Source organism: Leuciscus leuciscus (assembly GCF_965113295.1).
Source record: "Leuciscus leuciscus genome assembly, chromosome: 17".
Lineage (NCBI taxonomy): Eukaryota > Metazoa > Chordata > Actinopteri > Cypriniformes > Leuciscidae > Leuciscus > Leuciscus leuciscus.
The window spans coordinates 4,834,522-4,906,610 of NC_138741.1; the positions used below are offsets into that span (position 1 = coordinate 4,834,522).

Sequence of the window (72,089 nt, forward strand, 5' to 3'; positions counted from 1 at the left end):
ATCCCAATACAGCATATTAAGATTGAAAAGAAAAACAGTACAGAAGATCCAGAACTTCATCATCCTTGATAACAAAATAAATGAGGAAATAGACATACGTTTATAAAAATAAATACTAAAGGTTTTTATTTATAAATCATATGCCACTGTTTAGAAAAAAAAATATTAATAATACAATAAATTATTAAATACCCCAGAAGTCACTGGCATCTTTCTATTTTTTTCTCCACTTGACTAGCAGTGTATTTATTTAGTTTGTTTGTTAAATAAGAGGCAATCTGGCACTTCAATCTATAGCTTCATTCATCCGGTGAAATCACAAAACACAATGCACACAAACGTCTCCCCGCTCTTGATATAAAATCACTGATGAACATCTTTTGGACAAACATTCTATCACCAGACCATTAGGACATAACAAACATTAATCCAGACATATGTGTTTATTCTTTGATGTGAAGGATATTGGGATTAGCAGTATATTATAGTATAGTAGAAGTAAGGATGAACTATCACATTAAAGGGCAGTATGTGATTTATTAAAATCATTGTTGAACATTGTTGATATTAGAACCCAAAAAAACCACACCCCTCCCTTCATTGCTCCGCCCCCAAAATGCACAAACACGCAATGCAAGAGTGGATGTCTCTATCATAGCAAAAGCAAAGCAAGATAATGTATGCGGACTGAGCAGCACAACACACTTGTAGCCAATCAGCAGTAGGGGGCGTGTCGTCTCATGATGGGGGAGGAGAGAGAGTGAGATTTGAAGAAAGACTGTAGAAAGAGAGATGGCTGAGAGACATTATAAAAAAGAAAAGCTCAGAAGAATATCACTGGGAAAAGAAGGGTTATTATGATCAGGCAAGAGCTTTAGGAGCCGTGCTAATATTTGAAAAGCTTTCCAGCGCTGGAAAGACCTAAGCGGGAAGTCCTGGAAACTCAGAACCAATATACTCTTGTGTACTGTATGTACATTTTTTGTTCTTCCTTGTCATTCGTTCCTCATCTTCGCTATATTTTTCGAAAAATATAGCGAAGATGAGGAACGAATGACAAGGAAGAACAAAAAATGTACATACAGTACACAAGAGTATATTGGTTCTGAGTGTCATTGTTTGTCTGGAACTGGTGTGCTGCTGCTGGCGACTGAAAACAATGTTACTCGCGTATGGAGCAGAAACAACACAACCTCAGCATCTGTTTCCAGGACTTCCCGCTTAGGTCTTTCCAGCGCTGGAAAGCTTTTCTAATATTAGCACGGCTCCTAAAGCTCTTGCCTGATCATAATAACCCTTCTTTTCCCAGTGATATTCTTCTGAGCTTTTCTTTTTTATAATGTCTCTCAGCCATCTCTCTTTCTACAGTCTTTCTTCAAATCTCACTCTCTCTCCTCCCCCATCATGAGACGACACGCCCCCTACTGCTGATTGGCTACAAGTGTGTTGTGCTGCTCAGTCCGCATACACTTTCAACAGTGTTTCTCAGAAATAGCTTACTGCACCTTTAAACATGAGTTCTGTGTGGTGTAAACTCTGAACCTCGAACGCGAACGGACACAGGGGGACTTGAACTGACTCAAGCTGAATAATGACACTATTGCCTTCTGTAGAGCTGCTTGTCGCTGAATTGAACTTGTTTCATAATTGTTGAATTTGAGTTATTTGAAAAAAAGTGCACCAACACTAAACTGACCTGAGCTGAATAATGAAGCTGCTTTGAAATAAGCTGTGTTGTTTAAAACGCTATGGAATTAAAGGTGACTTGACTAAAGCCTGGAACACACCAAGCCGACGGTCGGCCGACTAATTTTGCTCAGTGTGTTCCGCAACGTCGGCTGAAATTGGTCCTCGTCTGATTTTTTTCGGCCGATTCGACATGTTGAATCGGCGTCGGGCTGTCTGTGAAAGAGGGAACTCTGATTGGCTGTTCAGCTTAGTGAACGAATGATAGCAAAACAGCGAGCAAAGAAGTCAAAACGGTACAAACAGAAGGCTGTTCTAATGTTACGTCATCTTACCTGAGTGTTCCTTGGCGAATATTTCAATATTAACATGAGCGGAGTGGAATAAAGAAAGTGTTTAGCAGGATTGATATTCAAAACTGTTAGCACGCACTGCTTACGGTTTGTGTATCTGCAACCTTGCAGCATCGGTTTCCCTTATTGAATGACGAATATAGACGAATATATCTGCAAAAAATAGACAGTTGTCTCATTCACACACAGGCGCAGAACGCGCATTCTAGCTAACAGTCAGCAGTAGTGTGTTCAAGTGCAGCTTTTTCCCTCTACGCGAGGCGACAACACAGTCGGCTTTCATCAGCGCTAGTTCGTCGGCGTCGGCTTGGTGTGTTCCAACCAAACCCAGTTTCTTCCCACTTCATCTTTTTTTGTTTTGTTTCCCTCACAGAACCTGAGTGGCGGCCGTCACGCACCCCGATACTCCTACGATCCATCCATCTTCGCTTTCCGGCCCCTGAGCAGCGCTCCTCCCTGCAGCCCCCTGATCCCCGCCGAGGAACCTCCGTGTGCGTGAGGGACGCGACTGGACCTTTGCAGAGACGAAACATCACTTGTGGACCAAAAATTCCCAACATAAAGACAATGTATGTTTGCATTGCCTTTTATTTGGCAGGATATTAGTGTGAACAAAGGCCCCGTGATAAGGCCTGTGGACAAAACAGGAAATGTGATCAGGGCCAGAATGTATGAGAGGAATGAGGAGACGCAACCTTTCGCCTTTAAGCCGTCTCATCCTCTCTATCTCTCAGGAAACCCACTTAGAACTTATTTTAATGACAAGGCCATGACCACTGCGCTATCTATAAAACCACAACCAAATGGTTTGGTTTCTGTGATGGGTTTAACAGGAGTGAGCAGCGGATTGTTGATTGGTTGTGTGGGTTGAAGGTAACATGCAAGACAATTTATAAGGCAGTTGGTTGTTTAGACAGGGAAATGTAATGAGAGACAATCAGTTTGATGCCAGAATGGGCCTTAATTAATAAAACCGGTTTGTAATAAAATAAAGCTTTTCGCTCTATAACCAGGGTAAACCGGGAAAACTAACAATCAGATATAATGACAGCACAGGCTAGACATTCCAAGTCATTGTTCAGCTTCAGTGTGTCAGTAATCACAATACTGATGATCTGATGTGTATTCCAAAGTAATTACATCTTAAGTGAAGAACGGGGGGGAAAAAACAACACAACGCTATTCTAGAGTCTTTTAACATCATATATTAAACATGCGCCTTACTATGTAGCATACTCAGTACTATGTACCTAAATACAATGACTTTTACCATCAATATCTAGTTTATGAATGTTTTGACACTGTCTCACACACCAGGGATTGAATCATAGCCCTTATCACACAGTTGTTGTTCAGAATAAAATACTAGCGTGCTGCATACTGCGAAGTACACACTGTATACTGTTTACTATTAAAACAAAACAAAAAGATAGAATGTGAAACAGGATACATTATATTTGCAATAAATGTTTCAAAAGGTATGTTGTTTATTTTGGAATGTTTGTTCGCATTAATTCATAAAAAAAAAAAAAAAAAAGTCTTCTAGTTCATTAAGGAAACTTGAAAGGAAAGGTCAAGTTGAACAGTGTACTGTGGGATATACAGTAGTATTCTCCAGAAATACAACATACTGTAGAAATATGAGTAGTAACATGAGTATGCTAGTGTGCTATTCCGAGCATAGCCTATGTGTGTTATTCTTCTGATGTGTAGAAAATGACATAAATATGGACGACATGAATCCTATCCATGCAGTATATTTCAGAAACAATCCATCTGAGGATTTTGACAGTGGATGTGATGTACTTAACAGCATACTTTAATACTTTTTTTTTTTTTTTCCTGAATGTAAACTGCAGTTGTAACCCGTGTAAGGGTCAATAAGCTAGGCCAACCGGTTGGGTGATCAAGAAGGACAATTATTCATAGTTGTTGCATAAGTTTCACCTAGGTGTTATGTGTATCTATATGAAACAAATACAATATTTTTTAAATTTACAGCTATATGGACATATAGTACAGTACATGCTTGCAACGTGGAAAGTTGTCCTTTTCTGTCTCTATGCCTCAAGTGAGGCGAATAAATGTTTCTTCCCAGTTTGTGTCTTGTTAATTCGCTTCAAATGCTTTTTCTTATTGCAAAGTATGTTTGGTGAAGCTCTTAAAGGCATGTCTAGAACAGATGTTGCCACTTTTTGGGGTAATTACCCCCAACCTATGCCCCCAGTGTTCCCCAGAGGAGTTCAGGCAGTTGTTGACATATCCTTAGGAGCTTTTTTAGGTTCTAGGAGACCATCAGGCAGGGGTTCCCAAACCTTTTTGTCAGCCAAACGATGTAAAATATTTACTTGAATACCCCCTGCTTTTACATAGTTGAAATAGCTGGATTTTTTATTTTACAAAGATCTGTTGCCACTGCCTTCAATTTTGAAGTATGATCAAATAAAAGTAATTTCAATGTAAATTATATTAAACCGACTTCGCAGCCTATGATTTGATAACCGCACTAATATATATCGTGATTTCAGTTTTATTTTGATTAGTTTTGCAGCCTTTTTTAAATTAATTTTGTTACTTTTGATTTAAAGGTACACAAATTTTTTTTAATTTAAATAATGATTCAATACATCATCAATCATGTTTTTGTCTTACCCTGATTCATATAGTAAGCCTATTATGAGTGTTTATATTTAAGATCTGTCGGGATTGTTTTCGCAGAAAATTGCGTACACTCTACCTTGTGTGTCTTGTCATATCCGTAAATAGAGAACATTTTGTTAAAAGGTTAGTTGTCACAACAAGTGAAGAAAGTTTGACGTGGATCAGCTAAATCACGAACCTCCGGGGAATCACGCGTTTAAAACAGAACGCGACAGAGCTCGTAATAAAACAAGAATCAACATTTGATTGGCTTTTCAGAGATGGCGAGAACTGACGGATTTAACGTCATAAATTAAAAAATATCAGTGTTTTCAATTTGTCAAAACAACAGCATAAAATATTGCACTTGCTGCTCAGATGACATCATTTTCCGATTTCCATGGCTGTGACCGAAATCGCCCCCTATACCCGTAAATAGGGCCGTTTGATAGGACAGCCATTTGTAGTGGCGTCCGAAACCATAGTGGATGTCATCGAGTGCACTCCATCAAGTGGACTATATTAGTGGAGTAACGTAGGACATAGTGAATGAGGTTATAGGGGGCAATTTCAAACACAGCTCACGTGTTCACAAGTGCTGCCAACCATATTGATATTCACACACAGCTCTACATCAAGGTGTTTGTGTCATTTTGTTGCTGTGTTTGCATGTGTGTCGGGCGATAAGCCAGTCTGTCAACATTACAGGTTCCTTATCCACCATAAAGAAGCATTCTCATTTCAGCGTGGGCTGATTCCACAGGCCTATCCGTGCCAGATCCCAAACAGAGCAATGAGCCGTGTGTTTGTGTACAGGGAACCGGAGAGTGACGTCAGTGCTCGGCTATGATGAGGGGCTGAAGGAAGTGAGCCAGGAATCGAGACATCAAGATGGGTGTGTGCGGCCTGATCAGAAGATACTCTACAATAATACGGCTCGATCTGATGCCTATCAAATCCAGTTTCCTGTAGGATAAGCAGTATGTACACACACTCAGCTTAGAATCTGGAATGCATTCAGTTGATTAGCAATTTGTGAAACCTTGTGCAAAGTGGTCTAGGAGTCAAAATTAAATAGTGCATGGCACCATCATGAGGGATAATGCACAGAGGTAAACATTAAAAGACAGTTTCAAAAGTAAAGCTTTTAACATCTTTAAATATAGTGTAAAATTGCTTACAGCATATATCGCTGTATGGGCAGACAATGATATAAGCAGCACATCCTAAGGAAATGTATTGTTTTGTATTTTATATTTTATTTGTGTGCACTTACATGCAATCTTTCAACTCATGTCATGACCAAGCTGGTTTAACCTGGTAAATTTTGCATGATATCTGCACAAGCTTATGTGACGTGACTCTCCACAAAACACTGTTAACATGGTGCAGCTCCACCTACAGAATTACAGTGATAACTGGAAGTAAGTCTGGTCCACCATTGTCTGACTGAGCCAGATAAAGTTATGAAGGACTCCTGCGGTGTGGATAGTCAGGCGCGTGGTGCTAATGCTTTTGATGCGACTGACCCGAGGTTTAATCTACCTTTTTCAAAACTCATTCTTTTCCCTTTTTCATATCAGCTAGGAGAAAATATACAAAAAGTGGAAATAAATTGCCTAAGTGTAGGGTTAGGACAATAAAACACCATCCATTTAAGATTTTAATACATATATTTTCACTGTCTGTAATAGAAGTAATAGATCATATAGGCCTACTGAATATATTATTACATGTTGTTTTATAATAATATCACACAACACAGAGATGCAAACAGTATCTGTCAATATTTGTACTACATATAAATAGCATCTACTATTGTAAATAGCATCCATCGCTCTCTTAGTGCAAATAGCCGCTGTCTATTTTATTTTATTGTGGTAAGCATAACTTTTATTGAACCTTTAACATTACTTTTAAAAGAGTATCAATAATATTGTAAAAATGTGAACAGAAACAGTTCATCAAAGTATTTTGGGGGGTTTTTGGTGCTTGATCATTTCCCAGTGAGTGTAACCAGAGACATGCCTGAACATGCCCTGTGAAGTCTGGCATTTGGAGAAATAAACAGAAACAGTTTAGTGAACCTTTCGACAATCTTAAAAAAAAAAATGCTTTTATGAAAAATCAGGTTTTTATGGCTCATATATGATATAAGAATGAGAATATGGAGCTCACACTCGAGGAGAGAAAAAAACAATTTATTCGAGGCCCAAACTGAGCAAAAATATGCAATTTTGCTGACAATTATATGGCCAAAAAGTAAGATGAAATTCTGATATCGTGTGATGTAAATCAATGAGATCTTATAGACTACTTAGATCAAATGCACAAATAAACAAAAGATGTATCAACTTTGATACTCACATTTGAACATGATTTTTCTTAAAACATCTGTATGGATAATCAAGTAAACCTAAGTTGCTTCCGTCCAGTAAGAGTTCATCTTGAAATATTACTAACAATCAGGGCTTGACAATAAATGCAGATGGATTCAGCATTTTCACTCCTATTAGCTACTTTGGCGAGTTGGAATTTAAATACATTTCTCGATTGTAGTTCTTTAAATTATTAGGAAATTTTCATTTTGGGGTGAACTAATCCTTTACTCACCCCAATGCCATCCAAGATATCCATGTCTTTTTAAAGGAAAACATTTCTGGATTTTTCTTCTAACAATGGACTTCATTGGTTACCATAGTTTTTACGTCCAAATCAATGCAGTTTCAAAAGTCTTTGAAGTGTTTAAACGGGCTGTACGCGATCACAGCTGAAGAAGAGGTTGTTATCTAAATTGCCATTTTATTTGGCAAATTATGGACTTTTTACCTTCAATAGTTGGAATTGAGCTGATCAACAAACGGACAGGGAACTACGTCATCACGTTGAAAGGTCACGCCAGCAATACTATTTGAACTACTAGCCTATTCATATTCATCAGAATGTTATTCATATACTATTCATATTCACTGAATACTATTACTATATATATAATAGCAAACAATACTATTTGAACTATCCTCCTACGTACGGTCGCATTGTAAACAGTGTTGCGGTACTTCTGCCGGCGCCGGCGTGACCTTTCAACGTGATGACGTAGTTCCCTGTCCGTTTGTTGATCAGCTCAATTCCAACTATTGAAGGTAAAAAGTCTATAAATTATATATATATTTTTGAAAATGACCTATCGTTTCGCTAGATAACAACCTCTTCTTCAGCTGTGATCGCATACAGTCCGTTTAAACACTTCAAAGACTTTTGAAACTGCATTGATTTGGACTTAAAAACGATGGTGACCAATGAAGTCCATTGTTAGAAGAAAAATCCAGAAATGTTTTTCTCAAAAAACATAATTTCTCTCCCACTGAGGAAAGAAAGACATGGATATCTTGGATGGCATTGGGGTGAGTAAATTATATGGAAATGTTCATTTTGGGGTGAACTAATCCTAATAAAAAGGTATCTGAAATAATAAACTAAGTGCAATTTAGTGTTGTCAAAAATATTGATTTATTCGATACATATTGAAATATCTGAAACGCTTCCGATACTCATTTTCTGCAGAATAGATATACAATACCTCTCATCTCTCCGACAGTTTTACTCATTCTCACAGATTTTGTGCTCAAACACCCAAAGTGCGGCACATAAAGCTGCCTCTCAGTATTAAATTGAGTTCTTTTTCACTGATTATTGCGCTTAAACAGTCAAAAACACACAAAATAATGTCAAAATGCCAGTCTTGGCGAGTATTCATGTAAACACAGTCACTTTTGTTTAAAGTGAACGTAAACAGTTGATAATGATGCGCGTCAGGTCTTAAAGGGACAGCAGCCCCTTATTTTTTAATAATATCTTACAATTTGGCTGCAGATATATTATCTGCAGCCAAATTGTAAGATATTATTAAAAAATAAGTTTTTCCCCCATGATATTGATGTCAAAATTGTGGCCAGTGAAAATGCTGAGTGGCTCGTAACTAAAAGTTAATGTCAAGCCCGTATACCACGTGTTTAGAATCATACTAAAAGGCCTTTTACTTGCTAAAAATGTATAAACTATCAATCAGATTACAGAAGGCATGTAGCAGATTGTGTACAATAGGTCATTCAGAAAAGTTGATAATTTACAAAAGTTGATGTACTTGATTACAACTTTATGACCCAAACATTCAAACACACGCCCCCATGTTGGCGAGACGCAGGAAAAAATTGTTTATTTTACAAAATATACGTAACAAAATACACATATTGTATGCGACTAATCATGCTCTCCAAACAATGGAGAACTCAAGAGCATTAAAAGAGTTGGATAAACAGAGGGAGAGACCAGCGCGTAGTAGCGAAACGTGGGGGGCCTAATCCTTCCTTGGACACGCCAACACATCACCAACACTGAGTCACTCTTCATTAATATCAAGAGAAGCGAATACACACACACACAAATAATGTACACAGAGCTCACACACATAGACTGATTCATTAACAGCTTGCTCCCAATCCTAGAATGCCAAGCAAGTGTCCAGATGGCTGGTAAAGCCGGCTCTCTCTTAACAGAACCGCATCCAACAGGAGCGCTCGCTCGCCATACGGAGCCGAACTGAGGAGGGAGTCCGCCGTTACTCAGAGAGTGACCCAGAACAGCGGATCGAGTGTTTACAGAGCCCGCTTAAGGCTGGTGAAATGATCCCAGAACAGCAAACCGTGGAGAGATTTGTCAACAACAGCAGTGCTTAAAACATAAGTGACTGGCATGATGCATCTGAAGCAAATGCACTGTCAAAACCAATATATTCCAACTGGTAAAGCAGAAAAACAATTCATTTTTCTAGACCACTAAAACAGTTTGTTATGCTAGCGTGGAGAATAACCAGTCAAGTAAGTGCCTATGAACACAACCCTGCAAACAGATCCTTCCCCCAAACCTTAAGCAGTCTCCACTTCAAAACTAGACTTGGCAACTTGGCCCCCAAACCACGTGTGGAAAACGATTGCATTTTAATGAAAATTGGGCGAAGGGAAGTGAAAATCAGTCACAAGACTAAGCTGTTTCCATTACCAAGTGCTAGAAACATCTCAGCTCATCTGAGCTACTCGAGTCACAACGTTCCTTGTTTGCAGATGAAGTATAAAGTCGGGAAAAAGGACACAGAGAGAAGATGATCAATCTGCGCTCTCCCAAAGACTAAGATGAACGGTTGGGCTGATTCCCTTTCAGTGAGGAAGTCTTCACTTTCTGTATTTAGTATCCGTACTTGTCGTTCAGATGTGTCCGACCGTCACCAGACTGACCTGTTCAAAACACACACACACACACACACACACACAATCATGTCTTAGTGTCACCCGCTTAAATGTCTAGTCAAAGAAATGCAATGCAAAGCAAACTAATGTAGGACAGGACTTTATTTGGTTTACAATAAGGCTACATTTGTTAGCTGTATATTAGTTAACATGATCTAACAATGAAAATAGCATTCATTAATCTCAGTTGATGTTAATTTTAACATTAACTATAAATAATATTATTTAATGGACCTGATCTAACATGAACTAACAATGAACAGCTGTATTTTTTATTAACTAAGATGATCAAAGATTAATAAATGCTGTAAAAAATGTATCAGCTCATTATTAGTTAAATGCTAGTTAATTCATTAACTAATGAACCTTATATTGTAATGCGTTACCCTTATTTCTATCCATTAGGGACATTTATCAAGTATGTAAATAGAAATTGTTTAGATTTTCTGAAAAATTTTAATAAAATCTAATATTCTAATATTATTCGGTCAACAAGAAAGGATTCACACACAAAGGATTATGGAATATAACAAAGGATATTGTACTGTCTCTTTAAAAAAATAATAAAAAAATGTATGTGTCCTTGCTGAATAAAAGTGGATTCTGGCAGAAACTGATTTTTTTTAAAAAAGAAATAAAGAGAACCTTCTCTTGTAATAACCCTGTGACTTTAAAGTAAACTCTTTGGCCGGGTATTAATGTGTTTTCCCACAATGCAAAGTCTCTAATCCTCTGAAATCTTAGAACTGTGTTTGAAATGTCCTAAGATCAAAAAAAGCTAATAAATCGCTGAAAATAATTTTTAGCATTCAGCGAGGGCCTGTAAATTGAGATTAATGCTTGATTTTCTTGATTTCTATGTACGGTTTCATATGACTTAATACTATCACAGCCAACAGGGATGAAGAAGGGGAGCTTTGTACCTGATGGAGGAAGCCAAACGCAGTAGTCAGGGTCGTCCTCGGGGTATTGCTTGGACATGGTCACAGGAGGCTAGAAATAAATGTGGAAATGTAGAAATATCAGGGCACAAGAAAACCAACTTTCAGTTCAGTTTATTTCTAAAGCAACTGGCCGACCAAAGTGCTGTACACATAGAAAATAGAGCTAATAGAAATTAGTAACACAAATAATAATGAACACAGTTTAAAACAGAACAATCATTATAAGCTAAAAGCAACAGAAAATAAATAAGTTTTGAGACATGACTTGAAGTCGATCTAATATAAAGTGGGAGCTTGTTCCCCTTGATTTTATCCGCAGATCTAAGACTTCCAGTGGGAGAATATAAATGGAGTAGGTCAGACAGATAAGGTGCTAAATCATTTAAAGATTTATCCACCCCGTATTAAAATTTCATATTCAATTCTGAAATGTATCGGTAGCCAATGAAGGGATCTCAAAATTTCCTCTTTCCCTTCAGGAATCTCACCGCACAATCTGATGAACAATCTGTAAGCGTGCCGTTTGGGACTTTGATACACCAAAATAAAGGGAGTTGCAATAGTCCAGGCGCGAGGTAATTAGAGCATGGATTGCAGTCTCCAACGAGCGCTTGGGAAGATAAGACTTGATTTTCGCTCGAGAGCGAAGATAGAAAAAGCTGGATCCAATGACAGCACTAATTTGCTTGTCGAATTTGAGGGAGCTATCTAACATCACTCCTAAATTCCGTACTTGTGGAGAGATAAATAGATCTAGAGATCCAAGGTCAAGATCATGTCTTGGCCTGGTTTCTGAGGAGTCAAAAACAGTAACTTCTGTTTTGTCTGAGTTCAAAAATAGGAAATTCTTGGCGAGCCAAGCTTTTAACTCCTCAAGACATGCTGTCAAACTGTCTAGAGCACTGTCTAGACAAAGGCATATAAATCTGCATGTCATCAGCATAACAGTGACATTTCCTAAAAATAGAACCCAGAGGAAGAAGATATAGGGAGAATAGGACAGGACCTAAGACAGAACCCTGAGGCACACCGCAAGATACATTTTCGGAGGGAAGAGGAGCAACGTCCCCTTTTTACAGAGAAACGCCTATTAGTTAAAAAATATTTGAAGAAGCTTAAAGCCTCGCCCCCTAGGCCAACGCAAGACTCCAGCCGAGAAACGAGAATCGTACGGTCGACAGTATCAAAAGCAGAAGACAAATCTAACATTACTAAAATGAAGGAATCTCCCGAATCTGTACCCATGTAAATATCATTGAGAACTCTTATAAGAGCGGTTTCTGTGCTGTGCAGAGATTTAAACCCCGACTGAAACTTTTCAGAAATATGATTGTCATTTAAGAAGGTCTGAAGCTGTAAAAATATAATTTTTTCCAATACCTTGGAAATAAACGGCACAATGAATATAGGATGAAAGTTAAAGTTAAAGATAAAGATACACTTTCAATCCAATGTTGTGAATTCAACTTATGGACAAAATTGGAGCAGCGTTTCCTTCCCATGTGTTCAAGAGAACAAAACAGTCACTTCTTGGGAAATTGGCGCAGAATATTTGTAATAAAAATGGAAGTTGCTGCAATCGAGGAAGAATCTGTGGCTCTTTTTTCCTCCATCATAAATGACTTGCGTCTCAGAGCGGCAGACGAAACTCAATAAACGCTGTCGTGTTCTCTTGGCGTTCGGACTGTTTTCTATATTAATATATTATTTTAAAGTGTCATTTATCATTACTCCAGTCTTCAGTGTCACATGATCCTTTAGAAATCACTCTAATATGCGGATTTGGCGGCTCAGGAAACATTTCTTGTTTTTAGCAAAACAGTTGTTCTTAATGTTTTTGTTGAAACCATGATACATTTCTTTTTTCAGGATTCTTCAATGAATATAAAGTTCAAAAGCTATTCTAGCTTGCATAGTGACCTCATAATTAATCATATTAACCATGAACATTTCGTCTGACAACCAGAACATGTCCAAATACTTTGTTCTTCTTCATTTATAACAGTATATAACATTTCTGTAAAATGTTTGGCTTGAAAGGTGTTCTTCTGTTTGTTTCTTTGAAATAAATGCCACTTTGTTTGATATTTTGGGGCCACTGTAGGTACAAACCGTTCATGGTTTATTTATCACTTTAGTTAAACAATCTTTGGATGCATATCTTATGTCTTGAGGTGAGTCATTAACATAAAAACTTACCCTGCTTGGGCCAATAACTTTCTTCTTTGTACTTTTCTTAGTACTCTGATCATTTGAGACATCATGGTCAACTCCTTCTGCTGGGATATGAATCATAATTTAAAACAAAGTGCATCAGATAACTGTCAACCATTATTATTCACTTAAAGGTGAAGTTAGCAGCACTAAATGCAACTGCAATCAATGGACCAATGGAAGAAACTTCACATTTATGCCACAGAATATGTGATTTTCTACCTTTTGGAGCAGAGTCACTTTTGTTTTTGTGAAGATGGGATGACTTGAATTTCTCTTTTTCATGAGATGTAACTATCTTAGCAGGCTGGTCCTCATGGTCTTCTTTCTCTAGACATACAAACAGAAATATTTTAATAATACATATTAGCTATGAACCTATGGATTACAGGTTAACAAATCTCAAAGGTAGACAACAAATAACACACATTTAACTAATTTTGAGTAGCATAACACTGCCTACTTGTGGTCAGATATAGAATTACACTATGTACTCTATACTGCGAATCTAGCATTAGTAATTTTGAGTACCTAAGTACCCAGTGTTAAGGCAGAGGGTAGTTATGTTGGTCAAGGTCTAACCATTAGTGTGGTGTGCGCTGTCTGAGCTGGCCGTCTCAGACTGAGTAACCTCCATGACACCAGCCTCAGTCTTGTTGTTTTCTTCCTCCTCCTCCTCTTCTTCTTCTTCTTCCTCTTTCTCACCACCAGGGGGCAGTTCCTTCATATTGAAGAGCTCAGGAGGCAGATTGGCTCGCTTTGGGGGTAACGTCTGCTCATTTAGGGGAGAGAGAGAGAGAGATAGAGAGAGAGAGACAGAGAGAGAGAGACATTTAACTCATTTTAATAATTTGAAGGTAATTACCCATCTATTGTTTTTATTTCAATTTGGAAAGACTCACTCCTATTGTTCCAGTCTTCAGTTTGAATTTATTCCCTCCTTTCATGGCTCCAAACATAGGTAGATATAACTTCTTGGGTTTCTCAGAGTCCGTGGACTGACTACTGTAAAAAAATTATAATAAATAAATAAAAATATTCACACATATTAAATCAGTTTTATTTTTTTCTCAAATTACGTGTTTTTTGTTATGCTATTAAAAATGTTGTTTAAATTTTTCCGTATTAATGGTTTAATTAAAGGATGTGTAATCAATTAAAACGAGCAATACTACTGCCCTTGAAATGCGCTTTCCTTCTATGTTCTCCAGAAATTCTGTGTTGTCGGTTTTAATTTTTCTGGATTCTTTTGTTTTGATATCAAACACATTTATTAACAAAAACAGTGTTAATCCCATACATGAATAAACTAACAATTTAATTAATCTTTTAAATCTTTTATTGTAATTATCACTTTGAGAAGTACATTCTGCTAAAAAAATTTAAATAAAAAAAAAAGTTATATATCTCTTTCAGGATTTTCATCAAGTTTAAACAAAACTTATATTTTGTTGGGTTGAAGTGAAGACCTTTGAGTTTCTGTGTGTATTTGACGATAGTTTTATGAAATGAAACGCTCCGAGCAGCTCTTGTTGTCACGTTGTGGAGTGTCCTCATATGGTTAGACAGTTAAACGTGTGGTTGAGTGCGTGCAACAGACGAAACTGTGCCGCTCATTTACTAGGAGAACAGAAACTTTTCATTCAGACACTAGTCCATATTGCGATTTGATTAAGCATACATACAGCACTACTTTGAGACATTCTGGGTTATAAAGTAAATTAAATTATGACTGGATCCTGCGATTCTAAAAGGGCCCTAGAAAGGGCCCTACATAGTACAGGGTTCCCACACCTTGGTTAATTACAAATTCAAGGACCTTTCAAGGACTTTCCAGGTCCAATACCCTCAAATTCAAGGACTTAATGTGGGGACACATTTCCAGTGAGAGCACGGTTACATCGTTTCAGCCTATTTTTGCAATGTTTCACGGTGTGTCTGTGAAACGATGAAGTACCATCATAGTAGTTTGATGCGCGCGTGAACGTCATGGATGGCAACGTACAACACAAAGTACCTCACACGGGAAACACTTAATGTAATGCGCGCAACTAACTAATGTAAACCAAGCAAGCTAGTGTGCATAGGCCACGAAGTGTTAGCGAAATTACACATTAGCGGACCTGGAAGGAAAAATATGGAATTTTTTTCCAGGAAACTTCTTGCACAACAAAAAATGCAAGCACTTTCAAGGACCCGTGGGAAGCCTGATGATAGATATTGAAATGCCCAGTGGATGTGGAGGGAACACCGCTCACCCGCCGGGCTGTAATGAGGGCATCTGGGTAGGTTTAGCCAGCTCCGCTAGCTTGCGCAGTCTCTGACCTTCCTTCTTCAGCTCAGCGACATGTAAGTGAAGCTTCTTTCTCTCCACCCCATCCAGCGCCACCTCACTCCGTACCGCGCTCATGAAAGCATCCAGAGGATCCTCTGTGGAAGAACTGGAGCCTCCTGAATGAGGACAACAAACAAGGGAGTGTAAACTCACACATGACGAAATATGGAGGGAAAAGCAGACTTTCACCACCTCACCTTTCCCAGAAGAACTGAGCCTTTTCTCAGTGTCAGCCAGCTCCTTTTCAACCTTGGCCAGTTTGGCTAGCTAAGAAAGAATACATGTTACATCAATGCCAGGTGCAGCTAACACAAGACATGAGTAATAATAAATCACAAAAGAACTATTCTTTACCAGTGATTCATACGTATCAGGACGCTCCTGAATCTTTCCGGCCTTCTTCATGCGCTCCTTCCTCTTCTTCTCCACCACACCTGTCCGGTCAAGGAACGTGTCATCATCACTGTCATAAAAATCTTCATCTTCCCAGTTCTTCTTCTTGCGTTTGCGGGACACTGTAAAGAGATGCACATAGAATGTTTGTGAGTGGGCAAGTCCATTGACCTGTCGGCATTATAATACAAATATAAATCTCTAGTTCAGTCATGAAACTGTATAGAGCGCAGGCTGAGCGGTCCTTTACATGTGATCTGCGTGCATAGTGTTATCACAATACTGGAATTTCTCATTCCGATACAATACCTTGAAAAATATCGATATTTAATCCCATTTTCAAATTATCCCATCATTTTTTTGTCTATCCATTGAAAGTCTAGGTAATCAATATTTTCAAGCTTCACACATCGTAACAGTAATCCATATGAATGGAGCGGTTTAATCTAAGTCTTATGACGAGATATTATCGCTTTATATGATGAACAGATTTTAATTTAGGCTTTTATTCACATTGATCAATTACCCTTACAATTATCTCTCCTAAATGTTTGCTCACTCACTGTATGTGTGTTTTTACACTGAGGTAATTTTGTTGCAAGGAGCTTGATTTCATACTTTGAAAATGTGAACAGTCAGTAATAAAATAAGAACAAATTACAAATGATAGCACACATAAATAGAATAGAATAAAGATACAAATGAAATAAACGGTGCTTATTTTTTCAGGTAGGTCTAACAGTAATACTCAGGTAAGAAATACTACAGCATTTGAATAGGTCTTCAATGTAAAAATTAAATACAGATTAATCCTTATTCTTACAAAATTACAGTTATTCAGTCAAGAGCAGTGAGTGATTTTCTTTTTGCCTTTTGTTGTTTGATTAACATTAATGACATAGACAGCAACAGGTATATTAGGCTGCTGTCACTTTAAGAGCTCCTGCACAAGATCTAAACAGATAGACATGTTTTCCTTCTCAACTGTTTACATTTACTAAAGATATAACTGACTGTGTTTGCGTGAATACTTGCCAAGACGGGCATTTTGACATAATTGTGTGTATTTGACCATGTAAGCGCAATAAGCCATGAAAAAGAGCTTAATATGGTTGTCGTGAGCTGTTCGAGAGGCGGCTTTATGTGCGCTCTCGCACGCAGAGTGTGTAAAATTATGCGCAATCTCCACAATCCCACGCCGAAAATCAGGCCCTGTAAAACCAGCACTATTCAACCGGAGTGATTGAGACGAGAGAGGCATGTGTGTGTCAACTCGCTGTCAGAGAGAAGAGAGAGAGGAAGAGCAGCTGGTCTCATTGTATCCATAGAGCAGAAGTTGAGTATGATAACCGTATAGATATTTCAGTATCGATTCCCACACTTGCCCATATTTACTGCTGTAATTAATTTATGTAATTACATTTGTAATTACACTGTTGACCCTTACACCTTAACCCACTCTTAAACCTACCCATACCACCACACCTGTCCCTAACCTTACCCGTGTCACACCTCAATAGCAGCAAAAGTGTTTTACAATGCAACATGAACACAATAAGTACATTGTACTTATTGTTAGATCCAAGTACATAGTACTTAAAGCCACTTAATATAAAGTGGGACCATTTTTTTAAACAAATGGTTTATTTGACCGCTTCATGAGTCTGAGCCCAGTCCTGAATCTGCTTTGGCGATGCCTACCTGCTTCCTGTCTCAGAAGACCTCGAGCCTCCAGGATCCGGCAGGCCTCTAAACAGCACTGGACGGCAGCGTCTTTCTTCTTCCCGGTGTGGGTCACCTCAGACATCAGCTGCCTGCCCATGGCATCATCCACCGGCAACCTAAAACACACAGAAATATATTATAAATATCCAAATAAATGTCATCAAAATCACCTGTATAATTTATTAATAAGTGGAAATGATATAGCCACTGAACACTGAGCTGGTGCTAAACTGCTATAAAACCAAAAAAGGTAGTTTGGCTACAAATAGAGATGAAGTGATTACTTAATTCTGCAGAGCCAAGAGCCATGGCCTTTCTCTTCATATTCAAACTCTAGTTCTTCTCCTGCAATGAAAATAAACAGTTAAATCCACGTATGTGACTTCACGGATGTGTGTGGTAAAGAAATGTATTACATTTAAGGGTACATTTACACGACAACGATGCACTGAAAACGGAAACGTTTTTCCTTTGCGTGTTTTTGAAAAGTACAGACGACAACGTTGTCAAAACGACCCCCGTTCACGCGGATCCACGAAAACGACTTAAAACGACTGTATTCTGCTGCCAGGCCAGTAGTTGGCGATGTCACTTCGTAAAGAAACAGATTCAGATTATTTTATTTAATGCCATGTCAGCATTCAAAGCTATTTTCATGACAAAAATGTAATTACAAAAATACAAATATCATATAAATACAATAAACACAAAACAAACAAAAACAGCAAGTCATATTATAAAATATTTTTTTAATTAACATATGATAAAAAAAAATCCAAAACCTTTTCAGGCATAATCTTATTAAATATGTCCTTAAGTGAAGTAACTTCATAAAAGAGCATTCTGCTTGTATTAAGTCCAGGACAATCCAATAAAATATGTTTGACAGATAAGGGAATCTTACAAAACATACATAAAGTTGGGTCTTCACCTTTAAGCAAAAAAGCATGGGTCAAACTTGTATGACCCATACGACATCTGGTGTAGACCACTTGATCAAGTCTAGTTTTAAGAGTGATAAAAAGTCATTTCCGAATGAGTTTCATACAACTTATTATTCTTGCACATATTCCACTCTTCTTGACACTTATTTCGTAAAGAAACACTATGCGTCGATAGACTGGGCATGTAATACGCATAGGTTTTTGTAGTTTACACAGAGACGATAACGGTATCGCTTTCAAAAATTTGCACTTTGAAACCCGTTTTCAAGAGTTCGTGTTTCCAGGCCTGCAAAACGTGGCTGTCGTGTAAATGAACGGCTAACAGAAAGGTTTTCTGTTTTTTAGTTGAAAGTCATGTTGTGTAAACACCCCCTTAGTCAAACCTAAGTTCATATTTTACCTTCTCTATCATAGAAGCCCTGTAAGGCCTTTTTAGGATCTTTTAGGTAAGCAGCTTCCTGATCCTCCTGGAATTCTGTGGCAAATGGATTCTCCTCATTCTCATCCTCTTCTGGCACTGGCTCTTCATCTAAAAAAAACAAAACAAACAAAGACAAAGTGTAAGTTCACCACAAACAGGCAGGTAGTTATAACGGATCATCTGTTCTCATTGTTACCCATTCCCCACGAGCAGCCAGTGTCTTCTGAGGAGCTTCTCGTCATAGCGCTGGATTCACTCTCCTCTTTCTCTTCCTCCTCATCTGAGCCATCTCCCAGCATCCTCTTCTCCAGCGCTTCTTTCTGTTTTCTAGCACGTTCTCTGAGCTCTGTCACCGTCAGTTCAGATTCTGCTTCTTCGTCAAACTCTGGACCCTGGGAAAACACGTAATCTGGTATAATCGATGTTCACGTCCAAGCAAAATGAGCATGAGGTAAATTAGCATGTTATTTACTTAACTAAAAAGAATACAAATAAAACAATATAATAATTATCAGGTCAACCAATCATTAGTGAGTTGGTGTACATTCAAATAAAATAAATAATTTCAGAACTTCATTAACTGCTGGACTTTTAGTCACAAAAATATGACATAATATTGGTAACTACAGTTTCTGGTGGAACCGTAGTTACTACATCTATGTTACTATTGTAAAGCCACAAAAAATGGCATGTATTATGAACAAGTATGATGTCAATACCTTGGTGAATTAATCTGGTAATCATTCAGTATCATGGTAAATATCAGTAGACCAATAACACTTACAACAAATATCGGTCCCACTTTATATTAAGTGGCTTTAAGTACTATGTACTTGGATCTAAAAATAAGTACAATGTACTTATTGTGTTCATGTTGTATTGTAGAACACATTGCTGCTATTGAGGTGTGACACGGGTAAGGTTAGGGACAGGTGTGGTGGATTGGGTCGGTTTAAGGGTGGTGGGTTAAGGTGTAAGGGTCAACAGTGTAATTACATAAATTAATTTATAATCTTTTAAAATATAAGTACAATGTAAAAACATGCATGTACACAATAAGTCCACTGTATCAAATTATTAAAGGACAAGTTCGGTATTTTACACTTAAAAGCCCTGTTTTCAGATCGTTTCTGATGAAATAGAATGGTTAAGATTGAAATTTGGACACATGCTGCTGTCCCCACCCCCAAATCTTAACCGTTCTATTTCATCAGAAACGATCTGAAAACAGGGCTTTTAAGTGTAAAATACCGAACTTGTCCTTTAATTTCAGTGTTAGTACATAGTAGTTAAAGCCACTTAATATAAAGTGGGACCCAAATATCTCTGATTTCTTTTAAACAGTGTAAGAAGCTTTTAAAACATTTTTTAGCTATCCCAAACAGTTGATGCCCAATTGATTTCAATAGGATTTTTTTATTTTCTTTAATGGCTATGCCCTAAGTTATATCTGTTGAATTATGATGTGGAAAATAAGTTTCCCTATACAAAAAGATGTGTGTTTACAATGTTTTCTTATTTCGCTAAAAAATGTACACTCACTACATGGATTTCCCAGTCAGGACCCACTTTGGGTCAATGGCTGGAGCAGATTATAGACTTGTTACCCATTGAAGAATTAACAAGTAAACGGCATTTAAGACTGCAAGATTTCCAATCCACATGGTCCTTAGTATTAAATTATATAGAGACTATAAAATTGATAAACCCACATTGAATAAGGGTTAACCCACAGACTGTGGTAGTGTAGATTGTATTTATTTATTTATTATTATTATTATTATTTTCTCTCTTTAATGTCTTGTCGATATATTTAGCGGTATTGTCTTTACTGTTTGGTGTGTTGTTTTTGGGTTGTGTGTGTAATATGTGCTAAATTGTGGAAAAAATTATAATAATATATATAAATATCTCCTTTTGTGATCAGCAGAAGAAAGAAACTCACACAGGTTTGGAACGACTTGAGGGTGAGTAAATGATGACAGAATTTTCCTTTTTTGGATGAACTATCCCTTTAAGAAATACATACCTGCAGAATAAAGAGTCTCGTGCTTCCCCCGAACTTTATAACATGTCCCACTCGGAGCCTTATGTATGTTTTAGGGGGTATTTTGTTCTTATTCACAAAAGTCCCATGAGTGCTGCCCAGATCATAGGCATAGAAGCCCTTGTCCTCTCCCAGGCCCCCGTCCTGCCCGGCTGTGCCCCGGTACTGAACCACGGCGTGATAGCGGGAGATGGACGGATGCTCCAGAGACACGTCACACACCGGCAGCCGACCCACCACGAAGTAACTCCTCTGGGTCAGCGGGACCGCGTCTAGTATCGCCCCGTTTTTCAGCAGCTCGAACGAGTAGCTGATGTCAGGAACAGATCCCCACGGGGGCTCGGTGTACGGGACAGGAGGAAACTTGCCCGCCGGAGGTAGTTTGGCAGTGATCTTGGGTCTGGTGTCTTTTGGTTTGGGCTGGACCTGGGTCAATGACATGACATGCATCTTTTTGTGTCCAAGTGCATTATTTCCTTTTAAACTAATTTTATACACTGTTTCCAACATTGATGATAAATCAGCATATTAGAATGATTTCTGAAGGATCATGTGACACTGGAGACTGGAGTAATGGCTGATGAAAATTCAGATTTGCATCACGGAAATAAATTATATTTTAAAGTACATTAAAATAGAAAACCATTATTTGAAATTGTAAGAATATTTCACAATATTATTGTTTTTCTTTTTGATCAAATAAATGCATCCTTTATGAGCATAAGACACTTCTTTCAAAAACATTAAGAATGTTAATGTTTCAAACTTTTGACTGGTACTGTATATCACTTTATTCTATAAAACCTACTTAGTTTGAATAAATTTGTAGTATATTTAAATAATACATTTCTATGTTTCGTTATCTTAAACCCCCAAGATGTCAGGTGGTGCAACGGTCCAAACAAATAAACAGATTTCAGAAAACTATTTAATATGGTGTCCTAATAACAACAAATTGGAAACTAAATGCTATAGCATCATTTTAGGTTTGAAACCTTTCAATAAACATTTTTTTTGAACTTTTTTTTATGTATCAGTAGTATTAAAGCTGTTGAGATAATTGAACAACTTTTTGTCCAGCAATTTGTATGTCCTCAAATGTCAGGGTGACACAACTGCAAACATGTCTCTTATTATGATTTTACAAGGTAATAACAGTAAAGATGATACATGATAATGCATCATCCAGAGGAGCCCAAATAATCCTTGTGGCAGAGTGAAAAGGTTAGTAGATCTCTCTCAAATCCTGGAAAAACTGCTCATTTCAAGAATGGGAAGGTTGGTACACTTTGCATGTCAGGTGGTACAACTACAGTATACATGCATACAAATATTTGGTAGTACCGCCTGACATAAAAATAGTCAAAATATGAATTTAAACGCTTTGAAATGTTATTTAACAACCGAAATTTAAATAAAATGATTTTTTATTTGTCAATGACCCACCTTCTGTGCCTCAGCTCTCTCGGATGATGGATGATCGGATGGGTCAGTCTGAGTGTCTGTCGGCTGGTGTTTAGTATTAAGATGTGTGTCGTTATTCTCTGATCTTAATTCTTCAGCGAGTTTCTTGGTTGAGTTTGATCCTCCTGGTTTCCTCACCGTGAGAGATGGAGCCGCGAAAATAACCGGTTTCTTAAAAGGATCATCTGTGTTTTCATTAGTGCTGCTGATGTGCTGTTTGCTATCACAGGTAAGGTCCAAACTCTTCTCTGTTTCTATTTCAGTTTTATTATTTTCTATTTGCTCGCTGCGTTCAGATTCCATCGTGTGTTCAGTAACCGACATGGTGTGTTTGGTGTAACACTTTTATGATTCCGTTCCTGTGCTCTTGAATTAATGTTATTCTTATTAAAAAAAAAAACTTATTTTGTTCATAGCAAGAAATGTATGTATCAAAATATGTTAATGTGGATGTATAATAATTATCTGACATAAATATGTCCAATTTAACATCTTATATTCGTATCTGTTCTCTCCAATGTCTAGGAACTATTTACATTTTCCACGGAAATATTTTAGTGTTGTACCTGGTAGCCGCTAATCGGTTATATGTTCTTTTTGTCGGAACTGAAAATAAATGATAAATATTGCACTATTTTGCTATTTTTCATCGTTATGATGATCATCTACTCATAAAAGGTAACGTTAAAGCAAGCAGTTTGTTTTCTGATAATTAGGCTTCATAATTGTTACATTAAACATTAGAGTCTGCAGGGCGTCTGTTGTGCAGTGTCAATTCAAAAAGTCTTTAAATACATGAAAGTTTGTAAAATAAATAAATAACACGTTTTATGTGCATAATATAGCATATCAGTATTGAAATTGCTGTAATCTTTAGTACTGAAAGCGAATCTCATGATGAACATGTCCAAAATAAAAAAATAAAATGATAAAGGAAATGAATCATATTTTTTAGGACCATTAACTTATATATTTTGATCTTTTACTTTTGAGTTTGTTTGTGACTGTTTGACAATCTAACGAGAACCATTGATGGTTTCAATATACTTTTATTTTTTATTTTAACAATTTGCATAAAATAAAGGCAGTGCAACAAACACTAGGCTACAATGATTACATACATATGTGTATATCAATAACTGTTGGTTTTAATGTCATCGTTGTTGTAAAGCACTTCGGGACAACGTCTGTCGTTTGTAATTGTGCTTTAAAATGAAATTGCTTGCTCACTTGCGTTTCAGATTGTCCTCAAGAATTGCGCCACTGCCAAAAGCAGCACTGTGTGAAGATGATGCGTTATTGGGGCGAGCTCCCAGTGGCTTCGGCTCCCTCGGGCCGCAGTTCTTTTGACCTTCTGCAGCGCGAGTTCCGGCAGGTGGAGATGCAGGACCCTCCCCTGCACCAACCTTCTGCCCAGCGTCCACGTCCCACCACCATGCTGGACATCCCCTCAGAGCCCTGCAGCCTCACAATCCACACCGTGCAGCTGAGCCAGCATGCCCGTCGTCTCCGGGGTCTCATTGCTGCTGCCCAGCAGGGCCAGCAGCCTCTGCCCACATTACTAGATGCCCAGGGTGTCTTCAAACCTGAGGATGTGGATGCTCTTCCTCCTCGCCCCGTCACACCCACTGTACCCGATGATCTGCTTCCACTGGATAGTAAAGCTCCTCGACATCCATTCCAGCTACGCCATAGTGACCCAGAGAGCGACTTCTACAAGTACGTCAGTAGATCATCATCATGAATATCAGGCATTGTTTTTTCTAAAAATATGTTAAAGATCCATTAAAATGAAACTCATACTTGCTCCTCTTGTAGGGTGAACGCCTCTGCATTAAAATTAATTTTGAATGATATTTTGATGGGTGCATAAAGTAAAAATGTCAGGGTGATGCAACAGCCCTGCTATCATAATGAAGTAAAACGCCTCATTAAAAGAATGAAATTCATTAAATGAGAACCTTATTATGCAGAATTTTATTATTTCTTAGAAAACAAATTATGTAGCAAAACTTAAAACAGGAAATGGTTAATTAATGAAGAGGAAGTCTCTTAAAATATCAGTTAATTGTAACTTTTTATTGTAACTGTAACAGTTAATAATAACTTTTTCTATTTTTATAAGGCAAGGTTAGTTCAGCTTGTAAAATCTCATGTGATGCAACTACCCAGAAACTAATATTAATTTATTTATTTAGAGTTAAATATTAATTCATAATGTTTTTAAAAAATCCCTTTACCTTGTTTATTGGGCAAAATGTAGCAAAAATATATCACGATTTTTTTTTCAGACAGGATCACGATCCACAATCTTATCATGATTCTTTTTCATGTTGGTTTTTAAGACTATGTTGCAAGTCACAGCACTCCAACTTCCCTGTTTTAAAAATGTAGCTTTACAAGGTAACAAAAGACAAAAGAATGACAGACCATTTAGGCCAAAGACCATTTAGGCCAGGGTTTCTCAAACTCGGTCCCGGAGGGCCACTGTCCTGCACAGTTTAGCTCCAACCCTGATCAAGCACACCTAGCTGTGAGTTTCTAGTGATCCTGAAGACATTGATTAGCTTGCTTAGGTGTGTTTGATCAGGGTTGGAGTTAAACTGTGCAGGACAGTGGCCCTCCAGGACCGTCCAAAATTGTCCAATATAAAATCGTATTAAAAATAAGAACAACGATGCAAATAACAAATAATAGGAGACATACAATACAAGATACAAATAGTGCATTAATATTTTCAGCCACAGTAGGTACATTTACTGCAACAGTAGCATTCAAGTAAGAAAGTGAACAAACAAATGTAAAAATAAAAGATTACATAGACTTCACTGTATGAATTATACATCGATTCTTAAAGCTACAAAAGTTATTCAGTCAAGAGCAGTGAGTGATTTGCTCTGTCTTTCATAGTTTGATTAACATTAATGACACAGACAACGGCAGGTATATTAGGCTGCTGTCACTTTAAGAGCTCATGCACGGATCTAATATACTGACACGCATCCGTTTACATCCACTTAAGATAGAAATGACTGTGTTTATGTAAACCTTATGTGTATTTGACAATTTAAGCACAATAAAGGTCCTTGCACACGAAAGTTCGAAATTCGTATTCGTCATTCGGTGGCTCTGAAGGAGGCAGTGTGTAAACGTGATCGACACAACGTGAGGTTGTATTTGTTTTTTAACGTGCATAATTTCGGACGAGAATTATTTCGGACTCAATGTGCAAGGACCTTAAGACGCAAAAGAGTCTTAGAGTCGCCAACGCTGATTTTTACTCTTATTTGGCACTTGGTGAGTGTTCATTTTAGGCCCTGGTTACACCACATGATTTTAATTTTTTTGGACTAAAAATATAGACTTAAAAAAAAAAAAAAGTTTACCAAACGCATATGAAACCAACATGAATACAACAAACATTTCTTAGAATTCGACTTACATTCTGAACTAGATTTTATTAAAAATGGTCAACACTGTTATACATTCTGGACCCTTGTCTGTCTGTAAGGCCTACAACCTCAAAGCCCACATTCACATTTATCTTGATGAAACTATTCTCTAGGTATCATCAGCTATTCAGAAAAACTAAACTCTTTTGAGTTTATTTAGAAAAAGGTCCCAACTTTATTGTCCTGTGATTCCTAATTAGATGTCTTGTCCTCTCTCCATCTTTCACCTGATTTCCAAACTTCTCCACATTTCCCTCCTTTTAGAGGTAAAGGTGAGCCAGTCACTGAGTTGAGCTGGCTGTCCTGCCGTCAGCTTTTGTACCAGTCGGTCGCCACAGTGCTCGCTCACGCTGGATTCGAGTCGGCCAATGAGAGCGTGTTGGAGACTTTGACCGATATGGTTCACGAACACTACCTGCGGCTCACCAAGTTGCTGCGCGTGGCTGTTGATAGAGAGGCCTGTCGGGGCTCTACACCCTTCCCTGATGTGGTGGAACAGGTGTTTCATGAGGTGGGCATCGGGAGCGTCCTGGCGCTCCAGCGCTTCTGGCAGGTCCGCATCAAAGATTACCACAGCTACATGCTGCAGGTGAGATCTCTCTCCAATGTTATTTCAGCTTCAGTTCCTACATGACTGTACATGCAGCTTTTATTGACACTGCTTTGACTGTAGGTCAGTAAGGAGCTCTCAGAAGAGTACGAGAGACTTGTGAATCCAGAAAAGGCTCTGGAAGATTCCAAACCCTTAAAGGTTAAAGAGGAGCCGGTGAGTGACATTGCGTTTCCTTTGAGCGAGGAGCCGGAAGCGGATCTGGCCTCAGGTGACCAGGCCCTGCCCATCGGTGTGCTGGGAACATCCAGTGAAAGACTGGCTGGAGGACTGGAGGAAGGACATTCCCCTCACACTTCAGGTACCTGAAGGATCCTTCACCAAACAGATGTTTAAATGCTCATTTAAATCACCATGCAATTTATTCATACTTTTCTTCATAGTCCCTTAAGGCGGGATTCGGCAGGCAAAAACATAGTTTTTTTTTTCACTAGTCGATTTTGGGATATTTGTCTTCATTAACGTGTCTTCTTTCAGACTTGTGGTGAAAAAAAGTCTGAAATACACATTTAGGTCTTTATTTTACTACACTTTGTCTGTTTGCGTCTGTAGATTTCTCATAAATTCAACAAAAGTTAGTGTTGTAAATCATTCCGCTGCTCCGTGATCGCTGCCTGCACCCTGTCATCACACACACTGTTAGAAAGCTCTCTTTCTCCTGTACAATGCTGTCGGATCCAAATATGCTCATTTCCTTTTTATCAGCAACCAATCGTGAAAGTAAAAGGAGGGATTTAACTCTAAATGCGCAATCTCATAAATCCTTAAAGCCCGTTTTCTCAAAATGACTTTTCTCTCATACTCCAAGTCCGGAATCTCCACTTCAGTGGCACCTATACACACCAAACTTTCCAGTCTTGTACCTAGTTATATTATGAAGACATTAACAGAGGGATTTGTAAATATATTATTCCTATCCTGATTTATATACAATTTTATTCCAAAAAACATGGCGAAAATCAATTTTTTAAGGCTATTGACAGTATATTCTAATTTACAGGATAACAAAAGTAGATATCCATAAATCCCTCTGTAATTTTTTCCCCATATGTGAACACAATGAAAATATAATTTTGAACCTGGCTTTATCCAATACTCAGATTTTGTTTTTTAAAATATATGCAAATTAGCGCATATTTAATTAGACAATGCCTAATTAGCATATTTAAACATTAAATTACAGAAAACTTGTAATACATTTTTTTCCCATCTTAATGTAGATAATCAACTATTCATGGTGATATCTGCTATTTAAATTTTGTACCCTATTCACCTGTAGTGTCTCGCCTGTAGTGGGTTAGCCAGTTTTAAGGCAGCTAGCCATGACTTGAGGGCTGGTTTCCTTGTCAAAGGTAGCCTGTGAAAATGTATCGTAACCCCAGCTGCCTTAGCCCTATACAATTCATTACTACAGCCAGGGGCAATACAGTATGAACCCCCTCTAGACCTTTTGGTTTCTGTTTCCTCAGCCATGTCAGCTAGCCTCAGACTATTTACATTCTATGGCTGCTCTGCTTGTGTTGGTTAGCAACAGAGTAGCTTACCATGCCAGTGACGTAGTGGAATGTTGAAATCCAACATGGCGGCACCCGTGTAACAACAACAACATTTTCAACGTACCATTTTATCCCTTTTAACAAATTCTGCCACTTTATTAATTGTACCAATGAGAATAAATAAAATACATCTGTTATATCACCTTTACTCAAAATTCCAGTTCAGTTCATCTTTAAGGGTGAAGAATGTAGTTTCTGCAACACTAGTGGCATCTAGCAGAATTACAAACATAAAGCACATTTTCAAACAACATCGTGCCTCCCCATTAAACATTGCAAATACAGTTATTTTGGGTGCATATGAAAGAATGTCTCACCAGGTAAAAGTAGGCTAGTTTCAATAAAAGGTCTGGGTTGCTGTGAGTAGAGTACGAGTAAGCCATTAAATAGGCGAACACTCTGTCTAGAGAAAATACGAGTGGCTCGCTTATAACAAGCTCATTAAACATATCTGCATTTTTTAACATGCGCCACAGCTACACTCTCAGAAAATAAAGTACATAATTGTACCTTTAGGGGTACAATGGCTTGTAACTGGGGCTTTACCCTCAAGGGTACAATATTGTACCTTAACCAATGCTTTTTGACCCTCAAAAAGGTACATATATGTACCTTTCGGTCCAATAATAAGCCCTATGGGGGTACCCTACTAACCCCTATTTCTGACAGTGTACTTGAGGCTGTCTACACTGTAGTAGGTCATCTGCGTATTTTTGAGATAATACTTATTACACACTGCTTTTCACCTACTATATAGTATAGTATTGTATAGTATAGTGCAGATATGCATATTCAGACACAGGGTTGGTTTCTGGGGCCAATTCTTGCCTCAGAGCAAAACAAGTCAGATTTTTAAGTAAGCCATAAAGTTTAAAGAAAATAAATATTATTATTGACAAAAATGTATCCAAAAGGACTGTGTTAAGTCAAAATTCCATTGCAAATGAATACGGGTCAATTTGACCCACTTTATGCATTCTTGGGGTAGTGATACAAAAATATATTTTTTCTTATCCTATGATCAAGAAATATTAAAATGACATTAATGCAGGTATGAAACACTTTTTGAAGAATTCATGAAATAAAAAAATAAAAAATAAAAAAAGTCTAAAAAAGTTAACAAATCATAGCATGCTGGGGTCAGTTTGAACTACTGTCAGGATTTACTAAAGACACGCAGTGAAAAATTAGCGCTAACTTGCGCTGCTCTTGGTAGATGGCGTTGGTCATCATCGAAATGATCCGGCTGGGTCTGTGTTCTTTAATGTGTGTGTCGTCAGTAGATCACACACAGAACGTTCCCCTCCCTGCACTTTTATGGGATTGTGCTCTCACGCTAATTTACCCTGTTTAGCAAATCTGGCCCTTGGTCTAAATTACTATAACTATTTCAAAGCCCACATATAATCATGAAATTAAAGAGTTTTAATACAATCTGGGTGTCTGGACTCAGAGGCTGATCCTTACTCTGCATTAATACATTCTTAATTGTTAGACTAGAGAAATTGCATGCAAAACATCTTATTGAAGCCCAGCTGTGCGTCATCCTTTTTTTCTACTGCTAATATTTTATAATCTGTCTGTTCTGACAGACACTCGTGAGCGAGCAGCACAGTATAAAGAATCAACAAGAGACTTTAGAGAAATACTGTCCTTTAATCTGTCAACAACACCTCACAAATCAACATGTGGATTCTGCATAATAACAGGAACACTGCTCACTGCAGGCAATTTGATGTTCGAACGTGATTGTCTTTGAAATTTATTGTTGAAGGCATCGAAATTTGTTACACAAGCGGCTGTTGAGGTGGTACTTTAAAGAGGATGAGTTGAAGCAAAAACTGCTTCGGCATTCTGCTTATTATGGATCAGGCGTTTCCGGTACCGCATTCAGCACATCAGCAGCAGATAATTATTTTAGGACTGTCAAGCGTAAAGCCATTTATATCAAATTTTGAATTTGGTCAAATTTGCATATGAAAACTTATTTTCCTTTCCAAATGTAGTTCCTGAATAATAAATAATAATTTTTGCCATTAGCATGCAGCAATCACTGCAGACCTTCTCATTCTTACCAGTGTGTTTCAACCATTAATGATATTCATATCTATAGTGAGCTTCGATTTATTAAATGCATTATAGTTCGTCTTTATAGATGACAGAAGGTCTGGACTCAGAAACACCCAGAGGCCGTCTGACTGACATGTGAAGCAACTAATCACAGTTTGTTTTATTCAGCGTCATGTTTAGGGACACATTTGTTGTGGAACAATTGCAGGAAATAAGACAAAAGTTCAAGCTACCGCAAATATTGTGGAGTTTGTTTGATTTTACATTAAATTCTGTGATGGCAGGCAGAATCGTGTAATCCTGGAGGGACTGATTGCCAGCCCTTTACTTGTCTTCAATAATTTATCTTTTTATTTCCATTAGTTAGGCTTGAATTAGTTTTTGCTGTTGTACTGAAATTGAAAAAAAAAGTTATCTAAAAATTAAGGGGCGGGGCCTGGTTGAGTTAGTTAGTAGTGTGTTATGGTAAGGGGCGTGGCATTTCTGAAACACTCTCAAAGTGGTCAACAAATAACAACACTCTGACCAATCAGAGCACATTGTGCTTTTCAGAAGGAGGGGCTTCATAGAGACCGCAACTAAACACAGAGCGTTACTGACAGACTGGAGAGAGAGGTGCTGCAACAATGGGGAATATGGGGAAAATAAGCATGAAAACCTATTATAGTGGACCCCAAACATCACAAAATCACATCCGAAATTGAACACTATACTACATGTAGTATGTGAAAAACAGTATGTCAAAAGAGTAGTATGTCCAAATTCATACATTGTAAACCTTTCAATCAATCAAAAATGTTAATTGGTTTGAGTTGGGTAAACTTAAATTTAACAAATTAGTTCAATCAAATTAACTTTAATGAGTTTTTAGAAATTTAGTTTTCTTTTAAGTTTTATGAACTTTTAACTTTCTTTTAATTTAGTCAAACTTAAATTTAACTGAAAATGGGCTGGGATTTTAGCATTTACCGAATTAGCTCGTTAAAGCTAGCCAAGTTTCTTCTGCTAATAATATTTAAGTTTGAGATTACATGATCATTTTAAGTTAAATGAATGAATTAATTAATTAGCTTACTCAAATATTTCATGTTAAGAGCAATTAAAATGTCTGAGTACAAAATAAAAATATGCTAGTTCTGCTTACTTAATTTTTAAGTTAAGATTTTTAAGTTTAAGACAAGTTTTGGATGCAACTGATTACCTAACATTTATTGAGTTGTCAACTTATTCGTGTTTATAGTGTAGTATTCGTAAAACAGTAGGCAAAAAGTCCCCGACTTTGCAAGCTTTTAAAGACTGCAGCTTTAAAGACAAGGATCATTCAGAAAGTTTGTTAATACTCCAGATGAATCCAGTGTTTGTTTGTTTTGTGTCTTCAACAGTAGCAGCAGGGAACAGCTCCCCCTTGTGGCATCTAGCCCAGGTGAAGATGGAGCCCCAGGACAGTGAGGAGGGCCAGGTGTCAGGTCACGGGGTTCTGGGCAGCGACGTCTTTGAAGAGGGTCCCATGTCCACCATGAGTGAGGCTGGCATCCCTCCATCTCCTGGAGGTTCAGAAGGAAGTTACATGTCCCATTCACCAGATTCTCTCATGGGCACGTCACCTTTCACCCAGCGGCCAAAGAAACGGATGAGAAAAGTATAGTGGTTTTATCGTCTAAATAAAGAGACTGAAAGCACCTCACAGTCATTGTGATGCCTAAGATCATCGCTGTCTTTTGGGATTACATGTTTTGGTTTTGAATGGAAGTTTTCAGTGAAATTAAACGAAAGAGACTAATAACGTGCGTGTTTGAATTCTCCCCCAGCAAATGGCAGACGGTCACTGTTTTACCCGATTATTGAGCAGGACAATTACTTGTTTGCCATGGTCAAATTAGCATCTGTTTATTGTAACGAAACAATGGAGGGAGCACAACATGGGGAGTAATTATAGCCCTGATGTCTGCTTCAAAACACACAGGGATATCAATCAAGGAGTAATGGCAAATTAATTACAGCATGCATACATCTGCATGTTAAATACGCAGGCCATTTCATTACATGCACACTCCCAGGCGACACAGTGGAGGTATTGTCTTCTAGCCACCTGCGCCAAAACATTCTGCTTGAGTGTAAATTTAGCTTCTCACCCTAACAATGCATTCTGAGACTCAATCGAAAGGATCTATAACTTGATAGCAATCACACAGCTTTCAGAAATTAATTAGTGTGAGCTTCCAGTGGCCACTTCAGGGACGTTTCATTTCAGCTAGACAAAAATCTTGAGTTCACACATCAGATGCAACATCCGTCAGTACATAGTTTTAAAGGGTCTTAGAAGCATCCTTCACAGAATCATATACCAGTCATATTTCACCCCAAAATTAAAAGAAAGCCGCAGAGTTCTATTCGTAGATACATTGTGACAATATTTTCATGACAAATAAGCATGTTTTACCCCCAAATTGTGGTTATTGTAATGCGCATGGACCTTTTTAATTTTGAGATTATTTGTACTTCTCATTAATTCTCATTAGATTTTCATCATTGCAATGAATGTTTTTTTGAATACTAAAAACAGTATTTGCAGAACTTGCAGTGTAATTTTTCAGATGATGATCATATGATTGATCTAACTTTAAAAGAATAGCAGAGTCCACACTACAACTATAATGATGACATCGAGGAACAAGATCATTGGAATAACTTTCAGAACGATTTTTTTTTCCCATGCTGATGATGAACAATAAAAACATTGACAGCCAATCAGAATGCACCCAGTTTTAAAAAGCTGATCATTTAAAGTGAGAGATGACATAACTGCAGTGCGCGCTTATTGCATATGAGCCACCCCTAATCTGGAGTTTAAAATCATCTTGCAGACACATTTTAAGTAGTGTTTTTCAGAACTAAAGCACACTGAAAACACAAACATCATGGCAATTATGGTAATGGTAATTGGCGAGGATGTTCTGAACAAAATGTCACAATTTATCATCCTAAAATGTATTTTGTTGGACTGTGCAAATAAACAAGAAGCTATCTTAAAAAGTTTTAAAATCGATTATTTTACACAGCTACACCCGTGGCTTCACTGGCAGGCTTAAAGGGTTAGTTCACCCAAAAATGAAAATTCTGTCAGTAATTACTCACCCTCATGTTGTTCCAACCCCGTAAGACCTTCGTTCATCTTCGGAACACAAATTAAGATATTTTTCATTAAATCTGAGCGCTGTCTCACTCCTCCATAGGCTTCTAAGACACTATAACTTGCTGGCCCAGAAAATGCATTAAAGAGATCGTTAATATAGTCCAAGTGACTACAGTGGCTCAATCTTAAGTTTATAAAGCGACGAGAATACTTTTTGTGCGCAAAAACAAACAAAAATAACGACTTTATTCCACTATTCATTTCCTTCTCTCTGGGCCTCGAGTTAGTTCATGTAGTGTAATAGCGCAGCGCTTCTGTGTTGCACGTCACCCGCATCACACACATGATCAGCGTCGGCCAATAGTGAGCCTACGTGTGACGTACAACACAGACGTGCTGCGCTAAAACACTACGTGAAAAAACTCGAGGCCCAGAGAGAAGGAAATGATTAGTGAATAGTTATTTTTGTTTTGTTTTTGCGCACAAAAAGTATTCTCGTCGCTTTATAAACTTAAGATTGAGCCACTGGAGTCACTTGGACTATATTAACGATGTCTTTACATTTTCTGGGCCAGCAAGTTTATCCCCTGGTTTCACAGACAGGGCTTAAGACTAGTCCTAGACTAAAATGTAAGTCTTAGCTGTTTCCACTGAAATAAACTTGCACTGACTGATCTTAAAAATATATCAGTGCCTTTTTAGTTTTAAGATGCACATCGGTAATGTTTTTTTCTAAGCATGTTTATAAAAATTACTTAAATGTCCTAATTGATCTATGGTCTAATCCTGGCTTAGTCTAAGCCCTGTCTGTGAAACCGGGCCATAGTGTCTTAGAAGCCTATGGAGGAGTGAGACAGCTCTCAGATTTAATCAAAAATATCTTAATTTGTGTTCCGAAGATGAACGAAGGTCTTACGGGGTTGGAACAAAATGAGGGTGAGTAATTACTGACAGAATTTTCATTTTTGGGTGAACTAACCCTTTAAGCTAGTCCCAGACTAGAATGCATGTTTGAGCTGTTTTGACTGAAAGCAACTTGCATTGGCAGATCTTAAAATATGTCAGTGCCATTGTTTTGTCTCAAGATGCACACCAGTAATGTTTTTTTTGTTTTTTGTTTTTCTAAGGCAGGTTTATAAAAGCTACTTGAAGGCCTAATCATGGCCTAAAATAAGCCCTGTCTGTGAAACCAGGCCATAGTTTTGTAATGTATAAACACTTAGTTGTGAAGAATGTGAATTGTGTAATGTTTCTGCATTTTCTTCTGATCTTCGTTGTAAACTCCAGACCAACTAAAAAAAGAATTGTTTCCCGTCCTTGTGCTCATTACGTTAGTCTCCAAAGACCTTTCTTTATTCCAGCTTCATCTCCGGTTTAATTGGATGTTGTTGCCACAGGATCTGTTGTGTTGACAGAGCCAGCAGAGGGCAGTGCTGCATCACACCGTCACACTGACATCCTCACTCCAGCTGCTCGACACTCCACTGGACTGTGTCGTGTGTGTGTGTGTGTGTGTGTGTGTGTGTGTGTCTGCTTTTATTGAGCGTCCTGCTTTGAGCCTGAGCGAGTTCTCCGTTTTACACACCTCCAGTGGCAGTTGTGCTTTACAGTAAGTACGTTCACTAAACGGAAACATGTTCAGAACTCCAGCAGGTAATTGTACCCACGAGGCTTGAAGATGCTTACAAATATATAGAGTGAAGTGTAGAGGAACGTTAGGTGTGGCTTAAAAGGGAGCAAAGGTAATTTCAGTGTTGTGGAAGATGTCATGCGTCCTGCAGTCAGCAAACTTCAACACACCATCAGCAATATTCCATCTTTCTATGAATTTACACCATTCATGTAACGTTACATTTTCAGGGATGCAAATGATTCATATTTACAAATGTTTCAAGTTCTCTTAATTTTTCACAACCAGTAGGCTATTATAGTGTTATATATATATAATAATATATTGAGGAAGGTTATTCGAGAGCTGGGCTGAATAGGACAGCATAAAACTCCTTTATATGGTTAGCTGTTTCCCAAACATCAGATCTCAGTGGACTCTTATGATCTGTTCTATTATTAATTTAGATAAAGCAACAATACTACAGATCGTGACTAGCATATACTTTAGTCTTCATTGTGATTTCTTGAGCTGCTTTAGTTACATGGCCTTCATTGTATCAACATGTCGGTTAGCTTTGAGCCCATCTACAAGCTTGTGCTTGAGCAAGCAAGCTATATATCTTTATTCATATATATATATATATATATATATATATAGTATGCACGATTGTACACTCTGTAAAGACAGTAACGATGGCGTTGATTTAACCATATCAATCCGAATTTTAGGTACATTATGAGATGTTGCAGCTGTAATTCCTCCCCATGAGCATTAACAAGTGTATGTTCATCAACACACCCATGTGTGCATTTCTGATTTATTGCGGTGCACATGTGGGAAGACCTTAATTTTAACCTCATCCTCATTCTTTGGAAGTGTTTACAAAGAGATTTTGCTTTTGCAGAGCAGAAAACAGCGTCTTCTCGACGTACACAACATGAGCCAGATACAGTGTTTGAGGGCGGATCAAAGTAGACGTTGTTCGTGGGCAGCCAATGAGACCATAGGCGGGCATTATGCAAATTAGTTATTGCTTTACGTACGCAGGACACGGAAGTGAGACTGGAATTCCTGACGACTCGTTTAAGCAGTTCAGAGTCGATTCTTCCTTTTGGGAGTTATCATGCACTTTCGACTTTACAACTTTTCAGAACGTTTACATTCACACACAGACAGCTTTATAACACACTGCATGAAAGGGAATATTTGATAAAGCATAATAGGGGCACATTAAGACAAGCAACAGTCAGGGTTAGGTACTATTATAAATCGCACAGTGTGCACCCGGCTTAATTTGTATGAATTCTTACAATTTCATTGGTTTATTTTCATATTATCTACTTACGGCGGGTAGGGATGGACCATCATTTCCTTTTCTTTTATCATTCACTTTTCTCTCATTTTTTTTTTTTTTTGTATGAATCACATCATACAAATGCATACGAAATTGTGCACCTCGTAAAATACTTACGTTTTCTCGTGAGATTAGGGTCGGTTTTGTAATGTAAATGAATAGAACTATTCATACCAAGGGTAATACTATAACGCTAATGGTAAAATTGAATCAGTCTACCTTTAAAAGAATTGCTGAGTCCACACTACAACTATAACGATAACATCGAGGAACAAGATCATTGGAATAACTTTCAGAACGATTTTTTTCCATGCTGATGATGAACAATAAAAACATTGACAGCCAATCAGAATGCACCCAGTTTTAAAAAGCTGATCATTTAAAGTGAGAGATGACATAACTGCAGTGAGCGCTTATTATCCGCTAGAGTATAATTAGGCCTATTAGTTATTTTTATGGTTATCGTTCTTGGAGTGAATGGGCCTTAACTCTTGTTTCTCCTGTTTCAATTGGAAATACATCAACATGGTCATCATAGTCATCTCGTTGGTCCTTTAAAAGTTTTGTATGTGCATTTTTTTTTATGTTAAATGACTTTCTCCTATCCTAGCTCTTCTATCCTCTTTTAGCCAACAGTAGAAGTATTTCTGTATTGTTTCAATACCTGATGCCACTAGTATGTTAGTCTCAGCATCAACGCCACTGTAAATGTTTCACTCTTAGTATTTAATTACTCCAAGGTTTTAAAACTCACGTTGTGTTACGTGTTCATTGGCTTCTTTTGTACAGCTGTATTATATTTGAAGGGCAGTATCACAAACGTTAACCTTTAAAAAATAATATATGCGAAACGTTCGTTTGTGCTGAAAAAGGTCATACTGCATTGAGTATTTCTGCCTTCTCATTGAACTGTGCACCGTAACTTTGAGTGCTGTTCTTTCTAGACAGATGATCAAAATTGCAGGAAAGTAGTAATAGTAAGTTGCTGGTGTGCAAGAACTTTTAGCAGCACCAAAGTTCTCATTTAAAATGGCTGATTTTATGTGGCCATTATGACCCGTGTCCAAAGGCAGTTTTCTTTCTCCCTGAAGTTGCAGTTGATTTGATTTGCTTAGGACTAGTTTTTTTTTATCATTTTCCCAATGAACTTAAAGACCCGATACTCCATTATCTGAAGGATTCCATATTTACGCAAAGCTCTAGTACAAATTCTAACCCCCCAACCCCCAGTACCACTTTAATTTGCCAAACACTGAATAACAACCGTATGATTTGCCCTCTCACATGAAAAGATTCCCTCCAGCTCAGTTGAATACATTACTCGGTCTCCGACTGTGAGGAAACGTGCACAGCGTTCTTTATCTGATCCTTAGATTACCTCCATTTAAAACTAAGTGTACGGAGTCGCTCCTGAATCTGATCTTCAAAAATCCATGTCAATCCCCACCTCTACAGAATTATAATGTCTTTCAAGTGAAACTACATTTGCAGTATGGATAATTCATCCCTTTCAATGGCCGCTTGACATGAAGTGCAGACATTTTGAGCTTAGCTCAGTCATTGGGGTAAATTGAGTGACTTAAGATGTCCTTTATGTGAATGTGATTAGTAGAGCAAGACAGCGCTAGGGTTTCGTTGCATTGAAATCTCTCTTGGCTGTTCATATTTTGTGGCGCGAGCGAATAATTGAAACGCACGCCTTGCAATTTTTACCTCGCAAATAACACTCGGGTCTGAATATTGAAATATTCAGTGTGTCAGATGTTATTTGGTTCTAATGAAAGAAAAGTTATGTTAATGCTGACGAACAAAAAATAAATAAAGATTAAAACACTTTAACAGAAAGTGCCAAAAGAGCTCAGAGTTTACAGTTTTAATTTGAAGTATTATTATTTATTTTTTACTTAATACTTTTTTTATTTTTTTATAAGGCATATTTTAACTGATTATCACAATATGCAAAATTGCTGAAGTAACATTTTCCCTAAAGCATTTCATTAAATTGCCATTCATAATGCACAAACAAATTATTTTAATTTATTCTCCTTTTTTTTTATTCAAATAACTATATCATTAACTAACCCATCAATATGTGCTTTATAAGTACTATTAAACAGCCAATATCTTGGTAATAATAGGCATGACATGCTAATAAGCAACTAGTCAATAGTGAGAATCGATCGGACCCTAAACTAAAGTGTTACTGATTCTTAATGGCAACCTATTTGCATTTATTCATTTATAATTGTTAAATCATTTTGTTTAAGCATTTATTCATTTTTATTATTTGCTATCCCTTGCTTTTGTAGTGCTTTTTGTGTTGTTGTTTAATCCAATGATTGTGTGGTGTGAAGGGATATCCGTCTTCACGGGCTAGAGATAAGAGAATGTCTCCAGCTCAAGGCTTTTAACGTCACAGGGATGATTTTGCGAAGAAGTCTTTTCCCACTGCTTTTCCTTTTGGATTCGTATCTAGTCAGACAAAGCACAAGACAAACAGTTCTCTCTTTTTATCATCATTGTGTCCTGCTTTCGGGCTTCATCTTTCAGCATCTCAGGCTGATAGAAGGTTTTTAGTTAAATAGGCAGAATACAGTGTTAGTGATTTTGGGTATCAGACACAACTGTGCTGAGAGTTTTGGCAAAGAGACTGGATCCAGTGTTCCTGCATGGGGTGGATATTTGATTTGTCACCATTGAGCAGGATAGACTGCAAGGGACTCTGTGTATAATAGGTTTATCAGAAAGGACAAAGAGGTAAAGGGCAGATATCTGTGGGTCAGATGATCACAGAACGTCTCTTTTCCTTTCTCCATCTTCAACCTTCTTTGTGGTTGACATTATGGCGTGTCCATGACATTTTTTGAGCACAGGTTCATGGAAGTGATGGAATTGATGGGTCAGAAAGAGTGGGATACTGGAATACTGGCAGGGCAATAGTAAATATTTGATGTCAATGGAAGAAGTGTGAACCCAAACTTTATTTAAAGGGATGGTTCGGAGTAAAATCAACCTAGGGTCCTTTGCACCATGACCTCGAGCCAAACACCCTCCCAGAAGCCTTTTATCCCTTGGTCGAACATTATTAAAGTTAGAGCTTATTTAGAGATATCAGCCGGATGGTTTAGTGCAGGCACTAATGGATCCAAGGATGTATCTGGTAAATTACCCCACTAATAATGCCCAGAATGGTACCAAACTTCTACAGTAGTTCAAATAGGTGTACTAAGTGTAACAATTCCAGGAATGCACTAATATTTAGTTGATAGTACCAGTTTGCAACAATTATTAGTTAACACTAAGTTGCCAACACTTCGAAAATTTTTTTTTTTATCCTTATGCATCGCTTTCTGCCAGGACTTTTACGTGCTTTTCCCAAACCACTGAAGTGACGTCGACGTCCGGGTTAGCGGTAGCATTAGCCATCAGGCAAGTGTTATTTAAATGAACTCCTGATGTACTTACAAACTTTCCAATGCCTCGTTTTATGAGTACAGAACCTATTTGTTCAACTGTAGAAGTTTGGTGCCATTCTGGGCATTATTAGTGGAGTAATTTACGGGATACAGCCTTGTATCCATTAGCGCCTGCACTAAGCCATTCGGCTGATATCTCTAAATAAGCTCTAACTTTAATAATGTTCAACCAAGGGAAAAAGGCTTCTGGTGGGGTGTTTGGCTCGAGGTCATGGTGCAAAGGACCCTAGGTTGATTTTACTCCAAACCATCTCTTTAAACAGATGTAAATATAACAGTATGGTGGCACATTGCTGCCGCATATAATTTTTTCCACTCAATTATGTTGCAATAACAATATGTTATGCTGTTTAAACCATATATTTTCTCATGATAACAAGGTGTTGTGTCATATAAACTATACATAACGACATTTATAAACTGTTAAAACTACATATTTTCATCTTGTGCTTAAAACAATATATTTTGTCGTAACAACAACGTGTCATAAAAACAATGACATAAAAACAAGCTTTTCCTATTATAACGAGATCTTATATGATTAAAACGACATATTTTGCATGTGATAGAGTCGATTATTCAAAAATAATGGGTACAAATATTGAAATATAACCAGGTTTGAGTGCAGTGATTGGACAGCATTATACTGTAGACAGATTGGAGATGAGTCATATTAAACATTACTGTAAAAAAAATTATATGATCAATAAGTTGTGACAACATGTTTTTACATTGCTTTAACTAACCAAAACAAGTTACGCAATTTTCAACTTTTTTTTAATAAGTTATACAAGATTCAACTCATTTTTAAAAGTCAATTTAATGTAATTTAAATTAAATCACACTGTATAAAATAAATACATTTTTAAGTATGACGCTACAATAAAAACAACATTAAAAATAAAATTAGAAGAGTGTATTCCAGTAGGAAATATATACACATTACACATTACACAATACACATTATCTCGTTATTACGAAAAAAAACTATTATAATGACATATCTCATTATTACGAACAAATTTCATTTTAATGCGAAAAATGCTGTTTAAACAACATAACATCTCCTTATTACGACATAATTGAGTGGAAAAAATAATATGTATGTGGCAGCAATGCACCACCGTATGATATTTAACTGATAAATGAAATAAAGCAAGCCTGCGTTGCTCCATTAACCTTAGTTCCTTAGTTTCGTGCGACTGTGGACAGCATATGACGACTATAATTGCTTACAGATGACAGCATTCAACAAGAATAGGCAAAAACTATAGATTCCCTTTAGTTTTTAACACAATTGCCCGGTTTCCATTGGGTGTTTTAATGACACACTGTATAATTAGGTAACAACTAACTCATTATCCACTTAAGAAAGTCCTAGTGGGGGGAAAAAAGCCTCACGATTTGATGGCTTGCTTATTATGAATGACAAATGAAGAGTCCTGTGGATTGTGACAGGACTAGGGACCGGGGGTTTTTCTCTGCGGTTTTCAGTCCATCTGCGTTTGTAGGCTGGAGAAGAAGAAGCCTCGGCTGATCAGTCGTAACCATGGTTACCGCTTTTGCTGCTACATTGAAATCCCCCATTGGTCCCCAAACCATAGAGTGTGTTTTTGACCAATGAAAATTATGGATACCATCCAAATGAATCTCTAGGAAATTTTTTTAATGCCTACCAATATACCCATTTACTATTCATGGAGAGGTCACAATGTATAATATATTAAAGAACTGGAGCACTTACAAAGACATTTGCATGGAACATTTGCATGTTTCTTCTGAGAAAAATACCCTAATAATCGTGTACATCTCAACAATGTCACAAACTGTGCACACGTTTGTCAAGATACCAAAGTCTAGGACTCATAGTCTTAGAAGTCATAGATTTCACTGAAATATTCAACATTTCTAGTAAAATTATATCCTTTCCACATTCATTTTACAGCTCTAGACTCATACTGTATGCTAATTATTGTCTTGTTTGTTTCCATTTTTAGTTATTTTAGAATTTTAGAAGGAACTAGTTGGTTCATCTGCAATCTCTGTTAAATTGCCTGACAAATAAAATGTTCCTCTAAAATGTTCATTTTACATACTAATGATTGATCCATTCTGACCCGTTACAGACTGCTCCGAGACTTGGGGTTGAGGATCTAAATGCAGCTTTTGTTTGGGCAATCCAGTAGTGATGTTACATATGACACTGAAGCTTCAAAGCGTGTATCGAGTACGGCGTGGATTTCCTCATGATGCTCTGTGTCGGAGCGCGTATTGTTTTCAGAGAAACACGTGATCAACGAAAAACGAAGCCTCACTTTCTTTCCAGTCATGCGAATGCTGATTATTTCTAAAAACTATTTCTCAAATGTCACATTATGCTCCAGAAAATGCTTAACGTCATGTGAGCGACATAGGAAGTCGCTCGTGTTATTCGTTGTTGTTGATTCTGAGGATTCTGATTGGCTTGCATGGCTTTATCCTTCTCCCTACACTGCCGCCCATAGGTTTGGCATAGTTATGATGGCGCTCGACGGCGTATTTATGTGGGTTGATGTAAATGACAACTTTTTTGAAAACGATGTTGTGTGTACGATGTTATTATTGAAAATTATTGATTCATTTCTGTAAATACCCGGCAATGTGTAAATGTGGCCTTACAAGACTTTGCAAAGAATGACAGAACACACAGGGCTTATAAAGGCAAACACAAACGAGTTAATCACGCACAGGCGGAAGTACTGAGAAAATAATGAGTCCAGGCAGTGGGATATGGGAAGTGGGATAGCAGCATAGTAGACTGAAGCAGTTCCTCCACTGACACTCAAGCTGGCAGGTGTAACATAACCAAAGCGATATATGCCCCCAACATTTAGATTGAAAATAACAAACCATGTGAGGCTGATTTGGTAGAAATGTCATATTGCTTTGTTAGTAAAGCAAAGTCTAGTGTCACACTGAGTTATTTTATACTTTAAATGTAGTGGCTATGTTTTTAGATGCCGACAGCTTTTCCGATACATTCCCTGAAAAGAAAGTATCACGAATAATCATGTTCTGTTTGACAGTGTATGGTCCTTGAGGGATTCTCAGCCACTTGTTTAAGTATCTCTTGTGAAAGATTCTAGATTGTGTTGCAGGATTTCAAGGAAAGTGTGTGTTGTGGGCTGTTCAGGGATTTTTTTTTTGCTTTTTGCTTTGAAATGGCCAAAACATTAATAGCCAATATAATTTTTTTTTTATTATTGGCTTATTTGTTGGCTTCATTGGATTTTCCATGTGGAAAATCAACTCTAAAGTCCAAATGCATCAGAATCTAAGGATCTTTTTTTTTTTTTTTTTTTTTTTTTGCAATAACAAAATTGGTTTACATTATAAAATTGTGTAAAAAAGGCTCTCCACAGGAGCATCATGCTTTAACAGTTACAAAATGAAAAACACCCAGAATCCATACAAAACAGTGGCAGCAATAGGACAGTGATGGTAAAAGTTACTGTGAAGCTGCCAGCTAGATAATAAGGTAACTCGTACTAATAAATGTAAGTGCTCAATTCAAACTAATGGCTAACAAGCCTTTATTCCTCCGAAGTCATGGTGTCCGACAGAATGTTTTTAGGCTTACTTCAAAGAGCATGATATTCTCTCAAAGGCACAAACCTAGTTGTCATGACAATCAGAGCAAGGCTGTGTACGTGAATGAACAATCATCTTTTGAGCAGTAGAATAATCCTGTAATCATGATTCCTGCGTAAATACATTTATAGCACCTCCGTGCCACAATACATGGTACTGAATCAAAATAGAAGAATACTTCCATTTATGCGCAAAAAAGCAGATTATGTACAGTATATATATATATATATATATATATATATATATATATATGTATGTATGATATATTTATATATTGTTTTTTTAATGAGAATAATTTTTGCAACCATATATATATATATATATATATATGTATATATATATAGAATCATTTTGCAACCATGTGATACGTTACTTACTAAGGTGTAACTAAATGGTTTTATACTACGGGGCTGTTGAATGCTTGAATCTGATTGGTTGACGGACATTCTAAGGTGTATAATTATTTTCATGGAAAAGTAGTTCGTCTAAAGTAGTTCAGGCAGGTCTCGACCGCATTACAGTTCGCAAAATAATTTCAGTTATTTTGAAAAGGTTTTTACAGCCAACAACAGCAAAAGAACCAAAACCCACAACGACACTGACCGAGCACATGAATATAGTAAATAACAGGATAAAAACTACAAATCATTTCCATGTTTTTTGCAACAAAATTACATTTTATTATGTACGGAAAGCACATACTCTCTTTCTCCCGCTGTCTTTCCCACTCAAATACAGTATGGACATAGCCTGGAAATCCAGACCTAAATCTGAAAGATTAATGGTCTGGCGTCGACTAATGAAAATCGGCCAGCTCGAGGGGCGGCACCAAGCATGCATTTGAAAATCTCACTGCACGCAATTGGATAACACTACGACCAATCACAACAAGCCCCATACGCTTAGCTACCAGTGGAGCTAACTGGTATATTAGACTCTTACGTATCCGGTCGGCAAAACAGCAAAAACGTCCTTCTTGCAAAGGAACGATTCGAGCGCCGTCTTCTGTTCCTCTTTTAGATAAAAAGTCAAGTCTAACTCGTTCATTGTAGCGGCCAAAGCCGTTTCAAACAACTGGTGTTCATCCATAGCCATCTTGCAATGTTTACTAATGACTTGGACGTCACAGCGCTGTCGTCATCTTTAGCTCGCCTCTGGCCCGCCTATATCAGATAACCCGATGTGATTGGTGCAGCTCAGATACAAGGGCATATTTAATGAGCATCATTACTCGTCACCAGAGTAACTCGCTGAGCAAATTCAATTTGTGCTCTCGCGAGAACTCTAGATTTCCAGGGTAGTACGGACACACACTCGCACAGAAACGTGTTGTCAGCTGCTCTGACGATTTTTTCAGTAAAATAGTTTAACAACTTAAAACCTACATGACATTTCTCACTAGCGAGGTAATAACGGCGCTGTTCTTGAAGCAGATAAACGTACAGTTTCGCTATTAAAGCTGAACACTGTTCAGAGACGCACAGACTCAGGTAATTCATACAAGTGTAAGCTTTCTCTCTCTAATAACTGATTTAATAGTTAGAACGCTATCAATGGTTCAAGCCTCTGTTACTAGCTCTAAAATTACGTTTTGGAATTAGCAAAGTAGGCGTAGGATGAGGTGCATAAGAAAGTAGTCCTAAACACAAGAACTAGATTCACTTAGTGTGCAAAAAATACTTTTTGTTGATTTTTAACCTAAATATCATCTATCCCTATTTACACTTAGTGAAAATAACTGATGCCTACCTATTAAATAAGTTAGCCTACATCATATTTTATTTATTAAATAGGTGAATTGCTTAGAACAAATGTGAATTTCTCATACAACATTTTTTTTTTTTTTTTTTTTTTTTTACTGTAAAAAGTAATAGAATGATGCATATATTACACAGCAATACAGTAAAAATGCTCTTCTCAGTACCTATATGTGACCCTTGATCACAAAACCAGTCACAAGTTGCACGGGTATATTTGTGGCAATAGCCAACAATACATTGTATGGGTCAAAATTATAGATTTTTCTTTTATGCCAAAAATCATTAGGATATTAAGTAAAGATCATGTTCCATGACGATATTTTGTAAATTTCCTACCGTAAATATAGAAAACATTTATTTTTGTGAGTGAATGCAGCACAATCGAGAACATAAATGAACAACTTTAAAGGAGATTTTCTCAATGTTTCGATTTTTTCACACCCTCAGATTCCAGATTTTCAAATAGTTGTATCTCAGCCAAATATTGTTCTATCCTAACAAACCATACATTAATGGGAAGCTTATTTATTCAGCTTTCATATGATGTATACATCTCAATTTAAAAAAAATTGACCCATGTGACTGGTTTTGTGGTCCAGGGTCACATATGATCTCCTGATTGAGAGGTAGGGAGCAAAGCTATACTCTGATAGCCTGTGGGCAGAACTATGCTTGACTTGTGATTCTGGAATGAACATGGTGGAGCTGGTTCCTAGAAAGAGGAAGGGCAGATAGGCCAAAGGTGGAGACTTTCACTATGCTGTACAGTCTTAACTAGCTGTAGGTCCTTCCTATCAGAGGTGGAGCAGCTTCTAAACTGAACGGGGATGCCATCCACAATCCCTCTGAACATGTCTGTCTTCACACAGATCTTCAGCCTCTTGAGAAAACACAGGTTGTGGCTTCTTCATAAGGGAGATATTCAATTTGTAAGACAGGTCACAAATGATATGAAGCCCCAAGAGCATGCTGAATATGTATGAAGAACGTGTTGAATATTTCAACTTCTAAACAACTATATTTGCATTTCCTAAAGGACATACCAGTGCTTGCAAGGTAGCAGAATAACAGTTGTACATAACACTCAACATGCGTCTTGGTTTCATTCGGCTGCACAAATGAATTAACACATTCACTATGCAGTGTAAATTGTGGCTGAAATTGTTAAATACCGTACGGTAGCATGTGGAGAACACCGATATTGACAGCTTGTGAGTTTTTTTTCTGACCACCTGAAGTCTATTAGTCAGAAAGTCTTTAGATTCGATGTGGGTCAAGATCAGTAGCACAAGACACTCCATTATGACAGGTGCGAGTGCAACGCGGTGCAGGTCTCCACTGGCATTAAGCCGAAGCCCACCCTGTGACCTGACACAACAGGTACTGTCAAATTGTAAGATGGAACGAAACCCGAAATTACCTTTTATTCCCACTCTGAGCTCTAGGTCTACTCACCTGAAGGGGGAATACAAAGACACTGAGCTTTCTTAAACTCTGACTCAAAGCTGGAGGAGGATCTGTGTGTGTGTGTGTGTTTGCATTAAATGGGTTACGTTAAAATAAAAACATAAATCCACTTAACCATTTGCACCACAGATGGTATTTCATTACAAAATCCTAGTCTTATCCAGTAACCACCTGCAGGCGAGGTTACCGAGGCTCTGAATGTACTGAAATAGTGTTGTGCTTTAAATTAAGTTTTACTATTCAGCATGAACACAGCTTCTTTCTATGTAATTTAGGCTCATGATAGAATATATCTTACACACTCAGCGCTGTTTAACTGGTGTGCTGTTACGTAGGCAGAATTTGCACTTTATTTTACAGTACAGGCACTTACCTAAGAAAGTACTGGGTAATATAAGGTAACTACATGGGTTACGTTTAGGTTTAGGGGTATAGCTTCAGGGTCAGTACATTACCCAGTTATTGCAATTACTATAATAAGTATATAGTATGTACTGTACATTGTTGAATTTTATGTGTCCTTGTTGCGGTTACACTTTATTTTGATGGTCCACGTTCTACATTCATCTAACTATAAGTAACTTATAAGCTACATGTCAACTAACTCATTAGAGTATTAGTATACTGTAAGGTTATTAGTAGAATAAGTTGACATGTTGTTGCAACGTTACTTTTAGTCAGTTTAATGTCTAAAGTGGACCATTGTTAATACATTAATGAACACATTATTTCAGTTTAATTACACTTTAACAAGGTCACAACACAATGCGACCATCATTTTATTTAAAAGAGATGTGCGTGTGCATTTTCTAACATCATGATCAAATGATGGAGAAGAATGATAGAACATACTGTACGTACAGTATAGAGCTGGTAAGTCCCGCCACCTCCGTAAAACCCCGCTGGACCTCAAAGTTGAAAAACCGTCAATGCAAGTGAATGGGAGAAAATAATTATTTTCTGGTCCCGTTTGAATTGTGCCATGAATGTGAACATATGTTGTCTGTGAATTTTTTATATAATCTTTCGTGTGAAGAATGCTACAGTTTAGCGGGTAGAAGTTTGATACGGGTAGACTTTGTGTGAGAGCACTTTGTGGACTACAACTCTCGACGCGTTTGAAACGTCAACACCACTAGCACACGGCTCTAGCTCACGGATCCCGCTAAACATGGCTGTGTCTTTGGTGCACTTCACCGCCTTCTTTCAGGGAGAGGACAAAATCGTTGAGGTTGGCGAAAACCACGGGTAAGTCAACTTTATGGGGTGACGTCACATAGGCGACGTAGTCTTTCTCGTTATGTCTTTTCCACAACTGCTAGCCGACGAATCATACCATATACTGTCAAACTTGTAACATGAAAGATTATATAAAAAATTCACAGACAACATATGTTCACATTCAAATACACAATTCACATTTCAAACGGGACCAGAAAATAATTATTTTCTCCCATTCACTTGCCTTGACGGTTTTTCAACTTTGAGGTCCAGCGGGGTTTTATGGAAGGGGCGGGACTTACCAGCTCTATACAGTATCCAGCTGTGGGGAGCAGTCAAGCTCATTTTTTGCCATTTCTGAAAAATAAATAAAAATAATGACAATAGTGTTGCCTAATGAGTAAATGTAGTGCCTATTAGGGCTGTCACTTCACGTTCGAAATCGATTGCACAATCGATCGGACCAACCAACACAAGTTTCGAAAACAAAAATAGGAAATCGATTTTATCGGCCTTCTCTCGGAGCGCGTCCAGCTCGTCACGATACGCGCGCAGCGAACGTGTGTCACACAGCAACTGCAGGCTCTGACAAACACACATAACAGCAGATTATACTTAATATGTATCTGCATAATGTGTCTCTTTTTACTACAAAAATGTGAATTCTGACGGTATTCAGACAGCGTATACAGATACAGATTCGGGCTACGGTCTACAATCGCCTACGTAGGCGAAATTTGTTTGACATTTCTAATGGTAAACACAGCCATGTTGAAGACTGCAGTGATGTTTTTCATTGATGTTATGGCAGTCCACTCTGCTTATTGTTTTTCTATAATGTTGCACTCCTGTTTGTCATTGTGCACGAATCTTCACGCCAATAAATCATCAGGAATATTGCTGACTTGTGTGCGTCTCAAGCGCCCTCTCTACGTTCGTCCTAATGCCTGTTAGTTGTCCGTGGATTTGCCCATATTTGGCGTTTAAAATGGAAACATCCTTAGACATGGAAAATCGATTTTACAGTCGATTCAATGAACAGTTATGTGTCAAAAATCGAACAGGATTTTTTCACAAAAGTGACAGATCCTCCATGTCTAAAATAATGTTTTTTTTCTCCAAGTCTAGTGTTGTCAGTCCGCATGCATATTTGTTATTGGCATGTCTTATGACTATCAGGCCACATACACACTGCAAAGTGTTGGCAGCGAGAACTGCATTGAAATGAAGGAAATTCCCTAATTTATTATTCATTTATGTGTCATGTCATTTGCTTGGACTTAAGAAAGACACACATTTCAGATTTACTTTTAATTGTCATTAAAAACTTGTTCAGTTTGGTTCTTTACACAATATATAGATTATTACTGTAAATACCATGTTCTGTTATCAAAGCAGACGCGGTAGGAAATCTTTTAGGTATTGTGGCACAATTTTGTAGTCTAATAAGCTTTTTAGTCAGTCAGTTTAAGATGACAAGACGCATAAAGATGAGCGTGATGTATATACATTTTCTCATACTATAGTGAAACGTTTTGTTGTTTTTAATAAGCTGTAATTTATACAGAGATCCAGAGAAACATCAAAGCATTACAGTAATCCAGTCTTGGGGAAAAAACAGAGCCTACATTTTTCTCAGTTTAACATTTTTCTGCAGTAACTAACAACCCAGGGGTGTCAGGCTGAAAAATACAATTTACATATAATGTCTAGATCACACTGTATTAATAAGTACAATTATAATGCAATTAAAATTAAAACCGAATGTATTAGCTGGACTTGCTGACAAAGTTTAGAGGTCCAATGAAGTAAATATGTCTTGACTTTATCTTGTTCCTTACTGTGCAAATGATTAGTGATGATCATTAGGATCTTCAGTAGCAGCAATTTCATCTTATATTTATAATCCAGCTCTTAATTGTTAAGGAATTAGGTGTTCAGTAATTACATAATTCCTTAATAGTTAACAGCACTGTCCAATTTATATCATTAGTCTGTTAATATTCAACCCTCATTTAATTAATTCACTTTAAATAAAGCAATATGCTTTAATTGCTAAAAGCCTTGGTTGCTAATAGACTGTTTAGGGACACTATCTTAATGACTATGGTCTGACATTTCTCTGAGCAAATCCTATTTTATATTCATGAAACCACAAGGTTAGCCGAGGCTGAAATCTCTTCTCTTCCTCTCTGGTTCATTTAAGGTTAACATTTGGGTAAAGCTCATGAGATTTCTTGGGGACTGAGAACTGTGGGGTTGAGGGAGGTAACGCTAACAATGCGCTTCAACGTTAAGCTTTTTGCAGCTTTGCTTGCAAAAAAAAAAGAAGAAAATCATCTGAAGAAGTTATTTATAAATGATATTTCGTTCCATATCATGTATTAACACACCACAAGACTATAATCGTGCCTGGTTAGAGACTTTGATTTTCCGTGAAAAAAAATAAAAAAAAATAATGCGGGTTTGGAACAGCAATGATAAGTAAATACTGACGGAATTAAAACGTTTTGATTTCTTTCTGACCTGTTCCTTTCAGCATCTTTAGTATGTTCGATCTTATTTTCTCAATCCGAATACGGGTGTGAGACAGTATGAAATGCGTCCCATCCGATATAGAGCCCTGAGATCCGCAGGTAAAGGCACTTCTCTGCTCATTAACTGCAGGCAGGATTCTATAACACTGAGGCATGATGGCCACCTGCTCCTCTCCACTGTCACCACTCCACAGATTTAATTATCTGAGTAATTGGATGACTTTCATATCACTTGGAAGAATTTCGAGGGGCCATTAGAAATGAAGCTATGGGTTTCATCCACATTTCCACTCAGCTTTCATCAACTCGTGGGGTTTTCACAAATTGCTATCGGCAGATGTAGAAGGCCGACGAGCCATTTTATTCGAATAGGTTTGGTGGAACCAATCCTGAATCGCCATATAGCTCTAAAATTACACTTCCTGAAGTTTAACCAAGCTTACTCACTGGCTTCGGGTTAGCTGTCAAATGCAATATTGTTGAGGCTCTCCCATCCTTCAACGACAGCTTCTTTGCATCACATTGTGGCAGTATTAAAAAAACAATATGCATTGAAATTATTCACACAAACTGTTCAGACTGAAATGATCCGGGATCTTGCTAAAAATAAATTTCAGTCACTATTTCCTACCTCATATAAATGCTGACTTCAGTGGCCTCCATGTTTATGCCTCTTGACGTCTTTGTTATTATTATTTTTTCAGGACCTGATATTGGCCACATTTAAAAAAATATGGTAAACAGCCAAACAAAAACTGGATCTGAGCTAAGGCTGCACGATATTGGGGAAAAAAATGACATTGCGATATATATATTGCAATATGAAAACAATTTCACCAGATGACTTGAGTAGGTCTTTTTGAAAAGAAAAAAAAATCATTGTAGAATGATTGTAGAGGAGTGAATCTGCATAGATAGACACAAAAGAACAAAGATACAAATGAAATAAACAGTGCTTTATGTTTTTTAGTTCATTCTAAAAGTATTCAGGTACAGAAATTGAAATGTAAAATAACTGCGTAGTTTTCACTGCATAAATTAAATATAATTAATCGTTGTTAAAGCTAAAAGTGATTCTCTTTGTATTTTGTTGTTTGATTAACATTAATGACACAGGCAGCAATAGGAATATTAGGCTTCTGTCACTTTAAGACCGAATGCACAGATCCAATATAATGATACGCATCTGTTACGCTTTTTTTTTTTTACTCTGTGTATACTCACACACAGAGAACAGCACGCAAGTTGTAACAGACTTTGCTGTGATAAATCTTCTAATTAGTTTTTGTATACATTTTTGATATTTCTGTGAGTTTAAATAAGTTTAAGAAATGCATTATCTGTCTTACTAAGGAGGGACTTTTATTTTGACGGGTATAGTCTATGGAGCGATACGGGGAAGGAAATGGAGAGCACGCAGTTCATCAGAGTTGTTTTGCAGCTATAAAGTTTGCAACTTTGTTAAGCACCCCCCGAAAAGGCATAAGGTCTGTATATATTTGTTTACTGTTTGTTGTAATGAGTGTTTTCTGTAATTCGCTGTATGTTAATGATAGAGTTTTTGGACTAGTCGTTAATGCGCGCTTCTTGTACTTAGTTTGTTCAACTCTTACGTGATTTTCTGAGTGAAAACGGACTCAATCATTCGGGCGGGGTCCGCTACACAAGTTCTGAATTGAAATTCACGTCTTCTTGCTATCAAATGGTTTAAAATCACTGTAATGTTTAAACGGACAGGACGTAAAACACGTGTAAATGTTAAACTTTCGCTCCATAATTGTTACAGATCAGCCAGGCTCTCACACCAGCCAATCACAGCGCTCTCCCTCACACACACCTGCACCTCATCATCACTATCATCACCAGAACTATGAAGACACACTCTTCACCTCTGTTCACTGTCCGGTCTCGTTTAATCGAAGAGGATTACTTACCTTGCCATCACAAACCTTGATTTCCCAAACGACCATTATCTCCAGCATCTCCATCTCCAATTATCTCCAGTGTCTCCATCGTCTCGTCTCGTCTCTCTTGTGTTCTTCGTGCCATCATCCGTCTCACCCACGATCAATCTCCATACCTGTAAGAACTATTCCACTCATCGCCTGCACACCGCTCTCCAAAGCATATTTGTTCAAATCACTTACCTGCAACATGTCTCCGCTCTGTGTTGTCAATAAACTCCTGTTAAATCTTCATTAGCCATCTCTTGAGTCTGCTTCCGTAACAATAATGGTTAAACGTTGGGGGATGAAATGAAATCGCTGGACCCTCCCTAAGGCCTAAGGCCCCTACATCATCACCAACTTTCCCCCAGCCAGCAATGGCCCTGTTGCAAAGTTCCATTGACAGAAACCATGAAGTAACTGATTTCACCTCTTGGGACTTCAGAACCACAGTCTCCAGAATAAAACACCACTGGGACACTTCAGCTCTGAGACTGAAAGAGTGTATTTTTTAGGACAAGGACCCAGGCGGTTTCTGTGGTGCTTCCAAGTGTTCCCCAGAGACTGGCTCCAGTTGAATGTTGAGCAGGCTAAATGCACTCACACCATGGCTGTTTCAGACATACATCACAAGCCGAGCTAAAAATCCACCTGGGTAAGAGAGTTGTTCTGATAAAATCATTTATATGAAGAGGGAACAACCTTGGAGATACAAAGCAACTACATTATGGATAAATTATGTTGACATAATTCCACATGAGGTGATGTATGTTCACAGATGTGCTGATGCTGAGTGTGAATACTCATGTGGTTATTTAACATTCTGATCCAGCTCATTTACATATTCAAATAAGAGGAGAATCCAAACACGGTACAGCATGTGTTTTCTGCTCATTATATTTTAAATTGAAGGTTTTAAGGCGATTAGAGGCATTGCAATGTTTTGAAACTTGACCACATTTTTAAAACATATTTTTAGAAGAAACATTTTCCTTCTCAAAGCAGTTTTTTTTTATCATTGTGATACTATTATAGTTTTCCTTTCTATTTTGTATTAGTTTTTTTATTTATATTTTCTGTTTTCATTTCGTCGGGTCAAAGGTCACTCTTTGGACAGAACTATACTCGCGTACAGCCGTTACCGGAAGCCTGTGATTATAAAGTTATAAATATGGATGTTTTTTCTTACAAAAACCCATCGCGTCGCTTCAGAAGGCCTTTATTAACACCCTGGAGCAGTATGGATTACTTTTATGATGGATGGATGCACTTTTATGAGCTTCACATGGTACCATTCACTGCCATTATAAAGCTTGGAAGAGCCAGGATATTTTCTAATATAACTCTGATTGTGTTTGGCTGAAAGAAGAAAGCCTTATACACCTAGGAAGGCTTGAGGGTGATTTAAATTACTGGATAATTTTCATTTTTGGAATGAAACTAACCCTTAGGTTGGCTAGGTAATTTTTGGTCATCACACAACAAAATACTGCACATAACAAAGACATTCTGCTGCTCTGCAGGATAATAACAATAATAATACTGTGAGAGGTTCAACCAGGCGCTCAGGTAGAGTCAGAGGAGTTTAAGATAGGTGCTCTTGGGGTAGGGAAAAAATCCAAAGGAAAACAAAAGCAGGTCCCAGGCACTCAGTCAAAATAATCAGGAGAAGGATCAGGTTAAAAAGCCTTTAATGAATGTGGCTTAAGTCATTTTAAAAATATGCACCAACATGTTTCGACCAACAAAATGGTCTTCATCAGGGCAGTCAATAACAATAATAATACTGTTGGGATCTTGGACCTTAATTACTTTTAATGAATTCTGTTTTGTAATTCTGTTTACATTGCATTTGTGGTGATTTGTTTATAACTTCTGGTATGAGTTGTCAACCATGATCAATACATTTGCACAGATCAATACTCAGCATACAAAACTCAACAAACATGATTTTAGAATATAAAAAACAACAACTACTGAGCTTAAAATGACACCAAAAACTACAAAAGCAAAATAAACAAACAAATAGTGAAAAAAGTGTATAATTTATTCATGCCATATGGAAATTAAGCTCCCAGTGTGTCTATTCCCAAACAAAAATTCTTGAAAAGACATTTCAGGGGGCAACTTTTATTGTGTGCTGAAGATATTTCTATGATTTATGATAGTATGCCTTACTTACGCCATTTCATAAATACTGTTCTTTGTATTAAACTGGCAGAAATCATGCCGATCTTTTCCATTGCTTTTTGGTCCAAGATTTGTTGTCACATTTTCCAGAAATTTGCTAGCATTAGCAATTTTCTGACATCTGAAATGTTCTTTTAAACTATGAAACTCTTGACTGCTGTTTCATTCATGTGAAAGCAGATCTTACATGTTCCATACTTTATAAGTTTGGAAAAAACAGAGCAAAATTAACACAAGAATGCATTTATCTCATCCTCGGCAGCACTATGTGCTGCTGACAGTTCTCGTTTAAAAACAGCAAACAAGTAATGTGTGATTTGTAGATTCTGGTTGGTCGAAACCAGTCTATTAATTTCTCCATACTTTCTAAACCAGCTCACTATGCTCCGCTGTCACGCTACGGCCTCTCCCTTTGAAATAAGGAAGTGTTATTGTCTTTAACTCTGGGATTTATCATCATGTGCAAAATGCTCTTGGATAGTTCGAGATTGTCCTGTCCAACCAGGAAATGAAAAATGTGTGCGGAGGGTCAGGTGAGATGAAGCGGTCATTATAAATGGCTCGCTGTGAATTGTGTCAATGGTACTTCCTCTGGATCGCAAGATCGAGGACAAGGGGGAGGGAAAAAAATCGCTGTTATTGACCGCCGTGGCAGACATAATGAATTGTTATGTAGTTGAGACAAATGCTGGTGGACTAAAGATTTAGGTCTGGTCTCAATTGTCTTTGTGGCATCCAAATAGAGTGTATTCCCATGAGCTATTTTGTTGAGCTATAGCGCCAGAGGTAAACGCACCTTGTTTTGTGTCTAGGTTCGGGTGACTAATAGCATTTGTCCACTGTTTTCTCCAGGTATCAGATCAACTTTGGATGTTAGACAATGCTTTTGAGCAGGTGGTGCATGTGTGCTGAGTAGTGAACAGCCTCAGTCTCTTATAATTCCAGGTGGATCTGGCAGGAGGATTTTAGTCATTTCACACCTAGTCGCTTTTAATAAGATCTGTGCAGTCCCTGTCCAAAGTGCTGAAACATCAATGCCGTCGCATGTTTGGGTGAAACGGCTTCACATTAAAAATGCAGTCAAGATATACATGCATCAGTCATGTTTCAGCTTTCACTCACATTCATGTACACACACACATTCTTGTACATCTATCTTTATGAGGACATTAATTGACACAATGCAATCTCTAGCCGCTTACCCTAACCTTACCCATCACAACTAAGTGCCTAACCCGAACCCTGACCCTAAACCTACCCTTAACCTAATTATAACCTTTTCCCTAAAACCAAGTCTTGACCCTCAAACAGGCCTTTAAAGGGGTCTCAGAAAGTGAGGACCAGCCAAAATGTCCTCACTTTACTCTCTTTGTCCTCACCCCAATGCTCTAAAACTCAAACTGGTCCTCACAAAGATAGTTGTACAAGTACACACACACACAAACACAGAAGGATTTTCCTGTGGGAAAAAAACAGGTATTTCAATTAAATTTGTAGGTCACTTGTGGGTCAATGGATAAAAAGCCATCCATTCCAGCATGTGTGTTTTCTTTTCGCAATAGAATATCACAGCTTATATTTGAGCCAAAAGGAGGCAAAATCAAGCAAGTCAATCCATCATTCAGCAGTGCATCATAATCAATATTTACAATTTTCTTTGGAACATGTGTTTTGACAACACAATATCTTCAGTTCCAGCAATTCTCTGTTAATACTCTCAGTTGGGGCAAATGCATAGTGTATGTCTCGTGACTAAAATCTATCAAAAGCACTGCAAACTCCAGTGAACATTTTAACCTCTTTGTGAAGTCCTGATTTCACTCGAGTCTAGTATCAACACTATTAAGACCAGAAAGGGTTAAACCTTCCATTTAAATTTCCCAGACCTTGCCTACCCTTTTTTCTGTCGCCGTTTATGGAGTGAATACTTCCATTAAATTGGATTTTGGGCCTCAAGGGCCTGACAGCCACTAAGGTGTCTGTTGTGAGATGTGAATTTCACCAGACAAGCGAAAAGCATTTCATTTTTAATAACTTGGCTATTTGGTCTGCTTAAGCTTCATTGCTTCTGCAACCAATCATGACTCTTTTTTTTTTAGCAGCAGATAGGTTGATGACCCCATCTCAAACATTGCAGTGTTTAGACAATCTTCAACGAAACATATGGAAATGTCTGTGCTCAGTTGATTCCCCAATGCAATTAACGAGTCCCAGAGCATCGATCTTTTTTTTTTTTTGCAAATACAAACAATATAGATTGTAGGAATATTGCTTGACAGATCTGCCATTATTTAACTGAAATTATCATTGCTGCACTGTCATGTGTTAGTTGAACAGCGCTGATAAATTAATTGTAATAAAATGTGACATTTTATTTGTATTATAATTACATAAAAGCCCATTTACAGTCTACACGCTAAATATGATATCTATGATAATGTGCAGTCAATGCAAAAAGTTTTTTTTTTTTTTTTTTAATCAGTGAGTCTTCAGCGATACTTCGTACGTCAAAATACTGGTGATGACACTTACATCAACTCTTCCTTCATCTCAGGTAGCTTTGGTGGTAATAATTGATGACTGTTAATGCTGGCTTGTGAAAATGACCTTTGTTTCCTGTTCGGTGGAACGGTTTCACAGTCCCAGGTGAACAAATATTAAAAAAAATGTCACATGCATCCATTTTCTCATTTTGAATTATAAACCTTGCAAAGCTGTGATAAGGCTAACAAAACACTAAGCCATTTATTCTGGCTTATTTAAAAAAAATCCTCTCACCAATACTATGGGCTTCATAAACTTGATTTGATTAATTAAGTCATGAAACCTTGTAGGAATTGTGAGGTGAACATAACTGGAGGACAATGCATTCGAGATAATACTAATTTGGTGCGAGCGGTACTTTATGATGATGTATGAGGGAAATGCTCATGGTTAGGAATTAAATGATGAGAACAAAAACAGTTTCAAAAACAGTTTCTTCAATGTTTCTTCCACTTCCACAAGCTGAGGGTGAAGAGTCTCCCCATAGTCCACAATTAATTTCACCAGACTTTGAAAGCTTCATGCTTTCCCTGTCCGAAATGATCATTCTGAGTAAAATCCAGTATAAGCTTTCGACAGCATGAGAAAAGTCACCGAAGATCATTGAAACTGCAGATAAGTGCAATAAAACTCACGCGAGTTCAGCTCCATCAATTGCCACTGTTAAGTCTTATTTAAAAACGTATTTATTTTCTTTCGCTTTTGAATAAGTAAAATTTGCTTTGTTATATGATTTTAATGTTATCATTTTTGTAAAGCACTTTGGGGCAACGTCTGTTGTTTGAAAATGTGCTATATAAATACATTTGCTTGCTTGCTTGCAAGTGTCCTGCTCCTTCTGAGCAGCAGTGACAGTGATGCAGTTAATTTGCTGTCTTCTTCCTGAACAAATTAAGTTAATGCCAGTAATTGCAGCTAGAGGCAAATATGCATCAATAGTTACTTTTCATCCAATTTATCTGCTCACTTTGGCTTGTAGTGATTGTGTTTGTTGATGTTCTGGTCTTAATTTAATGTTCCCTGTGTGAGCATTCAAAAAAAATGTGCACAACATTTTGATTTGAGAAAAGTTACATGGCTAAAAAGGCTTGTGGAAACTTAGAGAGTCAGAGAGTGAGTTCAGTCTGAAACTGAAACAAATTTTTTTTTGTCACATCCAGCAAACATCACCTCACTATCCTCTAGCTGCCTGTCCCCTGAACACACTGTAAAAAAACGCGGTCCCTGTAGACAGCCCAGGCTCCACAAACGGCAAGAAAAACAAACTGGCCCAGCCTGGACCACGAAACATGACAAACAGTGTTCCAGCCAATAACCGACAAGAATGATTTCGGGGCTGGGGGTTGGGTGGTTAGTGCGCATGCACATGAAGGGGGGTGTGGGGTGTGTCTTGAGAATTTTGATATGGCCGACACACGACCAAAGAGACAAAGTTCCGATGAACAAATAACAAAGAATAGGGAAAAGGAGAAAGAACGCGCAAAGTCCCGAATTTACATCGGAAAAGCGCTCAAAAGGTGGCGAGAACTCCGCCGGCAGAAGGGCTTCCAATCCGACATTCAGGTGGCTCTGTTTCTGCTGGACAGGGTAAATCCAGTTTGTTTTTTCTAAATGGTTCATGACTGTTTTAGGAAGCACGGAAGGGAGGGGGAGGGGACGGGATGAGGAGGAGGGAGGGTCGAGCTAGCCTCCTTTTTTTTTGACAATACTTCGAACGTCAACAAGAAGTGACGTCACCCAACATCGCTTAGAGCAGCTTTAATAATAAAAGTCAGTCAAAAAATAAAACTCATTTAAACTCGTTCTCTTGTTATCACATAATCAGGTTACTTTTTTTCTTCCAGTCCCCACACACTTTAATTACATGGGAAAAGTAATATTTTTCAAGTAACATGAATCTGGAAAAACGTGAGGCTGAGTAAAGCTGTGTGGCCAATTCTAATTATACCAATTACAGTATTTTTTTTCTTTTTTTTTTTTTCTTTTCAGATCTGATACAGATGCACTGATATGAATAACAACAGGTCTTCTCTGTCTGTTCCTAAAATATCTCAGACACTAGCACTCCTAACATCCCGGGGCGCATTTCCCATACATCGACATAGCTTGCTGTTTAACCAAAATAGTACATTGCTTCGTTGTAGAAACTAATTAGCTAGTCACAACTGTTTCCCAAAACCGGTCGCACCTGTTGTCTGAACCACATTAGTTCAACAATGTAGGATTGTCATTAATGACGTCACGTACTGGTGATGGAGTAATCATTTCTGCTAATTAATAAATTAGAAATTGCAGTTAAAGTCCCCGTGAAATCAAAATTGACCCTATTTACTTTGTTAGCGCATATTACTAGTCTTGTGGTGAACAATTAATCCGTGCAAGTTAAGACACAGAAAAAAATTGTTTGCCGTGGTAATCTTTAATCAAAGTCTGAAAAGTTACTTCCAGTCTGGAATGGCGTCTTTTTCTGATGACGTAGGCTTGACGGCTTGGGTTGAAAAACACTTAACCACTCCCCTCAAACCGTTAGTCTGCTATGAGCGAGAGATGGAGAGGAGGAGCGCTAGAGTAAAATCGAGAAAAATCGTTTGCAACTTCCGGTTCACGGGGACTTTAATGTGTTTAAAATTATTATACAAAATCAACATAAAGCAATTTTTTTTTTTTTTTTTTTTTTTGCGATTTGGGAAGCACACCCCAGAATGGTTGATTTGTGAGCAAAAAATGCCAATATCAGAGGAAAAAAGATATCAGAAAAATGTTCATCATACTTTCTTTTTTCTTATTTTGACTGCATTCAATAAATGTGGTTTTGTGTCTGTAAAGGTCTTTGCAGTATTTGTATTTGCTAAGACAGGATTGAAGCATTTCTTACCTTGAAAGACTGCACATGTTCCTAGACCTAGACAGTGACAGCTTACATCTTACTCTTCTGACCAAAATGATGTCTAGCCTTCTGTTGCAGTAGAAGAATTGCCAGATAGACAGACGGACGGAAATATACAATAGCAGCCCAGAAAAAATTATCATGAGCAAGAGTCATGACCAAGATCTGAGCATGCCTGTCAGGTAATATTAAAGGTAGGGTTTGCAATTTCGGAGAAGCTAGCAATAGCGATCTAGCTTTGAAAGCATGAGATCCCACCCTCCCTTCAGAGCGTCTCTGAAGCCACGCCTCCTCCAAAACACATGACCACTCGAAGCAGAGTCTGCAAAGAGACACGAGAGACAGCGTTAAATTACCTCATGTCTCAAAGCACATAACTTTACAATAATAATGAATGTAAACAACTTACAGTGCTCTAGTTGCACCACCTGACTGCTGCAGATTCATTTCAGCGTTGATAGTGTTGACATAGAAACACATAAATCTGAGGATGTGAACAGCTCAGAGTCGAACCTCACAGGTTGCCATCTCGTAATTACAGCATACATACAATCAACATGGTGTCGTCGCAAGCTCGTTGTTTTGGTTCAGGAGGAACTGTAAAAGTGGCTGCTGTTTGTTTGTGTCTCTCTGTGACTGACGTCTGTCTACAACTCTGCATAGCCTTACGGAAAACACTGATGACGTGTGATGTCTGCGCGAGCAGGTGTGTGTGGAGGTATGGAAATACATGTTGACAGGGAGATAGGACATTGTATCATTGCATTCGAACCAAATGCAATGTTTGGACGAATATTTTTTATCTTCCAAAGATATATGTACATGTTTTAATATTTAGTCTGCTTTTATTGATTGCTATCAGGATGTGAAGAGAGTTTTAACCAGTACTCCAACATTTCCTACCCTACCTTTTAAGTCTTATCTCAGGCAAACAACCCTCTCAACCAGACTCTAAACTCTGAACCAAGTAAATGGATCATATAAGCTGAGATGTGAAATCATCCCTGACCTTTCTTCTGAAGAAGGCAATCAAACGTGTAGTGCATTCACTCCTTTAAAAGAGTTTACTTTTATTTCCAAGTGCATTACAGTAAACGTGATTTGAGCTTGTTTTTACAAACTGAAGGTTGAGTCCTTTTTTTTCTTTTCTTTTGTAATTGGTAGCATGTCTCAGATGCGGTCCATAGAGCTTAACTTGAGTTTAACGCCGTAACATCACTGTAGGATGATCCATGATCCTGTAGGATTCTGTTAAGATGGATAGGCGAGTGAAGATGTGATCACTAACACTGTGTCCTGCGGCAATAAAAAGTAGGCCAACCATTTCCATGTTAATCATGTTAAGTTTTTGTCCTAACCAGCCAACAAGAACATGCAAACTATATGACAATGATAATCTCAGGTTCTGATTGTGTGTTTTTTATGTTAAAGGGGTATTTAATGTGAGTTCAAATATCATTTTGCCTGACCTGTAAACAGTTGCTATACTAAAAGCGACAATGGATATTTTACATCCGATCTTGAAAATAAATGAAGGGAAACAAGATTGCTCAAACTATGAACTCTAAATGTAAACAAACAAGTCAATTTCAATGACAAAGATTGTATCGGTCACTCAGTATTCGTATTCATTTTTTAAAATAATAAAATATTTGTTAATTAGATGATGTTCTCGAGTGAGAGTTTGGCCACGCTCTTCTGATTTGATTGATTTTGTCACATCTGATGAGAACAAGCTTGTTGTGCGAATCTTATTACATCGCACCTTATTAGGACATGATCTCTCTATAGTGTAGCTGAAATGAATACATAGAGTGTGTTGATTAAAAACATAAAGATACTTTTGCAGTATCAATCAGTTCAGATTCACCTTTGATGAAATATGGAATTTTAGAAAACCTCTAGTCAAGAAACAAAGTTCCAAAATTTCTTAGAATTACAAAAATTTGGCAAAACGCCACATCACACACCACAAGTCAGCACCGCATCAGGTGCATTAGACGATATGGCTACATGTGGCCTTAGATGCTGTATTGACATTGGGGAAGATGAATGTGTCCATTCCCTACTACACAGATTGATGACCTTCACCAACATACAGTAATTGTCCTTTTTTCATTTCTATCACAACACAGGCAGGTAACAGAAAACAGAGTGTCCTGACTGGAGAAAACCAGGGGAACAGTAAAAATGAATCAGCAAGATAAGTGCCTCTAAACAGCAAACATAAAAGAAAGCCATTTAGTGAAATAACCATTTCTGTAAATTGCACCACTATTCCAAGGGGACATATTTGAGTGAAGCTTCCCAGAATACATGTAGCAAAGAGCTCTGATACCTACAATTACACCAGGAATTGTATTTGGATTTATTTGTTGTGGCTGAATGAAATTGAAGTACCACGTAGACACAGTGCAAAATCAGCAGAAAATATGCGCATGGTAGCATACCATTCCAAACGTATTACAAAAGGTCAGATACACAGGCATTTGGGAAGAAATCAGGAGAATGCGGCATGTTTGATATTCACCATTTGTCGAGCCGCATCTAATTACACAGCTCCAGCCTGTCACTTCCAAAATGGGCAAATCTCGAAGGAGGGAGGTGTGAAGCTCAAATTAATTCATTATTCAATAGACAATTCTCCAATGTACTGCATCTTCGACTTCTGTTTCCGCTCCCGGCAAATATGGACCATCTGCTGTAATTTCTAGAGTAATTAAAATAACACCATCCTAATGGAAAGATATGTCTTACTCCATCCCATTGATGATGCACAGCATGGGTCATTTGGAGAGGCACAAAACAGTCCTTATTGGTGACAGAGCAAAACAGAAAGTCCTGTTTGCAATTGCCTGTTTCAGAGGCCTTGGGTTCTTTTAAAAAGCTGTCAACAGATGCAGTTCCAGGATCACCTCTGAAAAGTTTTACATTTTAGCGTCCCTAATTTCCAGTGAGGTATAGTGAATGTTTGCAGGGGGTCAGTATGCTCTCATCAGAACCAGATCTCTGCTGGCTGGCTTTTTTTAGTTCTCCATCTCTCTCTCCTGCAGTGATGCATGGGGGTGTAGGCACAGTTCACAGCTAATGGTTCCCTCGCTACGCCTGCAATAATCTGCTTTTGCAGAACCTTCTCCCAAGAAAAAGAGCATTGGACATTTTTTATTCCCTTAAGACAGTGTTTCCCTGCCTAGCCTTAAGTGTTTTTAAATATAATGTCCACTGAGTCAATTGGTTAGCTGACATATGATTACAATTGCTTGTCCAATCATAGTCAATCCATAGTCAGTCAGTCCATTTTAGATCACAGGAGAAATAGGATTGCTCAAGCTCTCATTTTATGGTGGGATTGTTACAAAATCTCATGACAGACTCTGAATAATGTTTTCTCTGTGGAATAGTTCATGGATATCAGTGTGTTTGCCATACTTATCAATATGCTAACTGCCATATTGATTGGGTTATTTGTAAAATAGAACTGATAAATACATCAAAGTAATATATATTAGCCAGTGTTGTTTTCCCTCAATATTCTTGTTCCGGATGCAAGCTGGGTTTTTGCAACACCTTTGGGATTTGTTCTCTGCAGTCATATCTTCCCAAGCCGGAAGGTTAAGGAAAACGTCTGCTTCAACAGATGTCTGCGCATTATCAAGGTGATAAAAGACTAAATGAAATTCTGGAGATTCTTAGAATATCATGGAGCCAAAATATTGCCAAGGTAAGTATCACTATTACTATTGCTAATTCTAGGGCTAGGGATTAGGGATTAGGGATTAGCCCCGGGGGCCACTCCCCCCCCCCCCCCCCGCTGGGCCCCCCCAAACCCCAAAAATGCAGTTTTTCCTAAATAACTACCTGAACCGTGGCACCGAGGATGAAGAAATTTTTATGGTATGTTGGTCTTAAGGGCCCACATCAACCTAGCCCATAATCGATTGTCAAAGTTTTTTTGTCATCTACTGAATTTTTCGTCAACGATACCAGGGACACCGAAACACCGGGGAACATGGAATTTGGTGGGCATGTAGCACCACTAGACTTTTACGGAAAAATTTCGTTTGGTCCCCGGGGGCCCCCCCAAACCCAAAAAATGCAGTTTTTCCTAAATAACTACCTGAACCGTGGCACCGAGGATGAAGACATTTTTATGGTATGTTGGTCTTAAGGGCCCACATCAACCTAGCCCATAATCACTCATTTGTGATTTGCGCCCCTCCCATAAAAAATGAAAATGCAATATTATTCTGCTTTAATCGCCCCTATCTTCAGTTGAGATGTTCAGAACTGCACCATATTTCATGTGTATGATTAACTTGACATCCTCTGGGGGTATGCTAAGTTTCGTAGAATTTCATTCATGGGGGGGTATAAAATAAATTCATTTATGTGCACATTTAGTGACTGTACACTCATCGGCCTGTAGATGGTGGTGTTGAGCGAAGGGTTGCTGGTTTAGGATGATACTGTCTAGGGCTGGATGATTAATCGAAAAGTAATCGAAACCGAAATTCAGAGCCTGTAACCGACGTAATTTTACCAAGTCGGTTATTTCGGTTTTTTAATCCTATTAATATTTCCGCCTACTGTGTGTGTACTTTCCCCTTAAAACATATTACCGCGTGTGTAGTCACTTGACTCCGCCCCGTCCCTGAACGCGCGTCTATTTCGCTTCAAACGCTCGCTTACGCGCGTCCTATTCGCTTTGGACGCGCGAATGGATTCAAAATGTTTAAGCGTAGAACTAGACGCGATAGACGCGAATTTGACGCTCTATTCGCGTTTGCTGTGAACGCAGCATAATGAACAGGCTGCGATGTCAAGATTGCAATGCTGGAATGTGTGTGTCAGAGAGAGAGAGGCACGGGCGCGATCGAACAGTGGAAACATAAAAACATCATTCGTCATTATAACATCAACGTCAATTTGTTCATACAGGACATCATTAAAACTGCAAAGTGTTCAGCCTACTTATATTTGTGTAAAACATTGTGCTTTTGTCAAACTGTAAACTCTTGTCAAACTGTAACCTACAACTGTCACCCAACCAAAATCACACACACACACACACACACACACACACACACACACACACACACACACACTGTGTAAATTTTTTTTAAATCAAATTATCAAAAAGCAAAAATGATCTCATCTTTTGGACATTCATCATATTGCATTGGTTTTCATTTCTTGTCCTAAAACAGAGCACTAATCTTTTTATTTTTAAGTTACACATTCTACATTGATTAAAAAATAAAATCAAATGTTTTTAATGGTAGTATTATTTTATACAGAAATAAATTATTTATAATTCAGATGAGAAGTTAAAGTTAATTTAAATTTTAAGGAAACAAATATATTGATCTGAAATATAGCAAATTAATTTTAAATTCATTCAGGTTACCAAACATATCTCAAGGTCTTTTGAATAAAGGGTGGCAGTCTTTCATTATCAACTGTTGTTGTGGACTATATACTGGAGAAGTATTTGTTCTCCATTTGAGTGAGATGTTTTTATGTGGCTAATTGAGGAAAGTGCTTCCATATATTTTATTATTAGTAGTATTAGTTCAAGAATAAAATAAAGATATCGGATTGATATCGGTATCGGCAAATAGCCAAAGCTGCGGCATCGGTATCGTATCGGAAGTGAAAAAGTGGTATCGGGACATCCCTAACTCTTTCATTAGAAAAAATAACCGTGAACGTATTTACAGTATGTGCCAGTGACATAGGAATTTTTTTTTAAAATAATCGTTCAATAATCGTAATCGAGGTGACTTGTTTGATTAATTGCGATTATGATTTTAGCCAAAATCGTCCAGCCCTAATACTGTCACACACACACATGCAGGAATACAAACAAACGCAAGCATGCACACACACTGACATCCACACGCACAGACACACACCCATACACACACATACAAATCCACATGCACAGACACACACACACAGACACACACATACACAAACACACACACATACACACACACACACACAGACAGACATGCACATACTACTACTTTTTTTAGGTATATACATAAACACGCAATACAGCCAAATTGCTCCACGTCATTTATTTTTGTGGAAAGCCAGTGCAGGCCTGAGCGGCGGTCATATTTTGTTCCGCCATGCGGTACATCTAGTTAAAGAAAATGGTTGAAAAAAATCCATTGACTCAGTCAAATAGTTTTTTTGTTTGTTTTGTTTTTTGCATAGACTCAGTCAAACAAAACCCAGTCGCCGCGTTCGAAGCTACCAACATTTCATTTGGATCGAGCTTAATCAAGCTTTTCAGTCTGATTGAGCCATCAATCTGATTATAAATGGATTGTTTGGGTGCAAGTACATGTAACTATTGAAGTGGAACCCAAGCCATTTCTAGGTAGCAGAATATCACAGAGACTTGGTGGTGGTCTTGTTAGCAACCTCACAGAAACCACCCAGAACATCCTAGCAACTGCATAACAATGTGTTAAAACACGAGGCCTTAAGGAAAAAGCTGTTCAGGGCTTCTTTGACTTGAGTTCTCCATCTCTCTCCAGCAGTGATGCATGGGAGTGCAACTAATTGTGCCCTTCTATTCCTGCAATCATTTGCAGCTGCAGAACCCCCTATTCGCAATTATGCATCCCCCGTATTTCCCTGGTTAGCCTTGTGATTTTCAGTATTCGCGCATGTGATTCAGTTGGTTGGGTGACATTTACTATACATTGCAAAATTAAAATGCTGGTTTTGGCACTTCTGTATATATCATTCTTGTGACTAAGGCACTGTTTACACCTGGTATTAAGATGCATATTGTGATCGGATCACAAGTGGACAACGCTAAATACAAACGGGGTCTAAAACATTTTGAGCTTGTCCACTTTCAACCACTTCCAAAGGTAGTCGAAAACACTTCGACCAGATTGCTTTCGTAGTGTAAACGCTAATGTGGTCGAACGTGTTCAAACAGCCACTACTCTCAGTCTACTGACTTAATGCCATGGGAAGCGCGCTTGCCAGACGGGATTTAGACTTTGTCAGCTGAAGACCCAAGTTTGGTTTGAATATGAAAAACAAACAAAGCACGATGTTCTCTCACCATTCCTGATTTCTTACACACACTCACAGTGTTCAGCTGGTCTTTGTGACTATCAGAGCAGAAACGAAAGCTGCTGCTCTCCGTGTGTTTTTCCGTCATCTCTGGGCACATTCATATGTAAATTGCATGAGCTTCTTTTGTCCATTAGCTTGAAAGATCTGGGAAAAAAAAACATACATTTACCTGCCTATAGACCCTCCCCTCGAAGAAATCAGGACAGAAGTGGTTGAAGAGACGGATTAAAACACCAGGTGTAAATGGGTATGTGTCTCCCTCGTCTACTTGTGATCTGATTGACCAAAACGCACTTTAATACCAGGTGCAAACAGGGCCTAAATGGGCAGCCGGGCGTCTGCCTTCAGTTGCAGACATAGTCCATGCTTCACTCTGATGTTCACTTTGACAATTACCTTTTTAATGCTGTAGTTTTTCCATGTCGGTCCCTACCCAGCACTTCTAATCCAAGATCCATGTTTCCGGCAGACTTACAGGGTGCAGGGCTTCTCTACTTCAATTAGCACACCCTGCTACCCTACCCCTCTCCACACTTCTTGGAGTATGTCTGAAGTGCTGGCAACACACTCCAATTTGATTGCTTGTTAAAGGGAAGAACATCATGACACAGTCGCATCTTGTTTAAAAACAAGGATTTCTCACTATCATTGAAACCACTTGCTCTTCACTCGCATTGTATTCATCACTGATTTATGTCTAAGAGAGGGTACAAGTAGTTTTTTTTTTTTTTTTTTTTACAAAGTTTCTAGCTAGACATCAATAGGGACTTCAATGAGATGTCAAAGTCCTTTGTTACAAGCTCTGTCATGGTTATTGCCCGTCTCCAAATTGTATCTGAAATGTCATGACAGCGGCAGAGTTTATTGAACGAATCTGGCAGCCTAGGCAACTCTAACTGGCTTTCCCAAACTTGCAGGACTGTTCCTGCCAAAATAATACTCAGCAAGGAACAGCTAAATCAATTAGCCTGAAAGAGAAAAGGTGTTTTATAAGCACAATAAAACACATCCATTCACATAAACCCTGGAATGAGGATGTTCCCAGACTGTCTGGAAAGGGCTGACAGCGAGATATCAGAAAGAGCAGTGTCAGCAACACACAACTTTACAAGCCCTCGTTGTTCAGTGTAATAAACCCTGTTTTTATGTCTCTGCTATCATTTGGAGGGGACTTGGACCACTTCTCTACATTAGGAAATATTTAATTTTCTAAACAAAGTTTGGGTTACAGTTAGGACGTCTTTCGTGTCATACTGATTAAATTGTGATACTAAAATGTGATAAGGTAACGCTTTATGGTTACACTTTATTTGGTAACACTTTATTTAACAGTGTCCATGTTACGTTACATGTAGTAACTGTAGTAATAACTATAAATTATGCATAATTACATTAGCCTGACTATGTCAGACTTCGTACTTCCGCTCAATTTCATTTCGCTTCTGTACTCAGTCTGAGACAGCGTCATAGCTTTCCGTTTTCCTCCGGCCTGAAAACAGCCGGCCAATCAACGAACAGAGGGCGGGCTGAGAGCCGTGACGTAGACGCTGATTGTACCGTGGATGCGTAGATTTACTTCACATATCTGCAAAAGTCGTTCACAGCCATGTTCACTCCGGTATTTCGCTCGATGGTTTTGTTTTCGCATCATACATGTGTTTACAGTGGAAGTTAGATACGGCTGAGCATGCGCATAACACACGCCATAACCAAACGTTATGTGATTGGCTTACGGGTAACCAATGATTTTAAACTTCAGACAAGCGCCCCCCCCCCGCGAGAAAGAAAATGCTTTTCAATTATGCCATGCCAGACTCTGTCTACGAAGCAAAGCGAAGTAGCAGAGTTTGGTATAACCAGGCTATAATTACATGCAACTAACACTAAACCAAGCCCTATAGTAAGTACATGTAGTAAATTATTATTACACAGTACTTAAATGCATAATTACACTGTAACAAAGACACCTTAAAATAAAGTGTAACCCTTTATTTCCAGGTGAAGTTGTTACAGTGTAATTACACAAGTGCTGAATAATTTTATTTAACTAAATGTTCTTACTTTAGGGTTATGGTATTGGTTTGGTTAGTTGCTTGTAATTATGCATGATTTACTAGTATTACTGTCGTAAGTACATGTGACATGCTACAACTTCACCTTAAAATAAAGTTGGTCACACATTTATATTATAACTACTACATACTTACATCAATACTACTAATAATAATTGTACTTATTGTGTTCATTTTATATAAGAAAACACTTGTTGGCATTGAGATTCTTATCCTCGATTTCAAAGGTTGTGCGAGGAAAAGTTGATGTCTTAGATTCAGACAGGAATAAAGTCACAAAGTACATTTCTGAAGTACGAATTTGCGTCACCTCCTCGGGGAAACTTAGTCCCATTCAAAAAGGGGCTTAGGGCTTCTTGGAAAGACAGCAGATTGTGCAGCTTTGCTTTTGGGATTTTAAACAAAGAATGAAAAATAAAACTCACAAATTGAAAGAGGCTGTTTCAAAGACTGAAATAATATGCAGTGAATACTAGAATGATTATTCACAAAACAACATGGTTTTTCTGCATTGTTCTTTTAATTTGACTATTAGAATCATGAGCTTCATCCTTACAAGAAGAACTGTTTTTTTGTTTAGTTTTTTTTTCTGTCAGGAGGAATATAGAGAATAAAACATAAGGCTGAGAACAAAATGAAATACTTGAGAAACATCCTTTGTGACAAATATCAGTCTGTCTGAAACTAGCTGGAGAAACATAAGCCCTAAAGGTTCACAGGTGGGGTGGAGTTGGTACTTACTTCCTTACCTGAGGAAGGAACCAGTTTTAACCAAAGAACACTGTTCATCACCCTTCAGAGAGGGTCTGCTGAGACCTCTACCTTTACCTGTATTTCTCCATCACTGTCTATCAGAGAGATCCCTCAGAGAGATCCCCTGGCTGCAGAGAGCTGGGTGCTGCATATCAAACCTGGCAGTCTCCCCTGATACCTCAATGCCTACAGCATGCTCAGATGCTATGGAGAGGTTGTGTGCCAAAAGTATGTGAGAAATAGAGTCTAACACTGAAAGACCGGCTGAAAGAGAAGCTTTGTGTTGTATGTGTATTCAAATAGACACCGTGGAGTTAAGCCTTGGCTTTGTTTGTTTAGTGAATCCCAAAGCGTGCATTAATTTTGGTTTGTTTACCTAAGCACTAATTATGCCTGAGTTCAGTAATTCAGTGCAAGAAAAAAAAAGAAAAAAAAGTGCCTTATTTGTGAAGTCAAAACTCCTTGATGTTTAATCACTCTAACCAATGCTACTTTTGTTACTGTAGCCTTAACAAAATGTAACACTGCTCAAATGTATGTTGATGATGTATTGAGAGAGGATAGATGGATTTTTACATTGTTACACATAATGCATAATCCTAAAAACATGTCAATCTATACATAAATTATACAGTTTGAGCACCTACTCCCATTGGTACATAAATTCAGTTCTAATTTAAATATGAATCATTTTAATATGTAAATATGAATATGTAAATATATATAAACTTATCACTCAAATATGTAAATATAATATAGAACATCTATGCGTTAGGTTTATGTTCTGTTTAGTTCATCATGTTGTTTCTGTGTTGTAGTTTTTTGAGTTTTAGTCCCTGTTGGTGCAGCAAAAAATGGAAAAATAACTGGCAATATGTCTAAAATGTAATTGTTTATTGAACTGTTGTAATATGCAACATTATAGGCTAATTATTATAATAATGTTGAAGTCTTGCTTGTGTGATTTTGCTGAATTATATCATAATACCTTGCTTGAAAAAAAAATAAAATATATATATATATATTAACAAAAAATTAATAATTAAAGATTTAGATACTGTAAGCGATGCATTAAAACGCTTATGTTGTGTTCGGGTCACTTTGACCTGGAGAGGATTTTCTTTTCCCCAAAAATGTTAGAATGTTATCATGTTGGACTAAAACTAACTGGCTTTGCTCACACAGCTTATAACTACTTCACAACATTTTTTGGGTGGTATTTAATTTTGTTTGTTTTTTTGTTTTTTTTATATATAAAAAAGTATATATTATACTATAAAAGTATATATTATATACCCCCCACCACCCCCCACACACACACCTTAATAAACTTGAGTTAAAAACGACCGGCCTACAAATAATACTTTATAACTCTCTCGTTATAAAATATTGGATTCAATCTTTTTGTCAACTTGTTTTCTTTCAATTAGCACAGGTTTTGTATTTATTTTTGGAACTGATTAATCGTAAGCCTCATTGATCTGAGCATAGATATCATATAATAAAGGCTAGATGTCACGTCCGCGCTGCTGGCCAATGGAGGTCGACGTCCCCACACGGCGGCCATCTTGCCACAGGGAGCTCGCTCACTCGTACATTGTGTTAATGGTGCATGTACTTTTTAAATAACCATAACTTGTTAAATTTTCTACCGATTTTCAAATGGTTTGGTTTGTTATAAACTTCAGAGATGTAGTTATGACACTGCATACATATGAATAATTATAACATACATGTTCAAGCATTCGGAATTATAGCCACGTTAATAACATTTGTAAGAAACCAAACCGTTTGTAAATCCGTCAAGATTTCAGCGAGATAGGAGGATTTGTGTTCGTGCTGATCACTCACCTTACTTCAGATACCACAGAGCCCACCAGAAAGCTTCCCTGTGACAAGATGGCCGCCGGTGTGATACCGTTCGAGACTCCGCCTTAAGACATCTAGCCTTATATGGATATCTATGGATCTGAGCCTATAAAAAATATGTATTTGTGAATAATTGTGTCAATATTCTATAAAATATGATTGATTGATTTTTTAATCACACTAGTGTGCTTTAATGTTTAACCAGGAAGTATGTTTAACCAACAAAGTTCTGTGAGTGCTGTTACAGAGTGATACAAAGTTCAGATCCGGAAGATGCATACTTTTACTCTTAAGAAACCAAGTAAAATAGCAAATGTCAGTAGATATTAGGCATGGGGCACATTTTATTTTGTTGTTTTATTAACTTGACCGCA

The 72,089-nt window shown here is 37.8% G+C and overlaps 3 protein-coding genes across 7 annotated transcripts in view; 2 read left to right on the top strand and 1 right to left on the bottom strand.

The window, feature by feature from the left end:
• LOC309479678 (uncharacterized protein) overlaps nucleotides 1-4,136 on the top strand; it is a 44,756-nt gene extending 40,620 nt beyond the window's left edge. For both annotated transcript variants that reach the window (XM_082143877.1, XM_082143878.1), the window contains one exon: nucleotides 2,413-4,136. In XM_082143877.1, coding sequence (XP_082000003.1) covers nucleotides 2,413-2,538 — 126 coding nt within the window. In that variant the 3' untranslated portion in view covers nucleotides 2,539-4,136. The remainder of the gene's footprint in view (nucleotides 1-2,412) is intronic.
• A 4,733-nt stretch (nucleotides 4,137-8,869) lies between these two features.
• On the bottom strand, nucleotides 8,870-22,799 carry slc4a1ap (solute carrier family 4 member 1 adaptor protein). 4 transcript variants are annotated; one of them, XM_082143761.1, is made up of 15 exons: nucleotides 22,452-22,799; nucleotides 20,988-21,431; nucleotides 19,155-19,350; nucleotides 18,938-19,066; nucleotides 17,878-17,938; nucleotides 17,570-17,709; nucleotides 15,830-15,990; nucleotides 15,673-15,742; nucleotides 15,399-15,591; nucleotides 14,043-14,142; nucleotides 13,723-13,912; nucleotides 13,363-13,470; nucleotides 13,126-13,205; nucleotides 10,906-10,975; nucleotides 8,870-9,970 (listed from the first exon to the last, which is right to left on the bottom strand). In XM_082143761.1, the coding sequence occupies exons 1-15, from the start codon at nucleotides 22,791-22,793 to the stop codon at nucleotides 9,921-9,923; spliced, it is 2,334 nt and encodes a 777-aa protein (XP_081999887.1). In that variant the 5' UTR covers nucleotides 22,794-22,799; the 3' UTR covers nucleotides 8,870-9,920. The 4 variants fall into 4 exon arrangements, with proteins under 4 accessions (XP_081999887.1, XP_081999888.1, XP_081999886.1 ...); XM_082143762.1 differs by having other exon boundaries at nucleotides 13,126-13,202; nucleotides 14,043-14,145; XM_082143760.1 differs by having other exon boundaries at nucleotides 14,043-14,145.
• Nucleotides 22,800-23,013: 214 nt separating this feature from the next.
• Nucleotides 23,014-33,190, top strand: supt7l (SPT7 like, STAGA complex subunit gamma). The gene is made up of 5 exons (XM_082143846.1): nucleotides 23,014-23,147; nucleotides 23,711-24,188; nucleotides 26,186-26,510; nucleotides 26,595-26,832; nucleotides 31,540-33,190. Exons 2-5 carry the CDS (start codon nucleotides 23,758-23,760, stop codon nucleotides 31,800-31,802), a joined length of 1,257 nt encoding a protein of 418 aa, XP_081999972.1. The 5' UTR covers nucleotides 23,014-23,147; nucleotides 23,711-23,757; the 3' UTR covers nucleotides 31,803-33,190.
• The last annotated feature ends 38,899 nt before the right edge of the window (nucleotides 33,191-72,089 follow it).

Coding starts and splice junctions, on each gene's coding strand:
- slc4a1ap (XM_082143760.1), bottom strand. CDS start 22,793: ATGTCGGTTACTGAACACACGATGGAATCTGAACGCAGCGAGCAAATA. Junction 15,991..17,569: donor TCTTCTGAGACAGGAAGCAG/GTAGGCATCGCC, acceptor ATCTCTTTACAG/TGTCCCGCAAACGCAAGAAG. Junction 13,913..14,042: donor TGAAGACTGGAACAATAGGA/GTGAGTCTTTCC, acceptor CTAAATGAGCAG/ACGTTACCCCCAAAGCGAGC.
- supt7l (XM_082143846.1), top strand. CDS start 23,758: ATGATGCGTTATTGGGGCGAGCTCCCAGTGGCTTCGGCTCCCTCGGGC. Junction 24,189..26,185: donor CCAGAGAGCGACTTCTACAA/GTACGTCAGTAG, acceptor CCCTCCTTTTAG/AGGTAAAGGTGAGCCAGTCA. Junction 26,833..31,539: donor ACATTCCCCTCACACTTCAG/GTACCTGAAGGA, acceptor TGTCTTCAACAG/TAGCAGCAGGGAACAGCTCC.